Below are 69841 nucleotides of genomic sequence, written 5' to 3' on the forward strand. Positions count from 1 at the left end.
TGCTGCATTTGTTATCGCAGCAGATTCTGTTTGTCCTTTTCCCTGTATTCATGAATGTAACTTGCACAATACAATATCCCAGCAACCTTATGCTTTCCATTCTGCTGAGTGAGGTTTATAGCTTTTCATTTTCAGCCTTGGGCTGACTTGAAAGACTGAATCCATGTCCCAGCCTGCAGACTGGAAGCACTTAATTAGTATGCAGGGCAGGTACTGAGGGAGGCTGTCTCTATGCGACAGCTCTCAATCCACTCTGATTATTATGGCTCAGGCAAGACAGAGTGCAGGGGAAACTGAAAAGAGTGAAAGGGAAAAAAAAAGACTTTGCAGCCTTTTTGGATTAAAAATAAAAATGTATCGGTATAGAGTATCTGGAAATATTAGCCAGCATAATGTATCTGCATCTGTATTACCAGCCAGTCATTCCTGTAGTAAATGTAAAAGCAGGTATCTCTAAAAGATGGTCACAAGGAAAGTAGCCAAGCTTCAAATAATAATTACCTGTTGAATTTATTATTTCTGGACTCTTTTAAGGAAGAGTTTATGGCTTTAATACAAAAAGCATCACAGCATCAAGTAAAAATCTGCTCTGCTACTAATTTTCTTGTTTTCTGCTTGGGCAGATGGCTCCCTATCAAGATTGTAAAGCTAAGCCCGTTGTAAATGTGTGTGCTTGCTTGCAGGGGAAAGAACAAGGAAGATAGGGGAATGGAAGATATCATGATTTATCTGTTTTGTTTTAGCAAGGTGTAAAACTATGAGGGAAAAAATACTATCTTCGTCTGTTGTCATTCATCCTGAAGGATAGAAAAATGTGTTTCATAGATAATCAGATCCTCTCCCTTTTTCTTTTTCCAATTACGTGTATCCCAGGTGGCTGCTCATTCATGGCTAAAATACTGCCACTTCTGCGTTGAATCTAGTGGCTGTTTAACAATGGATTGTTACACTACACAGTACTTTGAGGAGAAAAAGTTACATAAGGAATTGTAACTATTTTTTCCTAAAATGAGGTTATGAGGATCACTTTTTATAAGGTGGTTACTTTACCTTATGCTACAGCTCTTGCCTCACCCTCCAAGCCAGTGCTGAGAGTGCTTACCAAGGAAGTCCTTGTGGTCCTGAGCTCGGTTTGATGGAGGAGGTTCAATTTGCCATCTTCTTCCTCCCTAGCAGGCTGCCCTAACAGTTTGCAGACTGGTTGAGGTAGGGGCAGCATTTATCTTCCTGTTGGCTCTGTGCTGAAAGGAGCAAAGGCTTCATGGTTCCAGAAGAATGGCAGACGAGAAGGGGCATGACTTGCTAGCCTGGTGCTCACCCTGAAAATGGGATTCCTGGGTTCAACAGCATTTCATATTTCCCTTCCTTTATGCATCTTTGCACAGCTCACCACTCATCCTTTTCACTTGTGTGATTGGGGCATCTCATTTTATTCTGACATGGTATAGAAAGTCAAGGTGCCTAATATTCTTGGGGTCAGGCAAATAAAATGAGCTGTTAAAGCCCCTGATTTTTTTTATCAGCAGCCTATAGGTTATTCCAAAGAGTCCCCATTTTATCAGAAGCAGAACCCAGGATTTTGATCTTGGAAAACTTACTGGGATATTCAATTGTTCCATAGCCTACCTTCTGTCTGGGGAGGGGACCAAATACTTGCATAACACAAAAATTATCAGTTATTACTAACTTTGATGCTGCAAAACACACCTAGAAACATGAACTCATCTTCTTTCTATTTGAGATAGAAAGAGGTCTGAATTCACCCATCACGAATGGTACGTGAATGGCTGATAAAACATCACTCATAAAACATTAACGTCACTGTCCTCATTTTAGGCTGTTTAGGGTTTTCTTCAGCACAACAACTAGGTATGTAGGTGCTCTCTGCCATGTACAGGGTGGTGCAACCGAGTTCCTGGGGCCTGCTTGTTAACCACAGTGCTCAGCCGGTGTGCTCTGTGTGCAACAAGAATGAATGAATGAAGATTTCAGGGCAATGTAAATTTTGGTATTTCAAATTTCGGAGTGTTTGACTTAGTATTATAATATTCCTCAGCCATAATATTCTTCTAGCGTAATCTCTTTATGTGTAATTTCCTGTGTTAATTCCATCACGCGGAACCACGTTAGCTCTCCCATGGATCATTAGGAGAGCTGGATCCTGGAGGTGCTTGTACAGACCTGTACGGCTTGAGCTAACTGACCTTACCAACAGGCTGCTGTCCTTTATGTGAACCAGCCTCTAAAGGCAAAATAAAACAACCACTTTGCGAAGGGATTTCATGGCTGTTTGCTGTCAATAGAGGAGTGACAGCCTCAGGAAGCCCCGTCCTGGTACCGTATGTGCAGTAATGACGAAAGATCCTCTGATCTTACTCTGCAGCCTGTCTCCTTCTGTATTGTAGAAAGAAAGTCCCTGTCAGCTCAGCTCAGCCTGTAGTAGGATGTGCTCAATACGGATGAAATAATAAACAAATGGACCTACTCGCCTCTTGTATGGCCTGAGTGTACCAGACAGCCACTGCAGACTTATAACCGGCATGAATTACCTAGGGAACAACAACAAAATGTTTCCCTCTGCACCCAGGGCTGCCCTAGCATATTGTCTGTGGTTCTGAAGCATCAAGGTATGGAGCCATCCAAAAACAAGTGTAAGAAGTGTTTATCATTGACAAAACAACATAACTTTCCATAAGTTATTCATCAGCAAAGACAGAGACATTTATACTGACATTATACAAAGTATCAGCCGGAGGCAGGCAGCACAGAAAATTTCAATTGAAATGATGAAAGTTTGGCAGTTACAAGTAACTAAAACAAGGCCACATAATGGCAAGTGCTTTGTAACTGTTCCTGTCCTGTACCTGCTCTTGATGAATGCCAAACTTCCTTAGGAAGATCTGAAACCTTAATGGAGGAGGTACATGTAGGGACACGGGACTCGCCAAGTGAACAACCCCAAAAGAGACCAGATTTGTTTCCCTGCCAGTGTTTAGGGAAATCAATAAACAAACAAACCAGCCTAATAGTTGAAAAATAACATTTTGAAGGGCTTTTGGATTCAATCTCACAGATTTTTGTTAGCAGGGGAGGTTCAAAAAATTATATTGATTATCTCTATTCAGCATTTTTAGTCAGTATAAACTGAGTTATGAAGACCGTGGTGTGAAATACAGGCCCCTGACAAAACAATTTGCTTATTTTGGTTGTTGGCTGGAAACAAAACCACGCAGGCCAAATATAAAATCAAATCATTTTATCTTGCAATTTCCATCAGTTTGTGTCTTCTGTAATTTACTAGCATTTGTGCAGTGCTGCTGATCATGAAGTGATTTATCATCGATGTATTCCAGGACGTTTTAATAACTGAATTTTAAAAATAGATATGTCCTCAGCTCTTTTTTGTCAAACAGCTAATTGGAATCGCTGCTGCAGTGCGTGGTGTTACTACCCATATTAGGTGGGATTTTCAAAAGTCCCAGCTTTTGAGCAGAAGAGCTGCCTTGGTTCATCCTGCTCCACCTGAGAACAAAACTCAAACTGACCGTGGTTGGCCCCGTTCCCACTAATATTGTTAGGAGTATGCTGATCGATTTTCTGGCTTCATCGACACTGGACTGTTTCAATCTGAAATCAATGATCTGCCAGTTCATGTGACAGCAGTTGGAAGAGGAAAATCTGGCCGTTTCTCAATGTTTTGTGGATGTACTGGCCTTAAACTTAGACCTTTCCTTGTGGGTTTATCCTTCCTGGTTTACCTGATGAAGGTAACAGCAAAGTTTATCCAACCCATTCTAAAACTGGAGCTGCTGTGCTGTGCTTGGCGTGTATCTGTACCATGCACCCATCTCACACTGGTGCCCCCATCCTAGGTTTTACTAAAGGGCAAACAAAACAGGCCTTGGGGTGTAAAATCTTGCTTCAATTTATAGGCAAACAGTACAAATCCAGCCTGTGCTTGACCTTTCCAATCACCCTGCGTGTCCCCAGAGATGTCTGGCCTTGCTAGGCCAGACGCTTCCCAGTGACCCTGGCATCCTGCTGGTGGACAGTGAGAAGCAGGACTTGACGGGAGAAGAGATGGCAAAGTGTGAAGGTATTAATGTCCCTTTTCATCACGTTAAGGTCTTTCTACACAACTCCCAAACCTTCTGCTGTATTCTTATTAGTGCCCCAATTGCTTTGTTTGCTGAGAATAGTTTTGTTGCTCTGTTCTGGGCTTTTTCCAAAAATAAGGAGCTAGTTGTGAAGTGAATAGGACAATAAGATAGTGGGGCTGGGACTTGGAGAGGAAGAATGCCCCCCAAGAGGCACTGCAGTTCAGAGAGGAGCTTTCCTGGAAGAACAGGGGAGGGCCCATATCAAGTGCATGTGACCCAGTGACTGGAAAGTGCTAACTAGCTTGGGCTTCTGAAGCCCATGGAGATTCCTGGGGAATAAGACATCTGGCATGAGGAACTGGAGGCTTGGGTCATGAGGGAAGAAAGAGTGGTGAAGGGAAATGGAGAATGGAGCACTGACAGTGGCCATTTACCCATGTTTGCATTTCTTCTTAGGCATCTCCCCAGCAAGGAGCCAGACCCACTGCCTATGCTGGTTCTAGCTTTTGAGAAGTTGTTATGAAGGCCTCTGCTTGCAGCATCTTTTCTGGGTGGAAGGGCTCTCAGGGACCCCAGTAAAAGCTTTGGAGGACGTGGTAGCCTTGTTCAGTTGATCAAAAGCTCGTTCATCCCCTGATGCTCGCAGGGCAGCTCTTGCTCTGCTGTTCTTACCTGCTCATCCACTATGTGCTCAGGGAGGATGGGCACAGCCCGACTCCTCCAAAGGTCCTCAGACTTGAATAGTGTGTGTAGCCCACATCACGGTGTAGTCACTGGAAATGGAAGCAGAGAAAATGAAATCCTAACTTAAAATAGCCTCTGCATGATGTATATTTTACTGCGTTTTTCAAGGTGGAAAACCAGGATAAAGAGAAATAATTACAAGTGGGGAGAATGCATTGCTGCATATGTGCATCTCCATGTGTGTTTGCTTGTGAGACAAACTGAGTCGTATTCAACATCTAATTACTCAGATTCGTTAATGTCATAATAAGATACAGCGATAGCAATTCCTGGGAATTGAGCAAAAAGAGGAACACAATCTCCGTGTCAGTTAGGATTACATCCTACAGCCTTAGTACTATTCCTTTCTCTCCCCTGGCCTGTGCTAGAGGCTTTGTGCTGCTAAAGGGAGGTCTTGTAAAGGGGGTCCTCCTTTATCCCAGCTGGGCTCTCCTAATGCATAAAGTTGAAAACCACATGGCAAAAAATACACAAGTAAAATTATAGCGAAGCAAAATCCCAATGATAAAAGCACGTCTTACACGTCTTTAATACATTTAAATAGGAAAAGGAAGGCATTCATATTAATGATGCTATTAGAAAACATCTTTAGTTCTAGATTTTATAAGGTACGCACAAAAATTCGGAATCCATCATTTTAGGAAACTCTTGTTATCTCCAAACACATCTTTACTTTGGCCCAGGTTCAGCAAAGCATTCGAATACGGACTTGAAATTATTTATATGCTAACTGACCTGATTTGATTGGGTCATAAAGGAGCAAAATGCTCACTGTTTATGGAAAGGACTTGGGAAACCATAACTTCCTGCATTGCATAAACTTCCAAATTCCAAAAAAATAGAAACTGAGACAGGTTTGGCTCATGTTCCTCCAGTATACGAGGTCTGTTAACGCAGAGCAATTGGCACAGGAGGACTGACTCCACTAGAGGCACAGTATGGGGCCGCTGGAAGTGCTTCTCCTGCAAGTGCAGGAGGTGCAGGGATGGTGGAGTCACCTGGAAGTAGGACCTGCAATGCTGGGGCTCCTGGCTGGCTGCATGGAGGTGGCCTGAGGCTGACTGGCCATCATGATCTGAGCAGCAAGTGTTGGTTTGGCTGAAAAAAACAGACTTCCATATTCTGGAAAGTTCCCTTCCTACTGTTCTGTGAGCTCTGTGTAGCTTTGCCAGCAGGAGCTGTGCAGACTCAGAAATTCCTCCTCTTTTTCTTTTGTTTCAGTACAGGAAGAATTAAAGTAGATTCAACGGGGACCAGCCTGCAAAACTGTCAAATCCAAATGAAACCTGCAACCTGGCAGACAACTGGCCCTAGCTGTAGTTAGTGTTGGTCCCAGGGTATGCTGCTGGAAGTGTGGTTATTAATTCTTACTGTCCTGGCCAAAATCCAATGTCATTATTTTCCACCTCCTTGCAGCTTTTCTCTGCACTTACAGCAATGTGTAGAAATTTTATTCATCCCCTAGCATAAGCTGGTGCGGTGTTGCTTGTGTGATGCCCGAGGAGATAACAAACTGATGGTAAGCAATCTGATTCCAATGTACACACCTGGGGGTGAGACTTACACCCCTGAGCCCCTGCACAGGGCGTACTTACAACTGCTATACTCAGAGCAGAAGGAGCTGAACAAGGTTAAAGCTGAAATGGTGTAGAGTGGACAAAAAAGGATACTGTGCAAGCAGATTTTTCTTCTGACTCAGCCTATGGGGCGGATCTAGCACACAAACGAGCACGTGTTACAGCATTTTAAGGAGTACAGCAAGGCCCATCTCTGCATTCCTGGGTGCCTCTGCTCGGTCCAAAGGGCAGACCTGCTTCAGCAGAGCCCATTGTTTGCTTTGGAATCTCAGGGATTAAAGGTGTCTGTAAGTGTCAGTAATTCTCTTGGTTATTGTTAAATATTTCCTTTTATTATCTCTATAATAGGAGGCAGAGCTTAGAAAAAACAAGGTGAGTTCTCAAGCGCACCCTGGCCGTTTCCTGGCTGCGAGCACAGGAATGTTCTGTGCGTGAGGAGCCTCCGACTCACACGTCCCAGGAGAGCGGCCTGACCACCAGGCTGCAGGCTGTTTTGAAGGCAGGCACTCTCCACCCTTCCTATTGAAACCGTGCCATGGTGCAGAAAATAATTTAAGTTCATTGGGCCAGAGAGAGAGAATGGGAGACACGGAGAGCGAAGACAACGTAAGAGAAAGCATGACTGTACTAGTTAAGGCACCCATCTGGCAGAGAGATTCTTAGATTCCCTTCCCAGCTTTCACAACTGTTTCTTAAATATTTCATATAAATAGTCACTGGATAAAATACAGAAACAGATGTTTTGGATACCATATTCAAAGGTGCCTAATTTTTCCCATGCTCTATATAGGAAATCTAGACAGAACACGAGGTTCTGAATTCCCCTCTAGGAGCCCCGTACCTTTCACTTTGGCTCTGCTAGGTGTAAGTCCTGGATAACTGAGCGCCTTATCGGACCCGATCCTCATGCTGACACCTCAAAAATCTATTTTAGAGATGTTCATTCTCCATCACATTTCCATTTCCACTGTATTTAGCACTGGCTTTTTCATATTCCTTCTTACAAGTGCCCCATTATTGCTTTGGCTCTCCCAGATAACTAAAATTAAAAGCTGCAAAAATCAGGTCAGATTTTATCTTCGACTAGGGTAAACTTTTTTTACTTTATATTTCACTTGCTAGAGAATGCAGCCATTTTCCCACTACAGAAGCTTGACTAAGCTTATTTCCAGATAACTTTAACAAGCTAGATTGAAGTTGTTTTTCTAATCAGAAATGCTTGTGATACAGTGCCGTGTTTACGTATTTCTCCAGAAGACAGCCTGGACTGAAATAAACATGCACCTTCCAGCTGAAGTTTTCGTTTATATTTGGAGAGAAACTGACTTTGGAAAACATTTGGGGAAAGTCACAGGACTTTTTTTCCTTTTTTTTTTTTTTTTTCTTTTTTGGAAAACCAGAGCATTTTCAATACGTTTGGCTTCTTGGGGAGTTCAGTTTCTGCTGTTGATCTGGAGCTTTGCAGTCATTCCCTTAAGCTCAACCAGTTCATCAGGGGGTGCTAGGAGGGGTTTGGTGACCGCAGGTAGCTTACGGGTATGAGGGATGTTTGAAGTGGGCTATCACAGCGATACATCAGTCACAGGGCAGCAGTGAGAGCCAGAAAGGAACTGATTTTCAAATGTAGTGTCTTATTTAAGAAGTGAGACTTTATTTCTGAGAAATTGAGGAATGGATGTAATAAAAAACAGTATTTATGGGTTGGATTGTCTGTTACCAGAGGCCAGGCTCTCTAACATCTCGAAATACCTTGACAGTCCTGCTTTTAAAACCAAGGAGAAATGGTGTGAGCTTGTGCTGTTATCAAGGTGATGATGAGTTTGTCCATTTCACCAGCTTTCAGGTCAAGAACTGTCTGCGTCTGGCGGGTTTGGAGACGAGAAGGCTTCTGGGTGAGATTAGCACATGGGAACAGGCGGTGAGACCAAACGTGCCATCTTACAGAGGTGTTCAGTGGGGAATTTCCATACAAAATCCACACGTCGTTCGATGTTCCTGATTTTCTCAGCGAGCTTTTTGGAGCCTTTTGGAATTCCCGTGCCCCGAGGTGGCTGCCTGGCCGCGTGCTGCCAGCCTCGAGCGGGGCTGTTCTCTGCTCACACGATGCTGTGAGGTGCCGGAGCCCAGCGGGTGCTGCCCTGGCTCTGCTGGTGGTGACCACAGCCGGGGCTGCTCTCCCAGGGAGCACTTATGGGGATGGTGAGGAGAAGAGCTGCTGTCACGGGAAGAACCAGCTGCAGAGGAGATCGCTGTAGGGCACAAAGAAGTATCTCTTTTGGCTGGGCCACAGCATCTCATCTGGTCTCCAGCCTTGCCAGGACAGAGAGGAAAGAATTTGACTGCAGCGGTTCAGAAATTGCGCAGGTGCCAGTATGTCCTTTCCAGTCCCTGTTCTGGAAGCAGCTCCTCCATCTCCAGTTACACACGAGCACTGTAACACGCTTTATTACTTTCTCAAGCTGCAGCTTATTTCCCAGGTTCATTTGTATCATTTTCCTGGATGAAAGCTGGTTCCAAACGTAACAGTGTGCTGGCTTTAACCCCATTCAGCATTCAGCTTGAGAAGAAATTATAGGCACAGGCAGTGGAAGGGGACAGGATGGGGCCTTGTTTTAATCTAGGCAAACAACCGAGCAGTTTTCTGCACATTTGTTCAATAAAAAAGTATGACTAGGGGAAAGGCAGCTCGCAATGGATGTGATTTCAGAGCTCTGAAATCCTGTCAGAGGGAAGGAAAGAAGGAGAGAGATGTTTCCAGGTGCATTTGAAAGCCTCAATTATCACACATGGATGGTGAAACTTTAATTGGAGATTTGAACATGCCTGGGGTCAGGAATAACTGGCATTCGGTGTATATATATATTTTTGTTTTGTTTTGTTTTTTTCATAGGAATGCAGGGGAACCAATATTTACAGCTTTACCAGGTAGACAAACGTTTATGTTGCTCCATCCCGAAACGTCAGAAGAAATCCTAATCTGAAGAAACGCAGCCAGTCTGTAGGAGGAGGCAGTAGCTGGGCAATTGCACTACAGATTAACGCCATAAAACAGCACAGAGACAAAAAACCTCCCCACATTCTGCGTGAGCACAAACAGTTTGAGAATAAAATCTAGTTAACTAGCTCTGAATTTTAGAAGGATGCTAAATTCGATACTTCTATATTTGTGGGGAATGCTGTGGGAACTCTAAAAAGGTCAGATATCCCTTCGGTTCGGTTCATTTCTCCTTCAGAGGGGTCCGCATCCAGCAGCAGGAGCACAACTCGGAGATTTCCATTGGAAGTGATGAATTTTAACAAGCCTGTCTGGACCCCAAGTTTCCCTTGGTCTTTGATAAAAGGGCTGACCAGGGTTTACGCTACTTAGCCTGTGAACCATAATAATAATAAATGGGGAAGATAGTCAGGATTTATATAGCCTTATATTTAATATGGGGAGTTTCTGGAAGGAGTCTGGAAGTAGGGACTGCTGCCCAGACCCCTCACTTTGGCCAAGCTGTTCTTGGCAGGTCTCAAAGAGGGTGGTGAAAGCGCAGCTTTAAGCCATCCTTGCATCATCCTGGGGTTGTCTCCCTGCCAGCGTGGTCCCTCGTGTGAACTGTAACACCACCAGCGCTACTGTATTTTGCACCGGCTACCAGTGGACCCAAGAAACCAGAATGGTAACTGGGGATCTGTGAGCGAGAGAGGGTCACTTCAGCCATTTCTAAACCCTGTTATGTCTTTCGCTAGGTCTTGGGCAATGAAGAGCCACTGCAGTCCTTACAGTGGCTGTAAAATAGCTGAGGCTTTTTTCCTTCTGCGCTGGTTGATCCGCAAGCAGCTGGCTGAACGGCCTTGCAGATAATGTGGCAAAAGGAGAGAAAAAAAAAAAAAAAGCAAAAGAAACAGCTCTCAGTGTCTGGAGGAGCTGGCCCAGATGCCTGTGTGCATATGCAGATGTTTGTGATCGCAGCGAACGTCCCCAGTTGCTGCAAAGGTCACTTTGTCTGAGATTTTTCACTTGCTTCAGAATAAAGGAACCTGGAGAATGTAATGAGGGAAATGAGGGCTGAAAATTGTTTCCTAACGTCCACGAATTGCAGCACCAAGCTAGAGGGAAAGCGTTCAAATCCCTCTCTGCCCTCTTGGATAGGATTCTGTTTGTAGCTCTGCAGTAATCAGCAGACATCAGTGTCTGCTACAACTGAGTATTTTTGGTATCTAATTGGCACTTAGATCCCAACGTGATATGAGCTTTAGAAATAGCTAAGGCAGATAAATATTGCTGCTTCTTTTCCTGTGTGTGTGTGTCTGTATCAGCCGTGTGAAGCTGTGGATTAATGTGAAAAATTCCCGGCTGGTTTTAATGGGATGCGTCTCTGTGCAGAGAACGTGCTTCATTCAAAGCTGCAGTAACGTATAGAAGGAATAATTTTTTTTTTCCTTGTGCTGCGAACATCTAGATCAAATTCCCAAAGTATTATTTGTGCAAAAGCTGTGAATGCTCCCAGCTTGCAAATGAAGTCAAAGCCTTGTTAATGTTTACAGTAAAACAGCTGTTCTCAGCATTTCTCCCCGAGCCTCAGCTACTTCAGCTCTGCCATACTCAGCCTTACATCATAGCAGCTGCAATAATAAGAGGCTGAAAGAGGTCAGAAGCAGCCAGTCCTGCTAAACCACACCTTTGTTTAAAAGAGATTTTGGATTGTAAAATGTCTCAACTGCTAAATTTTTCAGCCTGACTGGACTCCATACATGGGCTAGGTCTTCAAAGACCTAGCTCACCGAAGGCGCGCAGGCACCGCCGGCACGGAGTAAATCAGAACACAGGCTCTTTATACGTTTTCCCAGGAAACTTTCTATAGATCCAGCCTGGGAAAGGTTCCAAAGCTTTGCAGAACTAAAGATAACAGTAATAAAAAAAAAATGGACTAGAGCACGCTGACTTGTAGAAGAAATTGCTGAGCCTATTATATCTGCGTGGCAATGCCTCGGTAATTTGTGTGGCAAGGCTTTGCTAATTTCTCCTGATAACAGTAAGATCGCCTCAGATTACGGAATTTTTCCAATTAGCAGGTATGTAAACAAAAATCTAAGAAAAGAGAAAAGCATCGGTTGTGTAGGCTGCTTTCGAGGCTGTAATTTCTTTGTAAACATTTATGGTCGCTCAAGTAAGAAATGCTACTGGATATATCTTGTAAAAATAATTGGGTGTTAGCAGAATGTAACTCAGAGTATTCCACTGCTCAGCCTCTTTTGAGAGGAGAGAGGCCATCATTTTTCTGCTAGCAATGAAGCGTAGGATCTACCGAGGTTCTGCAGTTGTCTGCATTGTAGGAAAACATAAAAATAGTTTAGAGTCAATTTAAGACCATTTTAACATTAGATATCATACATGTGATTTACTGAAACCCTTTCTTCTGTTGCGTAGTGGTGGGAGCTATGTTTCTTAGCACATACGAGGAACTGTTCCTTGCTGATTTATTACACCATCTAGGAACTGACTAAAAGTTGTTATTTTTATTTTATTGAAAATGAACATTTGAAAATTGAAGTCGAAAGAAAGTGGGGTCTGTGTGGCTGAAAAGTTTCCAAGCAGGTTTATAGGCCCGTTATGCCTTGTACAAAGGCTTATTTTAGCAGAAGCTTCACAGCTAAAATCAAGTCTGAACATTGCAGTCACCTCCCAGATGAGACGCAGCCGCCTTCTGGGGCCTGGCAGTTCATGGGGTGATGTCACACCCTGCCAGGTGATGTCACGGCTGTCCTGGGCTGATGTCACACCCTGCCAGGTGATGTCACACCCTGCCAGACGATGTCACAGCTGGCCTGGGGCAGGGCAGTAGGCTGGGGCAGGGCAGTAGGCTGGGGCAGGGCAGGCTGTGGCAGCTGGAGTGCTCGCCGAGCTTTGCAGGCACCACAGCATGACTGACTGCAGCAGAAGGACTTAGAAAGAAATCCCAAATGTGCTTTTCAGTGAAAGAAAGAGAAGAAGAAAGCAAGAGAGGCCAAAGAAGAGACAGGAGAATTTGTAGATTCCATTAGTACAGCTATTTCTGCAAAGACAGTAGGTATATGGTGGAAATTATTGGGTCCAAATTGTAATAAAGCTGAATACAGTTTCGGTTATGACACAAGCTTGCAATGAAAGAATTCTTTGAGATCCTGATGATGTCAGGGTGTAGCTGGGTGAGGCATCAACCAGCACAGTAAAGCATGGACCCTTTCTTGAAGCGTGTAGAGGCTAAAGGTACAAGGCCCAGGCAAAGGCAGTGATGTGAAACAGAATGGTCCTGCAAATTGTTCAAAGTAACCATACATAAGGCAGCTCTGTACTCCTACCAAAAAATATCATGTCTGGGGGAACAGTCGCCAAAAAAAGAGTTTACGTACTTTGAGATCTCTCTCTATAATGTACACATACCCAGTAATTACGTGTGCGTTTTGTGTATGTAATCTAACGCTGAGCACTTTTAAAAATGCACACGTCAATGACATGAACCTTTTGTAACTCTACACCCCAGCTAAATATGACTTCGCAGTGTGCATTTTTCTCTGGGCTTCACGAGTACATTCAAAGCATGATCAGCTTGTTTCTTCTGGCATAAATTGTCAGCTGAAGCCCTGAATAAAAATATTGCTTCTTCTCTGTCATGTTGAGAGAACATATTCCAACTCGCTCACTCTAGGTACAAATGTGTCTGTCACGTTTGAAAAGGTAACAGTTAAATGCATGTTTCTGCTGTCAGAAATGCAGCAGTTAAACCCTAAATAATATCTATAGGATTAAGATCCAGGAACCTTACTAGAAATCTATATGTAGTTATCTTTCCACATTTCCTCCCTATCCCCTGTCACAGACCATGAAAGAAAATACAAGGAGTGCTCTAGCATGTATGCTTATCTCATTATCTCCATTTTCGGGTAAGTGGAGCGAACAGTTTCACCTCAGTAGGTTTGTAGCAAAATAATACACATTCCTCTGTGCTGGAGGAATGACAAAAGCAGGATTGAGCCCAGAACGGGGGCAGGAGGGGAGAGACGGGAAGGTTTTTTAAAAGAGTTTCCTGAATAATCAGGAAATCCAGTGAGACAAACAGAATGTGTGGAGAGCAAGCCAGAATTATCAAATTACCATGACAACCGTAGGCAAGAACCCAGGGAGAATCAGGTAAAGAAATTACAGTAGAATTACAGTTAACTTCATATTTATTTATTTAAAAAGAAAAAAAAAAAAGCCCAGGCAGTCGAGAAGAAATATTTCCTTTGGCCTAGCTCGGGCTGGTGCAGGGGCTCGTGAAACGCAGCCTTGTTTGCGATTTTGGAATTGCTTTGCAAATGTGTACAAGTAGCTTTTAGCTGGATTTGCATATGCAGAGTGTTTTAACCAGCAGGGCTTGATGGCAGATACAGAACTCCGAATGACAGATGCCTTAATTTGTTTGGAAACAGAAACTGAAGGAGGATGCAAAAAAGGTGAAGAGTTTGTGTGTGTGCGCGCAAACCTGGGCGGTTGTGTTATTTCTGCAACTCCCTCATCTGACATCTCCCCCGTGCGTTTTTCGAGTGGCCACTTTCTTCAGTCCAAACTCAGCTTAACACGATCACAACCAAGCGCCTCGTGAGCAAGGAATCCACCGAAGAACAAGTGAAACTAAAGCGAAGTGAAACTAAAATAAGTGAGAGTGGCGGCGCTCATTGAAAAAGCTGCAGGTTAACCATCAACTGGCGAAGCAGATTATCTGTCGGGTTTCACTTGAAAGCTCGTGGGGTGGAGGTTGACTTCCTTCTGTTTGTTCAGCTTTCATGTGCCGTTCCACGTAATACCGCTCACATATATTGGAGAGGCGAAAGTATACGGTTTGAAGGGCAGACATCCGTGTTTAGAAAAGAAAAGGGGAATTTGTTCATTGGGGGGGGCTGTTGATTTTTCCCAGTTTTAAACAAAGCCCTCGAAACCGATAACGTTCCAACAGATAAACAAAAATCCCTCGAGGCTTTATCTTTCTTGGGTTTTGCTTATAAATGCTTATTGCTTTCATATCTGCTCCGAGGACACGGCTGTGTGCCCGCCTCCACCTCTTGCAGCGCTCGCAGGGCAGGGATGCGCCCGTTGTGTCCGCCCTGCTGGCGTGCCCAGGCTTCGCCTCGTCACAGCGGTGCTCCTCTGCAGCAAGGGGTCTTCAGGGAACCCAGAGTTATTGCTGTAGTGCCAACAGGGAGAAAGGACATGTGGAAAAGAGAAAGAGGAAAGCAAGTATGAATCCTGGCTAAAATATTTGCCACCTGTGTTTTTATCTGTGCTTGTTCAGAAGTAGATGTGCACGCTCATTTCTGTGCTCAGTCAGGCTGTGCATAGCTCACGGCTGCGTTTATTTTAATCTAGGGGATGGGAACAAGCTGAGATTCACTCTCAGGACTTGCATTGTCACCGAGATCTCTTTTAGACATGCAGTTTTATGTCACACAGCTCGTTCCCTTTACTCCCATTAGCCACACACGGAGCCCACATAATGCGTCTAATCCCGCTAGCTGTCCAGCGCCCTTAATGAGAGCTAAAGGCACCGGGCATGGCGCAAGAGCCCGTGGCAAATTAATTCCTTGCCACCATCTGAAAACTGTGCGTGGGGCTACTGCGGGGAGGAAAGGGGGAGGGCCCTGTGATTATGCTGGGAGATCCTGAACTGGGAGGGAATTCTGCAGAGACCTGGCAGGGAGAAGGTCTCTCCTCCTCCTCCTCCTTCTCCTCCTCCTCTTCCTCTTCATCCTCCCTCCTGGCCTGGCTCCCCCGCTGCACAGGTACGTGCTCATCTCCTTCCCAGCTCTCTGGGGGAGCCACGCACAGAGGCTCGCCCTGTCCTTTCAAACCAGCGCTTCCTGCCCGGCCTTCAAGAGTTAACCTTTTCTAGAACATTTATTTCACCATCTCAGGGAAAGGAAAAAAAAAAAAAAGGAAAAAAAAACCCTGCAGAGCTGAGAGGCTGCAGATCACAAGGCCATTCTGATAGCCTCCTGTCCCCATGGCAACAGCAACGGCATTTATCAGTTCCTTATGAGAGCAGGCACAGCAAATCTGCATTGCACATGGCAGCCTTCCAGCCTTTCAAATGAAAGAGCACTTTGAACTGCTGCCAAGTGTGGAAGGAGCAGAGCTGTCAGGACTGCTTAATGCTGGCAGTTTGTACTTGGGAGCCGTTCAGTTCCCAGAATCCCTGGGCCGTGGCAGCCCGCCAGGTACTTAGCGGAAGCTCCAAACTCACCCCCCGACCATTCACTGCGGCGCACTCAAAATTTTCCACATGTACCATGTCACAAGTGCAGACTGTACAATGAAAGCAAACGCCTTCTGCTCGGGATCCTAATTTTATTAATAATCTAGGAAAAAGCAATCGGAGCGGAGTTGGCTGACAGCAGTACAGTGTAGCCACTGTTTATAACTCCGGGTGCGTGTGTCAAATGCGGATTTCATCCTTCAGAAATAAAATTAGCTCTGACAACAGGGGCTGCGCAGCCCCGGATTTGCATGCAGAGCCCGAGAGCAGGGCGATCGGTGGCAGCAGAAGGGAGAGCGTGGTAATTTACAGTGGAATATTTTTTAGCAGGCATCATCAAATGCATAGCAGCGAGGCGTGGAATAGAAAAAGAAGACGGTATTGCTGGCTGGTAAATATTTTCTGCCCTTACCCTCTGCGTTTTGCTGACATTGTGAGAATCTCGGAAGCTGGCTGATGAATGTAGCAGAGATACATGGCTCTTGGTGGGTTTCCTTTCAATGGAGAGTTTTCATGTGAACTTTTTATTGTTCTGCATTACCCAAAGCACAAGGGCTTCTATTGGCAGAGGAAACAAATTGGCACAGTTCTGCCTTTTTTTTTTTTTTTTTAATCTGCACTGAGATCAAGGGCAAGGGCTTCATTTTCCAGCACTAGTCATAAGCCTTTAGCACAAATAGAATGAAAATTGTCTGTCGCTCAGGCAGTTGGACAGGGTTCAGGAAAACTATGTCTGGCACTAATTCCAAAGGGAAGGTTTGGTTCAATCCAGCATCATTAATTTCAGTAAACTGTTTTCACTAGTCTATATCCCACTGTTCAAGAGCTGTTTATTATCTTTTACTAAATAATGCCTTTTGGAGGACGGAGTCATGAAAAATACCTTACACGACGTGTGTGTACGGATACCCTAGGATGTACGTATCCGTATAAATAGATACAGTACACATGGATGCACCTCTATTTTTTAACTTTTCCTGTTTTTCTTAACAATTGCTTGTTTCTTACCTTGCCTTCCCGTTGCAAAACACATCTATAATGCCAAACAGAAAATAGTAAAAATAGCCCAGGAGGGGAGAGAGAGAGAGATGAAAAACCCTGGAGCAAAGACAATCTCCACAAATTTGTGAGATTCACCACAAAACAAGGAAATGTAGTGCCTCTTTTTCAGCTCGCAGCTATCTTTGTCTGCTGCTTAAAGACTTGACTTAATTCACCCAGGCAGTAGTGTCTAAAAGTAATACGCCAAGACAGTTAATTTTGGCACTTAGTCTCCCTTAGGAATTTTACCAACAGTCTTTGCAAAGAAAGTAAATGATCTTTTTTTTCCTCCCCGTTTCCCCCCATAGCTCATCTTGATATGTCCTAATAAAAGGACATATTAGGACATGCCTTCCCCTCCCTTCTGTTCTCACCCTCGTCCTGCGGCCGTAACGTACTGCGGTCAGTAGCAATGGCAAGCAGCATTTATAACGTGCTCCTGGAGAAAAAGTGGCTCAGGTCTTTTCAGATGGCCTAGTTACAGAGGAAAAGCAGGTTGTGCCCTGTGAAATAACTTTGCAGGCTTTGGCTTCTCCTCCTCCCTTCCTCCCTCTCTTCCTTCCTTCCTTCTTTCCTTCCTTTCCTTTTTCTTTCTTTTCCTTTTCTCTCTCTCTCTCTCTCTCTTTCTCTCTCTCCTTCTCTCTTTCATTCTCTTTTTCTTTTTTCTTCTGTTCTTTCTTCCCTTCTTTCTTCCCTTCTTTCTTTCTTTCTTTCTTGCTTTTCTTCCTCTTTCTTTATCTTTCTCTCTCTCTCTCTCTCTCCCCCCCACCTTCTTCTCTCTTTTAATTTGCTTCCCCTCCTTCCCACCTCCCCCATTTTTGGAAAACACAGTAAAGTTTTGTTCAGTTCTCAAGTGTTATTAATCACTGGTGGAGGCCAAAAGCAGGGATATTTTTCTTGGCAGCACGTTTTGATAAACAATCTGTGTATGGGGTGAAGGGAGGGGGGAGCCTGTCTTGCTGGTAACTAAGCTAATGTTTGGCAGATTCTTAACTGTCACGAAAGTGCAAGTGGCTCTCAGTGGGAATAGCTTTAAAAAAATGTACTGATTCGCTTGATTCATTATTGTTGATTGTTTACTACGTCCACAGGATGTAAGATGAAAACAGTCCAGGGATAAAGTAAAAATAACAACAGCGGAGGACCCAGCCTCTACGTATCCAGGCACAAAACATGCTACCCAGTCCTTAGTCCCTCGTGGAGCCAGCAGAATTCATTATAGGTGTCTTACTTTGCACTGTAAGATTTGGCAAAGGTTAACATGCAGAAATCTGGGCTCGCAGACAGGTTTTAAAACCATAGAGACAGCTGTACGAACATCCACTTGGGCTGGGTATCAAGGAGAAGCCATAACTGCTTTCTGGGGCAAAAATGGGGCATTTGGGTGGCTGTGGGGTTGCGAAGTTACCTCGGTGTGCAGCCGCAGGGCAGGCACGCCGGGAAGAGTGGAAAGCAAAATTGTGGCAACAGCCACAGCAAAACTGGATGGTACGGCAGGCAGCGTCCTTTGAGAAGTGTGTTGGTGCTGCAGAGCGAAGAGAGAGTAAGGAAGGATGGAAGGAATGAAGGGAGAAAAAGAAGGAGGAATGGAGAAAGGAAGGAAGGAAGGGATTGAGGTTAGGAGGAAGGGAGGGAGGGAGGAAGGAAGGAAGGAGGAATTCCTAGGTAGGCAAGCGATCGGCTCTGTGTATGTCAACAAGGCTCACTACCTGAAGAATGGTAGGAAAAAACAGAATTATAATGAGACGAGAACTGAAACGATAAACAGAAACACGTAATTACACTCCTATTCTTTGTAACTAGGTGTTTTGACACTTGCTGGCAGCTCCTGGTAGAAGACAATGTTGTTTAACTTTTAATTTGACAAAATTCTGCAACTCCTTCCTGAAGTGTTTGTGTTTTCATTTGCTGAACACACTCCCTTTACCACCAAGTGCTCTGCTCATTGCTAATCTCTGCGTTGTTTTGAAGCCAGTAATTTGATTGTGACGGATTTTATTTTATTTGCTGTACTGAGGTAAATCCATGTAAATCACACTCTTGGGAGTGCTCTTCCCTTCTGGTTCTTGCATTTTTTTCCAGCCGTAGCTGCTGCTTTGACCAAAGCTGCTGGGGAAGGAGCCGTTTCTGTAGGTGAGCGCCTCCAGACGGAGCAGCTGCTGTGCCCGCTGCCCCCATCAGCGCCGCAGGCACGCAGGAAGGAGTTAAGCCGGGAGCATTCAGGGCAAGGCCCAAACTGCCCAGATCATGGACTCCTAATTATTTCTGCTTGAGCACTTCAGGCCTGTCCTATATTCCGCGTAATTAACACTGGGCTGCAGATCGATAGCCAGCAATACTCTCGCATCGAGGTCAATGGTGATCCCAGCGTTTCGGGACGCTCGTGCGCGGTGGCACGGAGCAGAGCCTGGCAGACCTGGGGTTTGGCCAGGCCCGTGGATTTTGGCCCTTTTTCCTTCACGGTGCATTGCACCCTCTGCTAGTTGGACTACAAAAGGTGCTGGCCAGCTTACATGCTCCATGTTTCTATGATCATTCCGACTCCTTCGCTCAAATCCAAGCTTCACCTGCTGCCCTAACGTTACGCAGACGCTCGTGCCCGTTTGTAATACAGTGGGTGAGAGGAATCAAGGGAAAGGGGTTATTGGGTGGCAGTCTATATCCTAGCACCAAAAGGAAGGAGTTAGTAGGTGTTACTTCTGATAGCGAAAATTAGATTCTGGGTCCAGTGGGACTCCTGGCAGGTCGTAAACTTCGGGCACTCCGCGCGGGATCGCCATGCAAAGTGCTGACTCGCCTTTCTGTGCAAAGAGCAATACGTACGCATCAATTGTTCGCTGCTCCAGCTCCAGCTCTCCTTGTGCTTCCTCCCTCTTATTAAACAAGCAACTGTCTTTTTTTTTTTTCTTTTTCCCCTTTCTCCCCCCTCCCATGCTATTTTTTGTTTGCCCGCTTCTTTCTTTCATTTAGCCAGATCAGGCACCTGAATGGCTTCATTGTTCGGGCTTCCTCTTTCCCTCCTCCAAACGTAATTTTAATTCCTGGATTATTTCAGAGCTAAATCAACACCAGCCACGTTCGGTATAAATCCAGCGAGACTGATCTGGATTGCCCCTGCCCCGCCGCCGGCGTGGTGAAGGACGGGGAAGAGGGAAGGTGAGCAGCAGAGCGTGCCGCTACCCCGCAGGAGCCGCGCTGCCGTGGGTTTTAGCTCCGTCACGTTGCCACCGTTCAATCTATTTTCCCCTAACAGATGAGATTGATCCTGACAACTCGTTCCCTGTGAAGGTGCCACGGCGTGGCATTTATTTGCATTTACATTGCACTTCTCTTCATCAATCAGCTCGCAGAGATCGCCGCCGCTGCTAGCCGTATTGTTGCCGTGCTGACACTTCAGCCTTAAGTGCTGCTTGCGTAATGGCACGGTACGTGCCCGGGACCAAAGTTTAAATCGAGGTTTAATCATTACGGAAAAACAAACATATTTCCACGACTGTGTATCCTGCAAGTAAAAGTAAAGGCAGCTTGGTCGGGTCACAGATGCTAATCTCTGCTCTTTCTCTATTCACAAACTATAAAGGGAGTTGACAGCACCTGTAAATGGTTTGCTGAGGCTAGATTATATCTAAGGTGATTATTATTTACACCCACTATAAAGACTGCTCTTGTGAGCCAAGAAGTCTGTTCCTGGGAGGTGAGTGTTACCAAAAAAGGCCTTTCTTGCAGGAGGACTCAGTGGAGCGAGGAGCCAGGGCGAGGGGCGGCCGGAGCACACCGAGCTCCTTGTTGTTTGCTGGGTTTGAGGAACCCAACGGAGCGAAAGGCAGGCGGGATGTTCTGCGAGCCCGCAATCCTGGCGTTCAGGACGCAGCCCCGGCTCTCGCAACCTGAGTTTTTAGCGCAGGGCCGACCTTTTCCACAGCCCACTTCTGCTTCTCCCATGCAGCTCGAGGCGGGGCAGTGCGAGGAGCTGACCGCAGCGAGCATGTGCCCGCTCGCTCAGCTCAGCAACCCCACGGCCGCGGCTGGGGCGCAGCGGCTGGCAGCGAAGGCGTTTCCTTGCCCGGAGGCGCCTCCGCGATGCCCGCAGCCGTGGCGGCGCTGCGAAATCCCCCCCTCCGCTCCTCTTCCTCCCCCAGGGCTCGCTCCCAGCCCGCTCTCCCCCTGCTCGCCGCTTCCCCTGCAACCTTCGGGGGTTTCGCCATCCCCCGGGGGTGCTGCGGGGCCGCCACCGCCGGAGCCCCCCGGGGGGCGCCGCAGCCGGCAGCGGGGGCGCGGCGCAGGCGCTGCGCTGGGGAGGAGGCGGCGGCGGCGGCGGCGCGCACACGGCGTGCACGGAGCGCGCGGCCCCGCGGCAGCTCGGGGGCGCGCCCGTGACGCAAAGGCAGCCCCGTGCCAAGCCGGGCCGCCCCGCAGGGCGGCGGCTGCGGCTGTTGAGGGGGGGGGGGGGGAGGAAGAGGAGGAGGGGGAGGAAGGCTGCGCCTTTTGTTTTTGGAGCGGGGCTGCCGGGGGGGGGGGGGGTTAAAGGAGCCATTTAAAGGAGGAGGAGTGGGGGAAGGAAGGGAGGAAGGCGTGTGCGCGCACAGCGCCGGGGAAACCCAGTGTCCCCCCGCCGCTCAGACACACCCCGCCCGGCCGGGGGGGGGACACCAACACCCCCCCCCCCGCATACACACACACACACACAGCACGCCGCCGGGCCGTGCACGTGCTGCCCGGGCACGGAGAGGCGGGGGCGCGCCCGGCGGGCACGCGCCCCGCGCAACAAGTGGGGCCGGGGGGGAAGGGAGCGGGGGGGAAGGGAGCGGGGGGCGGGCGCTCGGCGCTGACGCGGGGGGCCCCGCCCGGGTTCAGCCGAGCCGAGCCGAGCCGGGAGAGCGGCGGGGAGGAGGAGGAGGAGGAGGAGGAGGAGGAGGAGGAGAAGGAAGGGGGGAGGAGGAGGAGGAGGAGGAGGGCGGCGCGGGGGGAGCGCGGCGCGGAGGAGGGGGCGCGCAGGGCAGGCACACGCGGCGGCGCGCAGCAGCAGCACCCCGCGCTCGGACCGCGAGCAGCGGCGAGGATGTGAGTGCGGAGCAGGCGGCGCCGCCCGGCACGCTGCTGCCGCCGCTGCCCCCCGGCCGCCCCCGCTCCGGGTCGCCGCTCAGGACCAGGAGGAGCCGCCCCAGCCCCGCCGAGCCGCAGCAGAAGCAGCAGCAGCAGCAGCGGCGGCGGCGCTCGGCAGCCGGCGGACCGCGAGCGAGCCGGGCAGCCGCGGCGGGTGGAAGGTGACCCCCCCCCGCCTCCCTCCGCCTCCTCCCGGAGGAGGAGCAGCGGCGGCGGAGAGCTAGAGAGCGCAGGGAAGCGGCTGCTCGGAGGAAGAAGGCGCCCCCCAGCCCAGCCCGGCCCCCCGGAGGAGCCGGCCGAGCCCTTCCCCAGCCCGGCGGCGGGACCCGGCGGGAGAAGCCGAGCGCGGCGGCGGCGGGAGCCGCTTCAGGAGCGGGCGAGCCCCCCGCCGCCCCTCGCAGCGCCGCCGGGGGCACCGGGAGCAGGTACGGAGCCCCCCCCCTCCCGCCGCAGCAGCCCGGGGGGGACGAGCCAGCCAGCCCCTTCGCCGGCGGCAGCGGCAGCAGCGCCCCGGCCAGCGGCACCATGTCCGCCGCGCAGGTGTCGTCGTCCCGGCGGCAGTCGTGCTACCTGTGCGACCTGCCCCGCATGCCCTGGGCCATGATCTGGGACTTCACCGAGCCCGTGTGCCGGGGCTGCGTCAACTACGAGGGCGCCGATCGCATCGAGTTCGTCATCGAGACGGCCCGGCAGCTCAAGCGGGCGCACGGCTGCTTCCAGGACGGGCGCTCCCCGGGGCCCCCGCCGCCGGTGGGCGTCAAGGCAGTGCCCCTCTCCGCCAAGGAAGCGGCGGCGGCGGCGGCCCAGCAGCAGCTCAACCATGTGGACGCCTCCTCCAAGGCGGCCTCTGCGGGGCTCGCCCAGTCCAGCCTGGATCGCTACGGGCTCAGCGCCGCGGCGGCCGAGCAGCGCAGCCGCTTCGAGTACCCGCCGCCACCCGGCAGCCTGGGCGGCAGCCACGGAGCCCGGCTGCCCAACGGGCTGGGGGGCCCCAATGGCTTCCCCAAACCTCCCGAGGACGGGCCCCCGGAGCTCAACAGGCAAAGCCCCAACTCCTCGTCGTCATCCTCCTCCTCCCGCCGCGGCACGCACGGCGGGCTGGTGTCCGGCCTGCCCCCGGGGGCTGCGGGTGCCCAGCTGAACGTGCCCCCCAACCTGCTGCCGCAGACCCTGCTCAACGGGCCCGCCGCCTCCGGCGTGGCACTGCCCCCGCCGCACGGGGGTCTGGGTGGCCGTGGTGGCGGCGGGCCCCCAGCCCCCTCCGCTTCCTCCCAAGGGGGCACCTGCGGCGGGGGCGGCGGCGGTGCCGGGGGTGGCGGTGGCTCCTCGTCGGAGGCCTGTGGCAAGCGGCCGGGCTCGGTGTCCAGCAGCGACCAAGAGCGGGAGCTGAAGGAGAAGCAGCGCAACGCCGAGGCACTGGCTGAGCTGAGCGAGAGCCTGAGGAACCGGGCTGAGGAGTGGGCCAGCAAGCCCAAGATCGTGCGGGACACGCTGCTGACGCTGGCCGGCTGCACCCCCTACGAGGTGCGCTTCAAGAAGGATCACGCCCTGCTCGGCCGCGTCTTCGCCTTCGACGCCGTCTCCAAGCCAGGCATGGACTATGAGCTGAAGCTCTTCATCGAGTACCCCAGCGGCTCCGGCACCGTCTTCTCCAGTGCTTCTGGCGTGGCCAAGCAGATGTACCAGGACTGCATGAAGGACTTCGGCCGCGGCCTCTCCTCGGGCTTCAAGTACCTGGAGTACGAGAAGAAGCACGGCTCTGGAGACTGGCGGCTGCTGGGGGACCTGCTGCCCGAGTCGGTGCGCTTCTTCAAGGAGCTGGTGGGCGCAGACATGCTGCCGCAGCCCTACCTGGACGCCAGCTGCCCCATGCTGCCCACGGCCCTGGTGAGCCTCCCGCGACCGGGGACTGGGGCCGGTGGGGCTCAGGGCACAGCTGCCGCCTCCAGGGGCCCTGGTGGCGGCGGCGGCGGTGGCGGCGGGGCCATGCGCAAGAGGAAGGCGTCTCCTGAGCCCTCGGACTCGGCCGAGGGGGCCCTGAAGCTGAGCGACGAGCAGCAGCGGCAGCAGTGGATGGCCAGCCAGAGCGAAGCGCTCAAGCTCACCATGTCGGCCGGGGGCTTCGGGGCGGTGCACGGCGGGGGCCCCCCGCCGCCCCCGCCGCCGCCCCTCGGGCCCCACTCCAACCGGACCACGCCGCCCGAGTCCGCCCCCCAGAACGGACAGTCCCCCATGGCCGCGCTCATGTCGGTGGCCGACACGCTGGGCAATGCCCACTCGCCCAAGGACGGCAGCTCGGTGCACTCCACCACGTCCACCCGCAGGAACAGCAGCAGCCCCGTGTCGCCGGCCTCGGTGCCGGGCCAGCGCCGCCTGGCCTCCCGCAACGGGGACATGAACCTGCAAGTGGCCCCTCCTCCCCCCAGCGCCCACCCCGCCATGGACCAAGTGCACCCCCAAAACATTCCGGACTCCCCCATGGCCAACAGCGGGCCCCTGTGCTGCACCATTTGCCACGAACGCTTGGAGGACACCCACTTTGTTCAGTGCCCCTCTGTGCCCAGCCACAAGTTCTGCTTCCCTTGTTCCAGAGAGAGCATCAAGGCCCAAGGGGCGACGGGCGAGGTCTACTGCCCCAGCGGAGAGAAATGCCCCCTGGTAGGTTCCAATGTGCCTTGGGCCTTCATGCAGGGCGAGATCGCTACCATTTTAGCTGGGGACGTTAAAGTGAAAAAGGAGAGAGACCCTTGAATAGGAAATCCAATCCCTTCAGACTCCTGAAGATGTAGAATTGTGAATATAACAAACTGCAAAAGTTAGTCTTATGTATAGACATTATTTTCGTCGTATGTTTCTATATTTTGAAACAAAGGTATGTACTCTTCTTCATTTGAAGGATAGAGCTGGTTTTTGTTAAACAGAATATAATATTGTTTGGTTACTACATAATACCTGTTCTCATTTCTTTGGCAGTGTGTTGGCTAGGTACAAAGTTAATAGCCCTTAGCGATTACCTGCTGCTGGTGTGTATTTTTGTAAATGTATGCACTTCTCTGAAAGAAGAAGAAAAACACAAAAAAAAAATACAAAAAAAAATTTTTTTTTTTTTGCCAAGGCCAGTGTTGATGCCTAAAAAAATTGCTACAAAAAATGGTGACAGCTTATGTTTTACAAGCCCTGAGTGTTAGTCTCTCACTTTATTTTTTTTGTTTTCGTTTTTTGTTTGCAAAACGGTGGGGTGGCTCTGGGGGGAGGGTGTTTTTTGTTGCAAGTTTGTAAGGAAAATGTTTCAGTTTGTTTCTATTGATCTGAACGTTTTTAATCTTCATGTGTTTTTTGTTTTTGCTTTTATTGATGCACGGATGCTTTTGAACAGTAGAGCAAAATGCTGTACATGAGAAACATGCTCTGTTTGTCCTTTATACATTTCTGTAGTTAACAGAACACTGTAATGTGCCTTGGAGCTTAGTAAATTGTAATAAATTCAATTGATATTAATACTTCTCGAGTAGCAAGCTTTATTTTTCCCGGAGCTCCGGCAGCGTGAGCGTGCCCTGCTGCCTTTTTAAAAGTCTCCATTATCTTGAGAGCCTTTGGTTCCTTGTGATAATTGTGGCACTGGTACGCACACTTTCACATACGTGTAGTGAGCCGATGATGTTGATGGTGTTATCAAACTTATCTAAATCTTGGCACGGTGCCTATTTGCATTTCACCTTTAATGTTGCAGTAACAGTTGCTGACTAAGCATTTTCTATTTACTGTTTCTGCATCTCATTTCCTCCTCCCTTCTCTCCCCCCCCACTCCCAGCTCTCCAGCTGCAAGCAGCCTTTGCAATGCAGCCTGCGTCTATTGCCTGTGCCCTTCGGTAAGGCTCGAGATTTGAAACGAAGCCCTCTTCCCCCCCCAAAAAAAAAGGCAAAAGAAAAAAGCCCAGCATCACGTGGTTAATACTTTGAGCTGATTTTTACAAGTGGCTGTCGAAGCTCGACGCTGGCCGGAGGCTTGGCGAGGCAGGGCTGTAGCCGAGCAGGGCGCAAAAAGGGGCAGTGGGGAGCTGCCCTGCCTGGGAACTGGCTTTTGCTTTGGGGGACTGGGTTGGTGATCTGAGCTGTTGTGTGCTGTGTTTTCAGGTGAGAAAGCTTCCTGTAAAGCGCTGAATTGAAATGCTTTCCCTCTGGCGAGGCTCGTTTGTGATTCCTGGTGTAATTAACTGTTTGATGTGACACTGGCGTTTTGTGGGGACTGGGGAGCAGCGCCATACCTGTGAGGTGATCAACAGGCAAAGTAAATACGCGGGCCTCACACTAGCTAGAAAAGGCAAACAAACCTAATGTGAACTTTGTCCTTTCCAATGACTCAAATGGAGGAGAGATTTTTTAAAAACAAAAAACAACAACAACCTCGGAACAATCCCAGCAGCTCTGCTTTGCAGTTTGACCAGCAGAACGCAGGGATTTCCAGCTGTAAGAGTGTCAGAGGGATCAGCTCTGAGTTTTACTGAACAGTAAGGATTCCTCCACCCTCCAAAAATTAGATATAGATGCACAAAGAGGTACTTTTCAAAAGTCTGGATGGCGTTTGGTATCCAGTTGCTCTTTCTTCATTTGTATTCCTGCTGGAAAGGCTAACTGCAATGGCAGAAGCCTTGAGAACTGTATGCTTAGTGTGCATCTGGCTCTTGGCTTTCTTCTGTAGCTGCATACTCCTGTGTTTGGGGGTTATGTTCTCAGATTAATTCTTATACATCACAAAATTTGTTATTTCAGCCCATACCTTTGTATATACATGCCATTTTCCCCCCCTAGTGATATGCTGCTGTTTAAAAATCTCAGAACATCCTGTTCTTATGTAGTGAGTGTAGGTGAATAATGCAGAGCAAGACTGTTTTGAGCTAATTATTGCATCCAACCTATACCTTAGATAGAGTATGGATTTGTACTGATCCTGCTTTACATTATTTTTAGGCATGCAGTTACCAGCCAGCAGTTTATGACCAAACCAAGCGATAGGGGGATTTACGTTGTGGGTTAAGGACTGGCAGAGGAAAAAAAAAAATCGTAGACATGCAAGAGATTTGACTTTAAACCTAACAAGGAGAGAAGCAATATTCATGTGTGAATTGCAACTGCTATCAAGAGGGAAAAACTACTGGCTGTTCAACATTAAATCCTGTCACAGGAGCCTGAATACCCTGATCTGTACAAACAGAGCCACTCTGGTAGTGTGGAAATCGGTCATCAGGAGTGAGAGGTAGGCAGAGCCCAGCCTGGTGGATTTCTTTAATTGAAGAGCAGTCTGGAGAAGCTTTTCTCAGACGGGATTTCTGAAGCGTCAGGCCACTTAGGAGCCCCATCGGTTTGTTTTTTAGCAGGCAAAGGAAAGGTAAGGGGCAGTGGACAAAGGTGGCAAATAAGCTTGAAGAGAATTGTAATTCTGCAGTTAATTAAAGTTAACCATAGCTACGGGGCATTTGTTGTAGGGAGGTTTTTGGAGCCATGTGACCTTTTCTTTTACTCTGGCTCATTAGGCAGCCAGTCTGGGCATATTAGCCAGCGTCTCTTTGAACCCACTCCATAGGTTTTTCACTTTCCGCAGACGTCCCCAGCTGACAAACAGGCTGGAACCGTGTTTCGAGGCGGGGGAAAGGGGAGAGCCGCCAGGCCAGGCTCACGTGCAGCCATTCGGCCGGTGCCTGCATTTCACGGCAGCGCTCCCCTCCCCCAGCTTTGCCAGTTATTTAAGGTAAAGCCCAGTGTTTGCCTGAATAAACGTGAATTTATTTGTCCAGGTGGCCATTTGTTGAGCTCTCACCGCTTCTTGTAAAGGGGAAGTCTTTAAATGGTTTATTTTCCCAAAGTTTTTTTTTTTTCCTTTTTTTTTTTTTTTCCAGTGAGATTATTCTTGACGTTTCTTTTAATAGCCTCGCAGCCTTATTTTCTAAGAAATGGGCTAGAACATGTGTGTCACTGGATGTTTGTTTTTTAAGCGTTGGCAGCTCTGCGCCAGTTGGAGATGGAAGTGTTTGTGCAGCGAGGAGATGTTATGTCCATTTGGGGGAAATACTACACAGCTCCATCAGGAGCCTCCTTCCCTACAAATCCTGTTATCTTTCCTATTTGCTTAGCAATGTTGTGCACATAAGCACGCTCTTCCTCTTCCCTCCCCCCCTCCTCCTTCAGCATTTGAGCTCCAAACTAGTCAGGGCTAACATTGTTTTGAAACTGCAATCTCTTCGCATCGGCTGCCTGCCAGCAGAGCTTTGCGAAGCTGCAGTAGTCACTGGAAAAAGGGCTGGCTTTGCTGCCTTACGTGTCTTGCGAGCTGAGTTTTTCTTCCCCTCAAGGGAAAGGGCTTTGTCTCCTCCGAGCTCTCAGGTTCCCAGCTTACTATGCAGTAGTTGCTTTGCAGCCTCCCTGTCCTCCCGTTCTTGCCATTTTCTTTTCTTTCTCTCTTTCTTTCTTTCTTTTTTTTTTTTTTTGTTTTGTGGTATGCGGCCATTCTCCATTCATAGTCGGGTGGTTTGTGTTGTGCGTTAGCAGCCTCTTTCTCTGCCAAAGTGACACATCCTGTAGATTTGCAGCAGAGTACTGAACTGTCACTGTAATGCTGACTCTTGTAAGGCTATTCTTGAAGCAGAACAGCTTCCCCCTTGGCGTTCAGCCACCAGAATCCATTACAGCATGCATTTTCTACCAAAAACACAGCTCTGTACCCACATCGCTGCCCTTCCAATCCTCCCCTGGAAGACGCAGAGGGCACGGCTACACCCTGCCCGTGCAGAAACAGGCACCGCGTGAAACGGCTGGGTTTATTTTCCTAGCGTCTCGAAAGCGTGTCCTGAGCTTTTGTTCTTTCGCTCCCTGCCTTAAAACCCGTAACACAGCCTGGGAACGGCACTGCCTCGCTGATGGGCTGATAGGGAAGGCGCTGTGTGCCGGCGGAGCGGGGCCCGTTTCAGCTTTGCCACCATCCCCAGCTCCTTCCAGCCACGCGGGGAACCGGCGAGGGAGAAGCAGCAGCAGCCAGACGAGCAAACGGGGCCGGGGAGGATGCTTGCACCGGTCTGGCCGGCCAGTACGGCCCCCCAACTGGTTAAACTGGCCGGGCTGCTGGGGCTGGGTGGGTTCGGCGTGGCACAGCCCCGCTGCCCGGGCGCTGCGGGCCCTGCGCTGGTGGCGGTGCCGCTGCGTGCGCACGCCCCGCGCACATGGCCCTGCCTGCTGATGGCCGCATTCCCCTGCTGACAGGCGGCCGGCCTGGCCGATCCGCCCTTGTAGGGCTGTTTGGAGGAGGTGGGAGCAGGGCTGGAGGTGAGGAAGGTCAAGCTTCTTAGGTTTCAGCTGATTTGGCATCCGCTCGCAGCCCTTCCCCCTGGAGCCCGCCCGGCCATATGCGCTGTGCTGCTGCTTTTATGACCCTTTGCAAAGCAATCCCAGAGCTGTGAGCTGCTGCTGGCCACGGAGAACAGCTTACTTTCAGGAAAACAACCCCTTCCCACACCGGGCGGCCCTACGGCAAGAAGGCTGTGGTTTCCCCCTTCCCCAAACCACAAAACCGATCCTAGGGAGCTGCCGCTGCTCTCGGGGCACACATTGGGCATAGCGGGGCAAGCACTGCCTCTAAGCTGGCTTTACTGGGGGGAACCCATTTTTTTATTATTATTTTTGCCAACGTGACGGCCCGCTGCTTTGTTGGGTGCCCTGGGAGTGAGGGCTGAGGCTGGCAGTGCCGGGCCTGAGCCGTGCCGTGCCGTGCGCTCCCCGCCCGCCTGCCTGGGCGCTGGGGCTGGGAACGGGGACACGAAACATGTCTGTGCAGCTTCAAGGAGCCGAGCAGAATTCCCCACTGTCATCATCCTCCTCCCCTCCCTCGCTGCGGGCTGCCAGAGGGGAGGGCTGCTCACAGCGCTGCCATTGTTCAAGTAACCTACAAATGGATTTGCATGGAGGCAGGTTGGGAGGGGCGGAGGGGTGGGATTTATTAGCAGCGGCTGAATTCGTCGGGATTACTACTAGGCTGAGAGCTTCTCAATGGGCATGATCCCTGGGTGAGCGGTGGGGCGGAGGGAGGGCCTGGAAAGCTCCTGAGCTGCCCATGGGTGACGGGGCGGCCGAGCAGGGGAGGCAGGCAGGGCGCAGCCGGCTGCTTCACCTCGGCTTCAACCGCAGCCCTGTATGCCGAGCACGCAGCTCCTGGCAGCGCCGCTCATACCAGAGCCTTGACTCAGGGTTATCTGCATGCTGGGTAACGAGCGGCGTCACCAGAGGAATGTGCAGAGAAAGCAGCCATGCTGCTGCTGCAAGCCTCCGCTCGCTCCTCGGGCCGGCCGCGGCCGCCTGCCTCTGCCTCCCGGCCACTGCTGAGTGGCACGAGGTGGGGGCTTCGCCCCGGGGCCAGCCCCGAGCCCACGTCGAAGCCACAATGATGTTTTGCCCTTCTGTGAGTAAGTGCTCGGTGCTGAGAGCCGGACAGGGCTCTGCTAGCCGTAACAGGGCTGCAGCAAGGAGAGGCAACGCCACTCTCCCCGGCGCTCTGTTTGTCCCTCTCCCAGCCGGGCAAGCTGCAGCGTTTCAGCCAAATCACCTGTCAGAGCGAGGGCGACGGCGGCCTCTGGTTCCTGCCCCAGCTGCCGCTCTCCTTTCCCCTGGGATAACAGGGCCTGGCACTAACAACTGCGCACAGCTGAACCCCAAGGCGCCTGTGCGACACGGGTGTCCGGGAGCAGCTCCCAGCGCCACGCCACGTGCCCGCAGCCTCCGTCCTTCCCCCAGACAGCTCCGAGGCTGCAGCCGGTCCTGCTGATGCAACCCCGCGAGGGCCGGGGTGAAGGAGAGTGCAGAGCTGTGTGTCAGAGGTAGGAGCTCCCCTTTGGCGATGATGGAAAGCACGGCGCGCTCAAATCAAAGGCAGGACGGGGGCTGCTTTGAATCGCTGTGTTCCAGAGCTATCTGAGGCAATCTCCCTCTTCCCTGCACGCAGCGAGGGAAAAGATCAGAGCGCAGCCCAGGTTTTCATGTGAACATGTCCAGGCTGGCACGCAGCTGGGGTAAGGACAAGGTGCTTCTGTAGGGCTGATTCGTGTCAGAGCTGGGGGCAGAACTAGGGAGGGAGTGGGAAGCCTGAATATCTGGTCTGCTGCTGGAAAATACAGGCCACTGGGTAAGATGGGGCAGGCTCGTTTGATCTAGCTTGATATGCTTGTGCCTAGAACTCTCTTTCCCAGTGTCTGCTGCTTATTCCTGTAAAAGGCAAAAAAAGAAGGTACAAAACATACAGGATTAAAACAAGTGAAAGCTCTCACCTTCCTGCAGGAGTAAATTTCTGAGCATTTCTTATTACTCGCTCAGCGTTGCTGATATGCCTGACTCTGTGCTACATGTAAAGATAATCCCTCCATGAAGAACTCAGACTGCAGTGATAAGAGAGGCCAGTTGGTGCATCTCTTTTCTCCCACCTCCTTCGGTGCAAGATTATTCCCTGTATCTTATCAAAAGGAAGCAGCCTTTCAAGAGCTGTACCTTGGTAAGTGTCCATACTCAATTTTGGCAAGCATTTATTGTGGCTGCGAGTGGTTGCTCTCCCCTCCTCCCCCCTTTGCAGTCAGCTCTTCTCCCGCCCGTGGCTGTGCTCGCTCAGCTGTGCTCATTGCATCACTTGTGCTGGAGGGGAGGCAGCAAGAGAGAACCGCCAGGGACAGCAGCGCTCCCTGATCCACGGCCATCTCCTCACAGTGCCCTGACCAGGACCTGCAGCCTAAGGTAGATCCATTACTCAGCATCCTCCATGGGGTGCCTGGTGCCTCGTGTGACAGTTAAGTGCCAGGAAATGGCACGGAAATGCTCGTGCTCTCGTGTACCTGCCTGTTCCTCACGCTAGAAGAGACGCCAGCGTTCCCTGAGAACTGCAGTGCCCGTGCAGAGGACAAAGAGCAGCTCCTTCTGGCTTTTTGCATGATTAGCTGCAGCTCTCCGCCTCGGTCTTCCTTGTGCCGATGGTTTGATTTGTACAGCAGTGCGCTGTGCATATTTTGCAAGTTACAGCTTGAAACTTCCTCCTCGCAGCAGGCTCTGTCATTTGAAGGAACCCCACCCTGCTCTCCCTTGAAGATGTGCAATCCCAGCCCGTGTCGGAGCATGCCTGGGGAGGCAGGTGCAGCCTGGCTGGATCCTCCACACTGCCTACAAATAAACACTACTTAAACAAATTGGACTAATAACATTCAGGACTCAAGTAACAAGCAGGGCAGTTTCTGCTCTGTAGTCTTTATTCCGTGTTTCTCCCATCCCCTCTCCCTCTGCTTTATAATCTAGAATTTGTGCCACTATCACAGCGCCGGGGCAATTAATTACAGCACAACTTCATGGCACTGGGTAACAATCACAGTAGATAGCATGTAGCACCTTTGTTGAAAGCAACAACACCAGATTAAAGTAGCTTTTTTAAAAAAAAACACATTTCCTTCCTGCCATTGCAAATAAGGAGTTACATGAAATTAAGTATTTATTTTCTAATATTTTAAGGGGGGAAAAATCTTTTGGCACACAGCCTGTAAATACACTTGTGTAGCTGTCAGGTCCTTCCTCCAGCCCCGAACAGATGACAAATGCTTAAAAGCAGTAAGAGTTCTTCAGCCTAGACCCAAACGACAGGAGCAGAGCCAGGCTGTTCCTCCAGCAAAGCAAGCCCTTTGTGCTCAGCTCGGTCTGGTGCTGTGGGAACTACGGTGTCATCTGCTCCACGGTTTCCTCCTCAGGTGAGCTCTTTGCAGGATCACCCAATTTTGGTGCTTTCCAGCACCATATTATTTGCTGCAAGCATTTAAGGATCAGTTGCCAGCAGCACACACGCAGTTACCCTCAGGGTCTCGTCCAGATGAGTTCTGCAGTTGGGTGGGACCCATCTCATGACCACACGGGCTTCTCCGTGATGTTCTTTTCGAGACTGTCAGGTCTGCAGGCTGAGCCACCAGCTTTCCTTCATGCTTAAGGATGGCTGGGCCTGGGTAGCTATTTCTGCTAAGCTTCTTAAGCCTTTCTGGCTGTTGTTCCCTAAGGAAGCCCGGCGATGTAGCCACCAGACTTCTCCTGATTTTTTGTTTGAGCAACGGTGGAGATCCTGTACAATTTGAGACAATTTGGTCTCAATTCAAGCTTTTACCCCTCATTCTCCACTCGAGACTTTCTCTGGCTGCCTGGTCCAGAAAGCCTCTTCGTGTTGCATGGAAACCTCCACCTGTGGCTCAAGTGGCACGTGGCAGAGATTCGCTCCGGCGAGCAATCCCTTCATGTGCACATGGTTGCGTGCCAGCCACGTATTACTAGAATTTCCCTGCTCTCAGGAGGACCTTCTGTAAGCTGATGCAGGACTAAAATATTCTTCTAAAGCTTGTTGGCAAGCTGCAAGTCTTCCTTGCTTTTTTGTAGCAGAATGCTCCAGTCTGTCACATGAATTCATTCCCTCCACCTCTGTTTCCTCCATCACTTCACTTGCAGAGGAGTGCCCGGAATGGCAATCAGTTCCAGCGCCGTAGCAGACCCTGCAGACGTCACTCCGAGGCTACGCTTCTCGCCTCTGAACACATGGCTGGTGATGTTCCCGGGCTGTGTGCTTGCTGTAAACGAGCACGCTCCCCGCCGTGCAGCTCGGCCCAGATGCAGTGACTGCGCCTCTGGAGCCAGGCTCAGCGTGGGCAGGAGAAGAGCCAAGGAGCTCGGCGCTCCGTGCCGCGTCGCCCCTCTCGCTGGGGAGCTGCTCTGCAGCTCCTCAGTGTTAACCCAGCAGCACTCGGCACCCAGAGATGCAGATGGATGTTGGAGGGTGATTTTCAGCTCCGTCGGCGTGGGGCTGAGCCTGCCCCAAGTACCCTGTACAGCCCAGCAGCACTCCCCAGCCCGCGGGTCAGCAAGCGCTGCAGGAATCTCTCCTGCTGAGGTGCGAGCTGCAGTTCCTGTTGCTTTTATTGACTCTGCAGGAGGAGTGCCTGCTCTGCTGCTGTGTTTTTTCAGCATCAGACAGACAGCATGTTTGTCTATCCTCCTCACAGCAGAAGAATCCATGGAGATGTATCTAACCATTGGCTTTGCCGCTATCTCTGTAGCTGCTCCAGTTTTCTCTCAGTCCGTTTGCCTGTCAACGTGCTTCATGCTTCACAGGCTTCTGGTTTACTTTCCCCAAGGATTATTCTGTCTCAGCATCCCAAATCCATTCCGACAGCAGTTTGTCCTCCTTTGAGCACCAGGCTAGAGGGGCAGAAGCCAGAGGGGCCTGTTTGCTCCAGCAGGACAAACCGTACAAGCTCACCTATTTCATTTGCTGCCACTGCTAAGTCCTTCCTGTAATTCCCCTGCCTCCTTCCCTGCTGGGACCGATAATCTCACCTGGCTGCCTTGCTCCACATCTCCTTAAAGAGGTCCTTAAAGAGGCAGGTCACGAGTACCACTTTGTTTACAAATACCTCAAGGCAGACTGGTATATGGTGTAAGCACAGGATCTCCTACCAAAGCACCTTTTTCCTGTTTGGGAATTCGTGAGGGTAAACGAGGTATGTGCGAAGAGCGAACTGCAAGGCCCCGAGTCCTCTCTAAATCTCACTGTTTATTTGGAAGCGCGATAGATGTTGGGATCAGAGTGGAGTACACGTTACCTGTGTACGTGTTACAGAGGAGCCACTGTCATTTTTCACCTTCATAGTTTGAAATATACATCACCGACAGACGTCCTTATATCCTTGGCCTGCGTGGTGCTCCAGTGCCTCTTAGGAATTCTTGAGCGTACCAAGGCGGTGTGACTGGCCCTGGTATTTATTTCCTTAATAAAAGTGAAATTGCTGACTGTGGGAAGGGGGTGGCTTCTGGCAGGAAAGAGCAAGAAATAGAAAGGTGCCTCGGTGGGGACACGCGTCAAGGTGTTCCAGAGTCAGCCTGAAACAGAGGCTGGGGGAAGAACAAGTGCCAGAGGCAAAGACAAGAAAGGAAAACTCAGCGAGCTCTGTCCTTCAGCAGGCAGGTTTCTGTTTTTAAATGCCAGGGAGATACTCAGAAACTGTTGTGACGGGGGGCATTTATAAACCTGGACAGATAAATAAGAGTCAGATGGTCGCAGCAGGACTTTACAGAGCAGCAAAGCTCCGCGAGTGCCGTCCGTGAGATAGCTGGCAGCAGGTCGTGTGCTGAAGAGTCCCTCATAACCAGTCCATCCGTGAGTAAGAAATAATGAGAGCTCCTGAAGTGAGAGGCAGCAGATAATCAAAGGCAACGCTGTCACTAGGTGACGGCCCTTAAATGTTGAGCTTGCAAATATCTCAATGGTGGTAATTGTTATTTCCTCATCAGCTGAAGATGTGCAACAGAGCTTTTAGAAGACAAAGACGCGGTCTTCTCCCAGATGCTTGCAATTTAAATATTAAGGGAGAAAGAACAAAAAGGGATGTTGAAAAGTTGGAAAGCACTGTTTGAGCAGGAAAAAAAAATCAAAATAGCAGGACTTGGCACGCTGGGTGGTGATAGGTGAAGGAGCCAGGTGAAATTTAGGGCACAAGCACTTGCTCACATTTTGCGTAGCTGAAATTAAATATACCAAAATATTTGGGGGAAGACCTGGCTGTCACTGGGTAACTTACTGGAAGCTCACCTCTGTAAAAAATTTGGATCAGAAAACAACCTCAGGATGTGTAATGAGTGGAAGCTCCTTGTAGAGCCATGGTACGGAGCTGTGTAACGCCGTGAGAGCAACCAAAGGTCTGCCCTCCTCTGGAAGAGCATGGCTGACCCCATCTTAAAAATGGTGATGAACCATTTCTGGGTGACCCCATCTTAAAAACGGTAACAAAGCGTTTCAAGAGGTTTGGAGACAAGCCCGTGAGAACAGTTGGAGACATGCAAAACGTCTCTGCGCCCCAGCAGCAGTGCAGTGACTGTTTATTTATTCCACAGCTAAAGCGCCTCAGTGTGCACAAGGCTTCGCAGACAAATCGGACAGGTCTGTGCCTGAGGAGCCTGCCTTCCCAGCAAGACAGGGCACAGCCAAGGGAGGCCGAGCGAAGGCAGTGCGCCAGTGCCCGTGCAGAGCAGCAGAGGCAGCGATGGGTAGGTCAGGGTCAGGGGTGGCACCGGAGCCCTCCCAGGGTGTGCACTCACCTTCCAGGAAGCCAGGCCCCCTCCGGTGCTGGCGTGCCGAGGGAGAGCTTCTGGTTTCATTCTCTCTGAGGTGTGACGTGTCTACTTACGGCTAGGCTCCTGCGGGAAATATCCTGCAGACTCCACAGGCTGGGTTTCCACCGGCTTCTTTTCCGACGCGTGCAGCTGGCTTTACGAGCAAACTGCGTGTTTGGATGCACGGCAAAGCAGCTGGGGTGCACACACAGCAGCAACAAAAACCTCAGCGAGGGTCTGAATGCAAAAGCAAATTCGGGGGGCATCCGTGCTGTGCTGCTTCAACACGCATACGCTCAACGTGTAGTTGTGCAAATGGATTTTAGGATGAACTCTAACCATAAAAAAGGTGGAATCGCACATTTTGTTGTAAAATTCAGGACTGGTTACCAAACGTGGCACAAACCCGGTGTCATTTGGTATAATTAGCTCGTCATCAGCAGACCTAGGGATGTTCATCAACTGGGCTCGTCATTTGGGGCCGTGGAAAACTTGGTAAATCCTATTCCAGTTGCTGATAATTTCAGAACAGAAGAAAATAATATTAATAGAATATGTTTTTGTTGCATATTACTTGCTCGGTTCTCGCATTATGTATGCAAATCGGGTAATTTTGTACCTAATTGCCTGATTTGCATGCATAAATGTAGGTTGCACATGTGCAAATGATTTTATTCAAATTTAGTATATGCCTAATGTGTAGAGCGGCTGAAAACTCGACTCTGTGTATGGTTTGAATCACTCCTCATTTTCACTCAAGGAAAAAGCAAAATTTATCGCTGGTTTTGGAGGTCAGATGAAATGCAGATGAGCTTCTGTGGGTGGTTTCGCAGGGGCAGGAACCCTGGGGCTGTGCACTTGTCCCGAGAAATTAGCAGTGGTGTGAATGCCCAGGGAGATCCGTCCCTGAGAGGGATCCTGGTGCTTTAAAAGCCAGCAGAAAATCGCAGGAAAATGTGACACTCGCCAAGTGGAAAAAGGCAGAATCACTCGGAGAGAAATGGAGGTTTCGAAGTCGAAGGTGGCTCAGCAGACAATGAAACCTAAGACGAGGAGTGTAAAAATACCTCCCTAAAATCCGAGCGCATTAAAAATTCCTTCAGATGATTTCCTGGCTAGGGAAGGAAGGGGACTGACAGGTCTTGTGAATGAAGCTATCTAACCTCAGCAGAAGGAGACGGTGGGCAAGGGATGTGAAAGCCCCGTTTGTTCTGCCGTCTCATGTGCTTCACCTCCAGGGGAGGAAGACCTGGGGGATGACTGGAGAAGGAGCAGCTCGGGCTGCTTGCTGCTGGGTCCCTGGGAGTTCCTGGCGCGGGGATGAGCGGCGATGCGCTGTCACCGGCGGTTTTGTAACCGTGTGGAAGGGCAGGAAGCGTCCGGGGGGAAGTGAGCTGAAATCTCCCAACAGCATTTTTCTCTGCGGTGTCAGCTGCAGCCTAATAAACAACGCGAGGCTGTTTTCTCCCTATTACTCAGAACTCCTCTGCAAGCTTTATTTGCATACGCACGGGTGACAAATCCCACTAAAATAAGCAGGGAGCAAAATTAGCAGCGATTTGGAGGCAGATCTGGACACCCAGTACCAAATTCTCCTTTAGGCATGAAGCACAAGGGGGTCACATAGGTGCGATGGACGCCCCTGCTGCCCTCCCTCTGTGCTGGCAAGACCTGTGCAGTAAGTGCACTGGGTGGAAGGCAGGATTTGGCACAAAATCCCTTTGTGTCCACCCCAGGCCGGGTCTGTCACAGCTCTGCGGACACGGCTACGGTGTCAGATCACCTCTGAGCAGCGTAGCCTCGCTAGTAAGGAGCCCTAGCACGGATGTGTTTGGAATGGCAAACCTGTGCTTGTCTTGGAACAGGTTCTTTCCCTTCAGCCAGGGAGGCAAGCTGCAGGGAATGGTACTTTCCATAGGAGGACAGAGCTGCAGCTGGAGGAGAGGAGGGGAGGGGAGGGGGCTGTGTGGCACCGCTGCCGCGCGTGGATGGAGCCCCTGCTCCGCGTGGGGAGCGTGGCACAGCCTCAGCTCCTTCTCTCCACACCCCGGAGCCCGCCCTGCTACTGCAAAAGCTTCACTGTGCGAGCCCTGCCTGCATCTGCAGCGCTTCACCAGGTTACCTGCCCTAGAGCACTGCTCCCTGATGCAGATTTGACTTTGAGCTGCCTTTTTTTTTTTTTTTTTCTCTCCCAGGAGAACAAAACAGTTTTGATGTAAATGAGACTCAAGCTCACCTTCTTTTTCCTACTGTTCTATCACCGAGAGAGATAATACGACTTGACTAACACCGCGTCTTGCCTCTTTGTTTGTGTGCTACCCTCATCAGAGCAGCACACGCAGAGCTCTGTACAAAATAAATAAACCAAAACCCTGGGCTCTATTCCCAACTCGCTATCTGAGTGTTTAGCTAAAGCACAACTTCTGCTCTATTGGAGGGATGCTCTGTTATTTGACTCAATACTGTTATTTCTTCTTATTTTTATTTCATCATCGAGTAAAAAGACACTTCCCATTTTCCAATTTTTCAGTAGGAGTGAAAAACACTGCCTGATGGTTGTGGAGATTGAAGGTTTCTTGTTTTTCTCAGAATGTGTATAGCTTGGGTAGTATTAACTTCCTACTCTCTGCAGCTTCCCGTTCCTCCCCAGTTCAGTGCTCGGGATTGATTCCACTCCTGATCTCTTCGCCCAGCCTTTTACCCAGGGTGTTTTCTGCAATTTGGGCAATTACTGCCTGCTGCAATGGAGGCTGGTGTGGTGGGCGGCACTTCTGGGAAAATGAACTGAAACTACAAGCCCATCTCGCAGCGCAGAGCATGCAGAACAGGCAGCGTGCTTCAGCGGCCGTCGGCCCAGAGAATTCAGATCTGGGGCCGGGGAGAGAGCCTGCCTAACACATACGTGGTGAGCAGCACAATCACTCATCCCAAAGCAAAAACCCCATGAAGGGGAGGACGCCGTAACCACACCATGGCCAAGCTGGCACCAGCATCCCAGCCTCTTGGCATTGTCGCTGCGGAGGTCACTGCAGTTCCTTGCCTCAGACCTTACATTGTTCCACCCTGCATTTGTGCAGAGGGCACAGCTTGCTCCTGGTCGCCTTTTTTTCCTCTTTTTGTAATCCCTGGTTGACGACTGGAGGGTCTGACATTTCTGCGCGACCGATAAGAGAAAGGATTGCCAAAGAGCGAATTCTTTCTGGAGCACATCCCTCCCCTTGGGTTAAATATAGGTTGCAGCATCCCCGTGTAATGAAAAGATCAGAAAGCATTTACGCGCTGGTGTAGTTTATGCCTTGTAATAATTGAGTAAAAATTCACCATTGTGAAAATCATACCTGCAAAGACACGCTTAGTCACTCTCTGGCTAATGAGTCTGTATTTTCAGTCAGCCTCTCCCTTACTGTATTCGGTCCGTGCACTGAAATACTTCCCATATAAACCAAATCCTTCAGCCTTTGTGTTTTATTGCCTTGTGATTTGCTGTTGGCCGCAGCACCCTGGTTTATTATCTTACCATGTGCACTGCGGTACTCGCAGTGGTGTCGTGCTGCAGGATTGCACAGCGTGCCGGACCGGGGATGTCCAATCCTTTTGATTATAAAAAATGAAAGCTAATCTGGAGAGGTTTTACCACTGTGTAAAACTAGATCAGTATTGTATTGCTGTCACCACAGACGCACAATTTAGAACACATTTACAGTTGCCATAAACTCTTTGCTTTGTAACCTGAAATCATCCGTAATGCCGGGCTGAAAATCGGTAGGTTCAGCAAGGGGCTGAAAGCCGAGCCGCCCGACAAACCCTGCGAAACATTCAGCCCTTCTAATTGCAAGGCAATCTCCATATCTTTTCTCCATACGCACATGTATGCACATGCATGCCAATCCTGCATATACATTGGCGAGCTCACACGTTCGCAAGCTCGCACACACATTCGCAGGCTCTCGCACCCGGGGAACGTGCTCTGCAATAGAGATGGGACGCGGGGTATTTTTGAAGGCAGAACAAGATGACTGTAAATCGACACTTCCACCCACTAATGAAAAAAAGCCAAGAAAACCTCAGCAGAGAATGAGTTTTATAATTAATGCTGAACAATTTTCATTGACAAAGCAAAAAGAAGCAAGTGGATGGCTGATTTAAATGTTGAATGATTAATGCACGGCGAGGCGGCTGAGGAAAAAGACAAATTCAGGAGCAGCTATGGAAATTTATGTATGAGGGAGTCAGCACCATATTCTGATCTCAGTTACACAGTTGTAAATCTGTTATCTTAATGGAAGTATTCAGCTTTGCCATTTGCATACCATAAGTGAAAATAGAATTTAACCCAGAATGTGTTTGCAGCCGTGTGTTTGCGGCACTGAAAGGGAAGAGCTGTGTATGTTTGCGTGCGATAAACTGCAAATGCAGGAGACTTTTTGTATCTCGCAGGGAGAAACGGAGAGCCAGAATGCATGTGTGAGTGTGTACGTGCGTGCCAGCTGTGGGGCTGTCTGACAGGGAGTGGGAGGGTGAGAACGTGTTTGTTCCTAGACTCCCTGGTCGAGTGAAAATGGCTCCTGGAAATGCCGCTTCAGATTAGAGAGTGACGGCTGGAGAGGTGGAGATTTCATTACCTTCCTCTTTGTGCGATGCTTTGGACTTGGTAATGTAAAAGCAGAGCTATAAATAATCCAGTCACAGCTGTGGTGTCCTCGAGATTTATAGTGCCCGCTAATGCCAGAATCTTTGGGGTGTTTCACTACGTGTGGCAAAATGAGGAATAATCGCCCCCCGAACAGCACGGACCCCACCTGGCATTTCTCACGTGCCAGGCGAGGAGAAATTCTCCATCCCCCCAGGCAGCCGTGCGTGTTCCTATGTTTGTGTGCGGTGCCCATCGCCACGCACCCATCGTGCTGCCTCTCCCCTTTGCCTCGAGGGCTGAGGCTGAGCCCCACCGCCCTCCGTGCCCGTGAGGAGGGTGCGGAGGTCACAAGCAGCAGGCTGCCGTGCGCAGGCTTTTGAGAAGCAGGCACGGTATTTTTAGCTGCTCCAGATTCTCTCATGGCTGGGAGATGATGCTGAGGAGTTTATTGCCGTAAGGATGTGCCTGGAATACCAGGCAGCCTCAGAAATGCACTGTGCCGCAGAGCCCTGACTCAGTGCCGCGCCGTGACTTTCCTGTGTTGCTTCCACGTTCGAAAGGGAGAAAAAATGGTTCCTTGTGCTCCCGGCGCTGGAGGGATGCTGCTGTGATTGACTGAGGAGCCCCGTTGTGGGGAAGGACAGCGGCTGGAGCTCTGGCCAAACAGAGGCCTGACCAGTGAAGCTGCCCTCGGATTTCTTCTCAAATATTGCTCTACATTTCTGGCCAAACAGCAGGGCTAAACACGTGCTGCTTCCTTAGTGTGTTTCCCAAGCACGCCCGCAGTGCCCCTCCAAGGAGCATTCCCGCAGCGATGCACACCCAGCAAAACCTGCAGGGCCGTGCCACGGGGTGGTTCTCCGAGTGGCCTTTCGGGGCAGGTGAGGGGCGAGTGCCCACTGAGCGTGGCCAGGAGGAGGTGGGCAGCCAGCACCCGAAGCAAGAGGGATGGGAGCTGCCTCGGGGCACTGCCTGCAGCGAATCCTGCAGGAAATGAAGTGGAATTTGGGGTTCTCCTGCCCATGGTGCAGGTGCACCCGCAGGCTGGTTTCTACCCAAAACCCCACTTGAGTTGTGCGAACCAGTATAACTGCAAAGTCAGTTCCTCTGTGTAGAAGTTGTGGATGCTTTCCTGACCATTTAAATCCCACAGAAGGCAGCTTGCCCCTTCCGAGGCAAGTGAAACAACAGCAGTGCTGGCTGAGGAGAGGAGATCCGTATCCTAAGATTATTTGGGGACGAGCGCGAGGCAGACCGCAGGGACCCGGTAGGACACAGACAGGCTGCTGGAGAGGCACTGAAGTCTCCGTGTGTCCTCCCGGCCTTTGGCTGTATCAGACTCCTCAAGGAATGGATTTTCCTCCATCACTGCCTAGGGGAGGCTGTAATAAAGAGGCTGAACCCCGGCAGCTCCTGCCCGAGTCCGAGGGCGCAGCGAGGCTCCCTGCTGCCCCCTTGTTGCTGCAAGTGACAGTGGAAGCACCGCGGGCTCCTGCTTCCTCCCTGGGCTGTGAGCTTGACTGATGTCCTCGCATTTGGGGGAAAGTCGTAGACCTCGCACAGGAATGTCTGCCTCATTGCTGTGGTATCCGGAATAATAAATAGAGCAATTACAGCTGCAATGCCGAGCATTTGCCTGGGCTGCTGCGTCCTGGGAAGCGCGCATGTGAACCGGGGGCAAGTTCTGGGGAGGGAGGTTTGCAGGCAGAGGCAGGAGCTGCTTTCGACTTTTAATTCTTGCACAATACAGATGAGCTTTCAGACGTATGTACACGCTCGCCCTGCACAAGCTCACTTTCCTTGCATGCTTAGGTCACCGCAGCTCCAAAAACACCCTGCTCTTAGCAATGCTCGAGAAGAAGGCTGCAACAGCAGCAGTATTTCCTTTCCAAAGTGGCCCTGCGTAACACACACAGCACGGAGCAGCCCCGTGTGGGTACAGGATATGCCACATTTCAGTTTTGTGTTACTCATTCTAAGCTTTCCTTGGGTCAGCAGCGCTCAGAAAGCCGCTGCCATCCATGTCGCGGGGAGGAAACCCATTTGGAGTTATGCGAGTGGATCGCAGCTCAGTTCCTGCTTGGTCTGTTGGTTGGTTTCTCTTCTGAAAAAAATAATCAAATCAGATTTTAAATTCCTCCTCGTTTGCAAAGGCCGGCAGCTATGAATGGGATACGGAGAATGAACTCTCCTCTGTCCAGCCATGAATGGTAGCCAGGTCAGGACTGAGCCGCATTGGCAGGAGGCAGCGATGTGGGAAGCGTGCCCTGCCATTATCTATTCTGGAGACGAGCAGCAGATTTAATTCTCTGAGGATCTCAAGCCTATAATAACATCTCAATGGGAATACAAAGTCCTGACCCAGAAGGCAGTGGCGTGTTCTCCTCGCCCTCCCTAGTCGTGACTGCGAGCGCGGCTGCGCACCGAGGGAGCCGGGCGGCGCCCCGCTGGCGGAGGACACCCACCCGTGTCCTGCTCAGCCCCCGGGCAGCACGGCACACACTGGAAACCAGAAGGAAAAGGCTGAGCGCCTCGTGTAATCTGCAGGAAGAAATACACATTTGCATGTCTGCGTTAAGCAAGAAGCCCTTGCTGCTGGAACAGCGCTGTGCGTGCTTTCTCCCTCTTCCTGCTGCTCCCTGGGCCCACGGCCACAGGCGAGCACAGAAAACCCGCAATTCTCCCTGAGCTGGCATCGCCGGGTGACCTCATGCACCTTCTTGTCACCTCAGCAGCTCCAGCTTCGGTGTTCCTCCTTAGATTCATTACGAAAATATGTAACATGGGAAGAAAGGAAGGCGCCCCGTGGCCCGCGAGGCCTCTCCTGCTGCTCCCCACAGCCACGTTGGTGTCCTCCCGACGTGGTGAGGACACCGAGGGTGTGAGGGTGAGCTCAGGGCACTCCTGCCTCTTGGAAACACGAGGAAAGGCTCACAAGGTGACAAAACCCACCCGTGGTGGCCTTCCGCATCTGAGGATGTTTAGAAGGATCTTGGCGAGGTGATTCACTTACAGTAATAATCTTGATTTCTCACAAGCCAGGGCTTTTAGAGGACTGTGGGATGCTTTCTGTCTCATTTTTGGTTTTGTTCTGCTTTGTTTTTTTAATTCTACAAATCTCCTTTTAACCACACATGCACAAGGTCGTCACTGGAAAAGCTGCGGGGGTCCCCTGCACCTTTTAGCACCGATGCTGCATGTGGCTATTTTTTGTGTATTTATAAAAGAAACCAAAATCGAAGCTTTCATCCAAAGGGTGCTTTCCTCACAGCATCGAGGCAGGGCACTGCTCAAGCCCCCCAACACAAAACACCAGCCACACGCTGCCTCCTCCACGCCAGCTCCCGACCTTGCCGCTGAGCGCCTGAGCCGAGCCGAGTGCCCCGGCCTCCATCTCGCTGCCTGCGGGATGCAGCCTCACCCCCGGCCCTCCGTCCAGCCCTGCAGCAGCCAGCCCCCTGCCTGCAGCCCCCCCAGGGACGCTGACATCTCATCTTTTACACCCTCTTCTCCCGGAAAAGCCAGGAGGGGGATTTCAACAGCACCGGGGGGCCTGGAGCCGGGGAGCTGCGGCGGCTGCCTGAGGAATGCTCCGGTGGGGAAGTGGGGTTTCTCTTGGCCCTATTGCCAGGCCAAGGTGGGCAGCACCATCTCGCTGTGCCTGTGCAAAGCCGAGCGCCCTGGTACCGTGCATCCTCTGGCTTTTCTTCCCTGACTCTCCCGCAAAGGGAAAAAGGCAGCGAGAGCCGCAGCGGGGGCTGCTTGGGGCCGCTGGGGCTCAGCCCCTGCACAAAATGGGGCTGGGAGGGATGGTGGAGGAGGGGCTGCGGAGCGTGCTGCTGACCTGCTGAATTATGACTTTAATGCAGTCGCTTTAATAACTTGCTGGAGCTCCAACCACCAGATGCAATTTATGGCGAAGCAGGCGCCCAAGCATTTTTCTTTCTATGAAGACTAAGCAGATCTCTGATTACCGCCCCCTCCCCCCAGCCCATTACCTTCCCCCGCTTGCTCTGCTAATGGAAAAATGTTATGTGTCTGTGTGCTTTTTCCCCAAGCCCTGTTTTCAGGAAATGGTGGAGAATGAGAAACTAACACACGCGCGCGCACGCGTTTGAAGGAAAGATGGCTTTTATTCTCCCTCCTTCAACCACACAAAATTCCTCCCGCTAGCACAATAGCTGCTTCTCTTCCTAAAACCGTACAACCTCAGCCAGAAGCAAGGCAAAATCCATGATTTATTTGCAGGGAAAAAGAAAGGCATTCCCTCCCCCCCCTTCCATCTGACCAAAATCATCTGAAGTCTGACTGTTTTCCCTGCACAATGCAGAGCCCGCTGCCGCTCGGAAGTCTCCCTCCTGCAACAAAGGCTCGAACACAACCTCGGAGCAAACCGACAAAAAAGCCGAACCTGGGACTGATGGATGGACGAGCTGAATTGAAGTTTTAATTTTTTATTTGATGCTTGTATACAACAGCGATGGCTGCATTAAAAAAGCAATCCATAGATAGGCAGACTGATACCCCGCCAGTGCTCCTATTTTAAAGACCCATTCATTTTGCGTCTGAAGGATGAATTCTGCCTCCCACTCTCCTCCTCTCGCTCCTTTTCTGCGATTTGTGTGATCGTTTGCTACATATATTATGAATTACTGTTTATCTTAGTCCGGGGCTTCAAAGCGATTTCCCAAATAAATTTCACCGGATCAATAAACGCAGATTCTGTTTTCTTTTCTAAATCGAGGGAAGGGGAAATAATAAGAAAAAGTAAATGTTTTCTTTTTAGCCAGATGGAACAAAAATCTGAGTTAAACAGCTGTGCCATTTCTGAGTTCTGGTGGTTCGCACAGAAGCCCTGTGATTCAACTGTTTTGTATCTTATTTTTGCTTTCCCTTTCCAAAAAAGTGCACATTTGGAGCCCTGAAAAATGGCGTGCGCTGCTCTGAAGCCATTGAAAGGGTGCCCATACAAGGCGTCACAGATTCCTCCTTTGTGACTGTTAAATATTTATCAGCAAGGCAAATTCCTCCTGGGTTACAGCAAGTACAGTTTGCAGTGACCTGCCTTTGTACTTTCAAAACTAAGCAGCAGACTCCTGCAAAATGTTCAGCGTCGCGTTCAGCTGGTGCTCCCCTCCCGAGCTGTGAGATAGCTAGATTAATAGGGAGCAACACTGCGGATTTCTCAGTGAAGTAGCAGCATATGGGAGCATTCAGGATGCAGAAAGACGGATGTAGTTGGACATTTCCATGTGAATTCGGCCCTACGTGTTTGTCTTGCTCTGTTTACAGCCAACTGTCCTCAGCCCGTAGCAGGATCACGTTTCTGGCCTCAGGACAGCGAGATGCACCTGCATGCAGGCACTCAGCCGGGCAGGTAGTTCTTTTAGGTGTGATAAATTGTCTTTGAGCAACTGGATTTATCTCTGCTGACTACAGAGGGAGCCGGGGCCAGATTCCTGACTTTCAGAGGGTTAGAGTTAGGTGAAATGAATCCTCGCTCAAGCATTCAACCACAGCTCCTTGGCTTGTGCCGTTAGCTTCCTGAATTCCCAGATGATCTCCCCACACCGTTTAGCCGGGCCTGGAACTGCTTATTTGCCTTATTTTCCTTATTTTCTCAGCAGCGACGGGGTGAGCCGCCGCGAGTGCAGCGCAGCCCTGGGCAGCTCAGCATTGCGCGGGGCCACGCGGATGCGCTGCCTGGGTTTGCACCCGACGCCGTGAACTAAAGCACCCTGCTCTAGTCACGACCACTAAAAAAATATGGTTTGAGTGTTTCAGGACAAAAAACCATACGGACAGGCCACGGGGAGAGAGGCTGCAGGCCCCGGGTGGCTGCAGGCCCTGGGCAACGTGGCCACAGGCTGGGGACCTGGTGTGGAATGGGGACAGCGGGGGGACACAGGTATGCTTCGCCCTAGGATGGCTCAATCCGAAGGCTCCTCTGATCCCGCAGTGTTTTTCTGTTTTGAGCCGGTCCTTTGATTAAAAACGCCTTGCTTCCAGCTCGCCTTGCCTTTTAAATGGCTCTGCAAAGCCCTCTCGCGGTTCCCAGCTCACATCAGAAGCGGGAGCTGGAAGTGTTTCACTGCAGAATAAACATATGGGCTGTAAATCCTGTGATTCAGAAGATTCGCCTGCAATATTCCTCTCTGCTGTTGCCATAGGTAACCGGGCTCTGCAAAACACCATTTACCCTGGAATGCAGGGAGACATGGAGCTCAGCAAGGGCACTCTGCTTAACCCTTTCCTACCAAAAAAACCCATCTGCTGATTCCAAACCGCGCTGTTCCTCGCTCTCAGGCTCCTAGATTTGCACACAAATAAACCCCCGGCCATATAAATGAAGGCAGGCTGCCCAAAGCTTCTCATGAGCCCCAGGCACACGCACACGCACCCTGTGAGAGCGGTGGGTTTCCCCTCGTACCCCCAGAGCTGGGACATGGCACACACGGCAGGGTGCTGCTGTAGCGGCTGCTGACTCAGTGGGGCTGTGGGCTCCCTGCCCTCTGCCCTGAGCTCCAGGGAATGGGTTAAAATCCTCCGCTGGAAGCGGATAAAGGAAGGAACAGAGTCCGGCTGGCCTGCTCGGGACTCCAAAACCAAGGTTCGTGGAGCAGTATTTGGCAAATTACTTGTTGTTAGTAAGACAGGAGCTTACAGAGGAAGGCTTTTGATTTCCCAGCCACCACAGAGCCTTTTTTAATTCCGTAGCTGACAGGGGATGCTTAAGGTTTACAGGGATTTGCCACATAATGGAGACCCATCAAGCCATACACTGAATGTAAGCTTGATGCTGCTGCTTCCTGTGCCCCTGTTTTGCAGCCAAGGATCTCTTAACACCTCCTAATGGCACCAGCACCTGAGGCAACCCACCATCAGTATTACCTCCATGGGCTGCCCTCCATGCAGGAGCTGTGCTTCAGCCAGAGGCCGTGCAGGCTGGTGCTTTGTGCTCCAAGCAGCCTTTCTCTGCTCCCAGCTTGAGTTCTTCCTATGTTATGGACCCAGGCACCCTCAGAGAAGATGCCTGGACGTACCTGTGTTATTTAATGGAACCACAGCCGTGCTCAGTGCACATGTATCACCCGTGTGGAAATACCCCTGCAAGCACCTGACCCGTACAGCTGTGTCACCAGAGCGGGTGGTGCACAGCGCCCCGGATTCAGCCATTAGCTACAGCCGTATAAATGCCACTCTCCGACAAATTAAACAGACGGGACCAGAGTTCAGGATGAGCTCAATTTGCATTTGCTGCAGCTTAGGAAAACAGCAGGAATTGGCTCCCAATTTGCTTTTGTGTTCCTCCGATTCTCACCTGAGGGCTGAGGCAGACCCCGGCGGAACTGAAGGAGCCCAGGGGCTGTACCGCACCTGAGCAGCGTCTGGTGCTGCTGTCCTCTTTTCAGGATTTCTTATAAAGGGAAATCTTTCTTATAAATCTTATATTTCTTCCTTCTTCTTTAGGATTTCTTGTAAAAATCCCAAAGATGCTGTATTTCAAATCACCGTTGTCTTCCTCTTCACACTCCCCTCTGTAATTCAATGCACACACACATACACACCACCAAATTATCAATTCCTTTATAACATATAGGATTGCCTTGGGGTCCCCTACAGAGAGAGGAAATGCCGAGTTCCTGCCCCAAAGGGTTAACCGCCGAGCTAGTTACTGTTACAGCAAAGGTCAGATGGGAATGCAGGAAAGTCAGGAAATGTGGATAAGGCTGAAATTACATTCATAAAAGGTCTTGCAGTGGTTGGGAATCGCAGCCCATGCATGGACAAGCCTGCATTGAGGCTGCTGTAATCCCCGAGTGAAACAGGGGGGAGTGAAGGAGAGGTCAGTGCTCTTTGTGGGATTCTCTGGCATTACTGGGGCAAGGCGAGTTAGTCCCTCTCTGTTATTTGAACAGTGAACAAGTATTTTTTTAGGACCTTTTATAAGATGCCAGAGTAAAAAGGAATAGGCAAGAGAAAATGACCCCAGACCATTAGGGGATTGCTGACTGTGGAAAAGTGCAAATACAGCTTCAAATTGTTTTCCTGCAGAACCCTTTTTTTTTTTTTTTTGTGGCTTGTTTCCATGCCACCACGGAGAAGAATGGCGAAGGAGAGGGCTGATGTACACGCCAGAGAGGCTTTTAAAGATTCCCAAGAGCTGCTGAATGGGTGCTGCCCGCTCCAGCCCTCCCGGTCGCTGTTCCCCCTCTCTGCCTTGTGCAGAGAAACCATCACCGAGCCCCAAAGCCACGGAGCGATGCGTGGAAGCACAGCGACATTTACACCTGCCCTGACCTTTCCAGGTTTGTAGGGGATGGCAGGTGAAGGCTGCCTGGTGCTCTGCCCCCCGCTCCCCTGGCAGCAGCCGGAGGCGGGCGCGCTGGGCAGGCAGGGCTTGGAGCCCTCCTTCCCTCAAGGCTCCCCAGCTGCCTTGAGACAAGGCTGTTTAAATGTCAGGCTTTAGGCAGTGCCTACATTTACTCCGGTTTGAGCGTCTGTAGCAGGAGGTCCGTGTCCTTGCACACTCCCAGCTGTGGATTTGCATGAGAAATGCCAAGGCTTTCTTCGGGGCTTGTGTTTTTCCACGGCGGAGGTGGCACGCTCCCCCCATGGTTAACCTTGTCCCGCCAGAGCCGCTGCGATTTATTCCTTTTGGAAAGGAAATATGGGAGCCCGGGCAGGCCCCAAGCGATTTGCTTTGGAGGCTGCGTTGGCCGGGGCTGCGGGAGGGGTGACAAAGGGGACATTGTGGGGACGGGCTCACCCGCAGCCGAGGCAGGGAGGGGTTACCGCTCGCAGCTTTCCGCCCCAGCTCCGGGGCCAGACCCGGCGAAACGGAGCCGTGCTCTCAGCCTCACGCTGCCTCCATCCCCAGCGCTCCCATCGGCCACGGCAAGGCCAGCCCTGCTCCCATTTCCTGACCCTTTCGGCTTAAAACACGTGGAGTTAAATCAAATAGACGCTCGGCACCACAAATAGACCGACGGGAACCCGGCTGCAGCTTTTGCCACCCGGCACACGGGCCCTGTGTCAGCGCTGTGACCGAGGGACGCGTGGGCAGAGCCAAAAGCCTTTGTGCACCGCCGGCCGGCCGGCAGCGGGGCCCGAGCAGCGAGGCTGGGGGAAGGGGAGCTGGAACACAGCGTGCACATGAGGCCGAGGGGGTGATTTCAGCCTTTTAGCTGCACACAAAACTTGCTGAGGTTTCAGCGCCGTGGGAGAAGTTCCCACAGCGGGGCTGGGGACGGTGCCGGGAGGATGGGCTGGTAGCAGGCACCCTCGGAGGAGGATTTGGCTGCTGCCCTTATTCATGGTGCTGGCAGGGGGCCCGCAGCACGCACATGTGTGTGTCCTGGAGGGTTTTTTTCACCCCTGTGTGCACTGCCTGAGACTGTCCACCCACACGGATCTGTCTCCATATTTATCTGTCAGCCCGGGCCCGCATTGCTCAGTCTTTTTCCCTTTTAAGTGCACGGGTTGCATTTCTTTCTGTGCCCAGATGGATTTTCCTTTACTATACACCGAGGGGAAAGGCAAAGTGAGGGTAGCAGACATTGCATTTATGTCTTGCTCGAAAAGGGGCTCCACAATTTAGAACTATAAATGAAGAAGAAAATGAGAATACTTCTCCTTCTTCCTCCCTTTTGTCTGCAGTCTTCCCCTGTCTTCTCTCCCAGCCTTTTCCCTGCCTCTTCCCCCATCAGACTGTAAATTCTTGCTCAAATAAAAATGTTTCAAACATGATCTCTTCTGCCCGTACGTGGATTCAGGCTCCTTTTCACAGACTGCTTCCTGGGCCCTCTTCTCATCCCTTTCTTATTTCTCTTAGCTCACAGCGGACCTCGACACTGCAGATGTTGAGCTGTGGGCTGTTTGGTTCCGTGTCTCCCCCCTTCATTGGGCCCCTGCCTGTAGTGCTCAAAATCTTGGAGAGCACAACACAGGGAAGCAGAACAAAAAGAAGCCCCCCGAAATCTGTAGTTCCCCAGCAGCTCCCAAGGGTCTCGGAGGAGGGTTCAGCCAGGAAAATCCTAATCGGGCGCCTGGAGAGGTGAGGCCAAATGGTTAATGTAGGATAAAAACTGCAAACCTCTTAATTCTCTTAGTGTTTGGCTTAACCTTGCCTTGACTCTGAAGAGATGGCGGTAAGTAAGGATGAGCTTGTATTAGAAACAGGATTCGCTCTGCCCAGCCCTCGCTGTGCCAGTTCCAGCATCGGCGGTACGGACCTCTGCTGCCAAGCTGCTGCTTTGGAGCCCCCTCACTTCCCAATTCATATAATCAAGGCCCAGACCCCGGCATCCTTCCCCAAATTTTCTTTTCCTTTTCCATTTTATTCTCATCTGTGTGCTGAGATGACTCTGCCTGCTCCGCGACGCAGCCGCTCAGCCCCTGTGAGGCAGGGGACACCGAAAAGCAGCGGGGAGAAGCGGAGCCAGCCCGCGGCGAGGCCCCCGTGTGTGTCACCCTGGCACAAAAAGGAAGCTGCCTCCCGTGGCGGCCACTTCGCGGGAGGCAAGCAGGCAAGCTGAAGTGGTAACGTGCATAATGTCTGCCACCCAGGTATCTCAGAGCGTATCACAGGCTGTAATTAAGTCATTAACCAGAAGAGCTTCAAAGGGGTCTGTCTGTGCAGACGGAGGATCTACACGCAGGAAACCTGCGGTCCTTTTCCACCTTGGTACCTGATCTGCCCCTGGTATCTCTGCCTTAAACCAGTCGCTCCACGCTGTTCTTTAATTTCCCCAGCAGCAGCACCAGGGGTTAATAACACTGAAGTGCCTCTCACCGGGTTGTTTTGGAGGAAATGGGGACTTTATTGAAGGAGCTCTGTGCGAAGGCTCTTTTGGTAGGAACTTGCCTGCCTGCCTCAGGATCTTCAGGAGCAGAAGGGAGGAAGTGTGTGCGGGGAGATCAGCACCGTGCTCCTCAGAGCCATAAAGCCTGAGGGTCTGTAAGCACCTGGGGAAACACAATGGTAAGGACAAGAGCCCTGCAAAGCTTCCGTGGACACTAAGCCAGGCTGCTGGACCTAGGAAGCGTGTTAGGTGTGTGGTCTGGGGCATGCAGCATGCTGATGATCTGTTCTTGGTGCTTAATGAATCCATTCTTGTCCTGACTTCATGCAAAAAGGTGATGAAATAGATGAGAGCAGAGGCTGCCCCATCTCTTGCAGTGAACACCTGACAAGGCACCAGAAAGGTGGAGAAGGTGTCCCAGGTTCCGCTGCTCTGGCTAGGAGCGTTATTTGGGTGAGGAGCTTTCCTTTTTCCAAAAGAAACCAAGCGGGTTCCCGGTGCTTATGGCCACACATGGACCTAACGTGGCTCCCTCGTGAAAAAGTGCCCAGCAGTCATGCTGGGAGAGGGGCAGAGGCAGAGGGGAAGCTGCAAGTCACATCCTCCTGACCGCCTTCCCCTTGCGGTGCAGGGGTCACGCTGCCTGCAGGAGCCCTTTGGGGAGCATCGTGACCATCTCAAGCAAGTGTGAGCTGTCATTTACGGCGAAGATAAGACAAGGGTGGCAGCAGGAGCAGGGCTGCTGAGGTGTCCGGTGTGCTTCAGCGCCGGGCAGGAGTGCTGCTGCTTAGCAGACGGATTTATTAAGATTATTGGTAAGTGTTATTTGGAGGTGACTGAAATCGCTGGGTGAACTCCAGCAGATTAGCTTTCCAAAGATAGCAAATGCAAAAAAAAAAAAGCAACCCCAAACAAACAAGCCAGCAGCACCAGTGGTGTTTCTTGAATAAAGTCTCTGCACAGGATTAGCTCGCAAGCGTTTGCTCGGGTTTTGTGGCTGGAGATAGGGGGGAGGGGGAGGAGGAACCATCTTAGCGTGTAATTCCCCGAGCACAAGCAAAGCTGCGGCACGGCGCCTGGCCCAGCTCGTGGAGGAGGTGCCGGGTGGGCAGAGGAGGAATCACCTCGTCCTGGATCACAGCCGGTTTCGGGAGCCCAGCATGCAGCAACCGTGCTGCAAAAATAACCCGTGCGAGGAAGCTCTGCCCCTGTCCCTGCAGAAAGGGCACTGACCCCAGATGGAGCGGTGGCCTGGGGGGAAAAGAGCAGCGCTGGAAACGGGCAGCTCCTGTCCTCCAGCAAGAAGGTCCACCAGATGGGAAGACAAGAAGAGGGGAAGGCAAAATCTGCAGGAAGAAGTCGCCCAAAATCTGGAGGAAAGAGCTGTAGGGACCAACGCAGCCCATGTTTGAGTGTTGTTTTCCTGCCCAGGTACTGTTCCTGGAGGAGTTCCTCCCAAACGCTGCTGGGCTGTGGCACAGAGCAGAGGGGGCCCCATGGGAGCTCCACGCTGGCCCTCGGCCTTCCCCAGGGCTGCACAGCCACAGGAAGGGTCACCCAGAGGAGAAGTGGCTTGTGCTGCTCTCCGGTGATTCACCAGGGCCCCTTTGGGAAGTGGCAGGAGAGGCTGAGGGACTGTCTGGGCAAGCCAAGGTAACGAGAGTGGGTAAGATGAGGAGAAGGGGACCACGAAAGCCTGCGCCCTTGCAGTTTCCAGTGAAATCGCTTGTTTTCTTTGATGGGAAGCTGCTTTCTTACCTCCTAAATCCACGTTCCTTTTCTGAAGGACAGAAAGTTTCCTTATGCAGAGCTGGGATCTCATTCCTCAGCCAGGGGAAGGGCACAAGGCACTAAACTCTTTGGGGATAAGCTGTCACACGTAGCAGAAGGATCAGGGGAATCCTGCAGCTCACACAAGTGCAAGAGAATGGGTGGGAAGCCAGTGGTGCAGGTTGATGCCGAGCGGACAGGTCTGGCTGGTAACCCGTGGGCTTAATCCCGTGCAGAGACTGAAGGATATGTCAGCAGGAACTGAAATAGAAGCTAAGTGGGAGGTACAGAGCCCTGGATCCGGAGGAGCTTTTACAGGAGATGTCTTTGGTGCTAAATTTTGTATCACTAAAATTGTTGATTCCCACAAAAGAGAAAGTACAGGAATATTGGACTAAGGAGAGCAAAAGAGAAAAAAAAAAAGAAGAAAAAAGAAAGGGAGAATGAGAGAGAGATTGCAGAAATTCAGGGTCATGTCCTCATCTCTTTCTGTTGGGCTCCGGCTTCTTGATAGCAGTCATAATTTCCACATGAGAAGCTGACAGCTGAAGAGGCTGTTTTGTTTCATAGGTAAAATGAAAGTATCCACACTAAAATAAAAGAAGCAGGGCTTTCCTTTTCTGTGACTTCTCCCTGCACTAAGAGAAACATCCTCAGGTCTTGGGACACAAAAGCTAACGCTTCTGTACGGAACTGGAAGGCGCTTTGCAGTGGGAATAAAACCACATCCTGAGGAGGGGAAGCAGAGAGGGGAGGCTCCGATTTCTTCTCCCTGGTCGCCAACGGCAGGATGCGTGGGCACAGCACCCAGCTGAGCCAGGGGGTGCAGACTGGGCATCAGGAAACGTTTCCTTACCAGGAGAGTGGCCAAACACTGCGACAGGCTGCCTAGAGGTGGTGGATGCCCTCAGGAATCTGCTTGAACTTCTGGCCAGCCCTGAAGCGGTCAGGCAGCTGGAGGAGGTGATTTTGGAGGTCCCTTCCAACTGAGCTGTGCTCTTCTGCTCTGTTCTGTCCCATGGTCTGGGTCTGGCCTGCTCAAACCCTCCATTTCCTCTCAGGAGCTTACTGCTTTCGTTCTCCGAAGCTGGTCGAGCAGGTGCAGGTCGCAATCCTGTGGCAATGAATGTACGGGGCCCGAGTCTAAGCCCTAGACTGACTGCTGGAGGATCTCACAGGACAGAGAGAAATGCTGTGTATGTCTGCTGCCAGGCTGTGTATGCCCATTAATCTGCCAGGAAGAGGAAAGCAGGTAAAGGGCCTTGATTCCATATCCCTGTGTGGGACTGATTCATGACATCTCCAGAAATAATCTAGCCCCATTAGCGAGGATCACTGGGGAGCTCTAATTTACATCCCAGAACCCAGTTCCACTGGTGACACCAAAGGTGCTTTGAGGCCACCTCTGTCCTTGGGCTTACCACGTACACAGAACACAGCCAAGATTAAGGGTCTGCCTCTCTCCGTGATAAATATCCACTTTTATGGGACTGCGGCCACGAGTCCAATTTAACACTATAAAGTAATTTTCTGTGACAATTCATATTCCAGCATCGTCACTCTCATCTTCCTCTCTATCTGATGTTTTTTAGTGTTTGGTATCATGCCTAATACAGAGAGATTGCAACGAGCTGGATGAGACATTTAATAAAGGAGATGTCTGGAAAATGAGAAGGGTTTTTATCTCTGAAAAAGTCTTCCCGTGATTTGTTGGAACATCCTATTTCCGAATGGGATTGGCTTCGAAGGGCCGCAGTTGTATGATTTGTCCTCGATAGAAATTAGAGCCTCTCCGTATTTTTATGAGGCTGAATGATTAGGTTTTGAGTTATTCATTATGGACTGCCGAACCTCTCAGGACTCCGCGAGCTCTTTATGAGCCATACGAAAGGATGCAGACTCTCTAGCAGAGACGAGCAGTTCCCAGGAGAAGAGAGATTTGGAACAAGAGTGAGATGGACAGAAAGAGATGGAGAAGGCAAATGTCTAAGGCCTGGAACCAAAGCAGGTTCTTTAACAGCCAGACAACTACTGGGACTCCAGCAAGCGAGGAGCAGAGCAGGCTGTGCCGAGAGTGTTTAGAAGAAAGCACAAGATTATCCTGCAGAGTTTTATTTAGTATCTGATTTGAAAGGCTTTATGTCAGCAGGAGAAGCCTGGATGGTTTGTCTTCTAGGGCTTTCTCCAGCCAGTGACCCTGAAAGAAATACGCCTGCTACCTTCAGTGGACCCGCGCATGTTAGTGACTCGCAGGACACTCTCCAAAAGGAGCCGTTTGTTCCAAATAGCCTGTTTACAGCCAGCAGGACATACAGATCGAACTGAAAAAAGCACAAAATCTCTCTTTCTGCAAAGCTGCAAAACAATGAATTCAAAGAAACACACAAACAGAAACTGCACATCCTGGAACTGCCTCGGTACGTGCCTGGGTCTCTCCATAAACACCTTTAGGATTTCCAGAACGGTTGGAAAGGCATTGCATAGCAAAGCTCTTTTTACAGAGAGACAATTTCATAAGTGCCACCTGCTGATTGGGAACTTGGCTGAAACTTCCCGGGCTCCACGTGTCTCACAGGAGGCAGCTTATTTCCCTACCTGGGAGCAATGTCTGGTGGAGCTGCACGTCAAACGGGATGGAACAGGGCCAAGGCTGGCTAAATGATGGGAATGTATTTGTGAATATTTATTCAGGGAAAACATTGCCAAACTTCACAATATTATTGATAATGAATTATTTAACCGGCTCCAGCAGGATCCCTGGCTGTGCCGATGTGCCAGTGAGCATCACGCACACCAAGCGCTTGCTAAGTGAGGAAATTGTGCGTATTTCGGGCAGCTTTAGGGCCGGTTGCTCCAGACAGAGCCTGCTTTTTGAGCTCACTTGCCTTTCTTCCACATAATGCACACAGCTCGGGTCAGCCCTCTCCTCTCGGCCCTGGCCTGCTTGTGCAGAGGCCGCTTCCAGCCCAGCTCATGCGCTCCCCCCTCTCCCTCCCAGCACCGCCAAGCCCGTTCCTTCCACGCGGGTTTCGGGTTTAATGAGAGGCCCACCACGGCCAGCAGAGCCCTGCAGTCCCCGCCGAAGCCAAGGTCAAGCCCGGGGCAGGAATTATCCACAAATACAGACACCAGAGCGAGGGGAAGGGAAGAACAATGAGAGGCATTTACTTGCAATGCACTCGAGTGCTTGGGAGAAGCTGTCCCCCCAGATTGCTGAGTCAGCAGCGGCTGACAAATTAGTCAACAGGATGACTGGGCCTCAGCTCCTGGCAATTAGCATCGACAAAGCTTTGTGTGCGCCTCTGTGTTTTCCCATTAGCTGTGGCTTGCACGCCCGCCGAGGGAGGAGGGCCTGGGGAAGGAAATGGCTTGCTTTGACTTCGCAAACACATGGAATTTGCATTCCCAAGGTCGCGCAGCAGTCATTTGGCTTCCTGTTTCGGCATCTTTGCAGGCTGGAGCCGTTGTGAATCACGCCTGCGAGGAGGGAGGTGCATCCACACAGCTGGAGGAAGGGTGGGCCCTGCATGGCAGCGGCAGCGGCGCTGGCGATTGGGGAGGGTGTAGTTGAACTGACCTGCTTGGCTGGCAAAACCAGGGAATGTCGGCAACGCTCGGCTCGAGGAGTTTGCTGGGGAGAACGGGGTGGCCAATGCCCACGTTCGGTGTTCGATAAGAAGGGTGTCACGGGTCCAGAGCGAGCGGATTTGGCGGAGCTCAGTGATGAAACGATAGATGGAGACAGAGGGGGATCAGGGCTGGAATAAAAAGGGATTCCGCAGGTCAGGAGTTCAGCGCCTTGTCAAAGGGATTCGGGAAGCTGGGGGCTAAAAGGTGGAGCTGCAGGTCAGGATTAAGCCGAACCTAAGAGCTGAATTCTGTCACTGCTTGGCAGAGGTCACTGCCTCCAAAGCAGGCTGCAGGGGTCACGGCCCACGCTGCGAACAATGACATTTCCTGGATCCAGCTCCCCTGGAACTACAAACACACTTTGTTGTTAAAATCCTGTGAATCTCCTCTTGCCTCTCCTATCTCCCATGCCAGGTCACCACTGCTCTCAGACAGGGTGTGAGTTAAAAGTACTCAGAAGGCCCCGGAGGAGAGGTCAAGTCCATCTGCTTTTTTAACCTCCCCTTCATCCGCTGCTTTTCCCTCTCCCTGGAAGGCCCAGCTCTGCCGTGCCACCGTCCCCATTCCCAGTGGGTTGGTCACTGCGGCTTAGGCAAAGTCCAGCTGTGCTCCCAGCTCCGAAAGGCCCAGCTTTGAGCTAGCAGGGGTTGGTGAGCATCTTTCTGGGTGCTGGGAGGCCTGCCGGGCTGCACTGAGGCTCTCTCAAAAGCTGGAATGGCGGGGCTGCGAGCCCTGCTGCTGAGAGCCCGGCAGCACCTGGAGGGACCCGCTTCAGCTTTTAGGGATGGGGCACCGGGGGTGAAATTTGCTTGGCGTGTTTTATTTTCTGAGTTCGTTGGGTTTCTCTCTAGGAACCGTAATGCACCGTTTGTAGGCCTTTGTATGCAGAGCCGGGCAGAGCCGCGTCCCTTTACACTCCCATGTACCGAGTTTGAGCTTTAAAACCATCCCTGTGCCTTTCGCCACCCCGCCAGCCCACAGGAAGCAAATCCACTTCGTGCAGGGCTCGAAGCACTGCAGGCACACGGGAAGGACGGGGAATTGCGTGGGCTCGGAGTTCTGCAGGACCAAGAAACATCACACAGGCCTTGTTGCTGTGGCCTTGCACCTTGTAAAAAAATAAATCAGGGCTATCTAACCCTGTTCACGCATGTGATTTGTCAGACAGGGATGGCACGAGGAACCATGGGCAAAGATGGGCTGAGTTCTCTCTCGTTTAACCTTCCCGGTGAATGTCAAGAAGTGGCTTATCACCTCATGACAGTTCAAGGCAGATCCACTGCCAATTCAGGCCCTCAGTTTTCATTATACCATTGTGCAACTCTTACGTCTGCTCTTTCAACAACAGATCTCAGGGATGGCCTTGTCTGGTGGCAGGACGGCACAGGAGGAGAGGGGCTGGGTGTTTCTAGGACATGCCGCTATTTGCATTCTGGGGCGCTGCTTCGTGGGAAACCTGCTTACCTCTTCTCAGCATCGGGCTTTGGATCTAGCTGCCAGAGCCAGTGCCATTTCTGGGGGAGAAGCATCCAGGTCTCGGGGTGAGCGGTCCCACAGTGCTGCTTCTCCTTGCTCTAAGCAGTGCCCACGTTCCCACCAGAAACAGAAGAAGAAATGACATACCCGATGATAATAAATCTGAGATGCTCTGCTTCCCATGGGCCTTGTGGCTGTGCTGCCAGAGCCCCCAGCCAACCCAGCCACCGAGCTCTGGGGGAACACAGTTTCGACCGCTCTGCTTTTTCTCCCCAACTTCGGAGTACCAGAACCACGCGGATCTTCTCAGCGCTGCCAAAATTTGTTGTTTAAAACATCCAGACATCTTCACGGGAGGTACATGTGTAACTGCGGCAAGATCCAGAGTTACTGCAGCGTTTGAAAGAACAGCTGAAGGGCTGCCTCATCAGGACATCATAAGGAAAAATACATCAAAGACCAGGCAGTGCTCAGGTGTCATAAGGAGGACAAGGGTATCTAAGATCCTATAACTTTGGGAGCTGTGCTGCCTCTGTCTGGCTGTGTTTTATTCCAAATGAGCTATGCTTCATGCAGGGAACAAGCTAGGGATGGGTACAGTGCCAGGGTACAGAACAATTTTAGTAATGCTGAGTTATGGCAGATTTTTACTAGCAGTAATTCACGGTGCTGTCCCGAGGCATGCTCCTGCTTTCAGGAAATGGCCTCCAAATAACACTCGCCCTGTCTGCCTGGTGCCCACTCTCTCTCCTCTGCTCTTCAAAGTGAATAGTTTTCTGGTGGAAAGCGCTGAGTTAATTTTGGAGTCTAAAAGGTACATGCAGGACAGGGCAAGCTGCTTTAACATAGCCCTGACATTATTCCTCCTGCCCTCCTGGAAGCACTGTGTCTGAGGAATGCAATGGCCTCTTTTCGGAGCTGGCAAGCGGTGCCATTCCTGGTGTTGATACTTGTCCCAGTGGGACTCAGGCTGAGAATTTTCCATCCTTCCCTTGCCCGGTTCATTTTGTCCAGAGTGCCAAAAAGCTGTCAAATGGCATTTTTCTAACGATCAATCCAGACTGGGCTGGACCTGGTGACGCGGAGGTGAAAGGATCTGGAGTCTGTTTTCCTGTCCTGCCGAGCTAGCCAATATCTCCTTGTGCTGCGTCGGGGGGTTAGCTCTGATAATGTCCGTCCGAATATTTTGCTGCCATTTAGCTAATAGCTACATTTCCTGTTGCAAAATCATGTAAAGGGAAATAAGGGGAAAAAGAGCTGCCTTGCCAGGAGCCAGAGGCACAGCTCTGCCTGCGTTAAGGTGAGCTCCTGCCATAGCCCGGCTCCTCTTTAATGTCAGGTCTGACACGAGGCTGTCTGACTGCGTCAAACAGATGTGTCCCTGAGAAATATGTTTCCACAAACCAAATCCTTGAGATTTCCATTTCACCATTTTTGTCCAGCTGTTTTCTGCTCTGGGATGCCATTCGCAGAGCAGATCCAACTCAAAAGGAACAGGAGGACTGTAGCATCTCAGCGAGAAGCAGTTAACCCCCCTAATATCACTGGTAAAAATAATTAAGTCTTTCTACTTCTCTAGTGTGTTCCATCTGAGGGTCTCAAAGCATTTTAACAAGCATTAATTAATTACACTTTTCATCTCCTCCCTGAGGCTTTTTCTGTGCTGGAGGTGGTTCAGTCCAGTCTGGTAGATGTGGCTGTTGAAATCACGACTGATTCTCTAACCAGCAGTTAAAAACTGCCTCCAGAAATCTTCCTTTCTTACAACTGCTGCCCTTTCATCCCACGAGCATGCAGCCCAGGCTTAGTTTGCCGGATGATTTCTCTTTCCCCGGCCTGTGCAGGCTCACATCTGCAGGTCCCATCTCCTCGCCGTGCCCTGTGCTGGCTGGGCTGTGACCCTGGCATGATGCCCAGTGACCAAAGTGACCCGAGCCCCGAGCCACTGAATGGTAAAGAAGCTTAAAGCCACTTCTGGCTTCCACAGCCTCCCCCCAGCCCCAGTTTGACTGGCAGATCTGGGCTAGGAAGAAATGGAAAGAGAAGGGATAAGGATCACTCCGTGCAACTATTTGAAAAGTAAATATTTGGGCGAGCATTTTAATTTGGAATATGCCAAGTGTTTATGAAGAAAACACAGAAATCGCTTCTCCCGTTGCTGAAATCCGGTCGTTCTTAGAGCTGAGTAGGACAAATGTTGAACAGCACAGGGCAGCACTTGCACCATCCTCTAAGGAAGGGAGGAATCGGGTTATATCCAGCTGAAACTGGACGGGAAATAAAAGAAAGTCGAAATTTGCTGTCCAAACGGGAAGGCGGTCATTGGGATTCATTTCCTATTTTAATGGAAATGCATCAAATAATCTTTAATCATAATCAATATGCCGTATTATTTGACTTTTTAGAAGCAGGGACAATAAAAATAGTAAAAGTAATAAATAAACAACTATGCTCAGTGTGCAGCAAGCCTTGGGGCTTTTGTTGGCAAGGGAAACTGTTGAAATACTTCTGAATTGATATTTATGTAACATCTTTTGTCTTGGGGATCCCAAACTATATCACCAACTGCAGCATTGAAAAGCTCGCGAACAAGGCGAGCCATATGTTGTTTTGTTAACAATATCGTTTTGGAAATCATCTGTAGCATTTCTAATTAGAAGTGTGTAGTGGAAAGTATTTGATTTCATTAAATAGGGTTCAATACTGTGCATTCCTCACGTAGAAACCAAAGCAACTGGCACGTTACAAATATGCTGGCATATAGAATAATAGGGTGAATTAATAATTGAGTAACGTGTGCTGCTAACTGTGCATCATATGCTTCTTCCAGAGCAAAGTACTTCACAAAGGCTGGTGGTGATAAAGAACGATCCTTTCAGTTAATTAGAAATGTATGCTTTGTTCCTCAGATACACAATTAGCCGTCGTCGAATCCTACAGTTTCTCTGTGTTTAATGCATTTACTGTCTGCATCTTCCAGGTAACGTACCAAATAAATTCAGCTGTACGCACTCAGAGGCAACTCAGGGACAAATTCAAGTCTCTCGATCCTGTCCCTCAGTACTGGAAACAGTGCTCCTCTCCGGACAAGGAACACAGGGCTGGAAGGAAGGCTCATATAGGATGACCTTCGGGGTCATCCTCTCCTGTCCCCTGCCATCAGGGGAAACGTGTCCTATCGTGGCTTTTGTGGCCGTGACAAAGGAAGCATGAGTCACACTTCCCTGCTGGACACCGGGCTGCTCATTGATACGGCTCGGGTCGCCTTGGAGAAAAAAGGAAAGGGTGGGCTCTTGATGTGGTTTGCAGTGGGAAAAGGCTGGCGTGGTTTGTGCTCTGGGATTAGGGGAGAATGGCAGCCTTCCAGGCTCAGGTGCTGGGAGTTTAAAGTCCCGTTGCTGCTGAGTAGGGTTTTGCTCACAGACTTGGCTCCAGCTCTGCGCTTCCCGGCCATGTCAAACAGTACTTTGTGAGGGCTAGAAGATGCCCCGTGTACACAGGAGAAGGTAAATTCAGCAAACATCTCGTAAGAGCATTGTGCAGATCATATTAGTGGGTATGCAAGGCCGCCTTTGAGGGCTGGGCAGTCTCCTCGGTTTGTACCAACTCCCCGTGCAGATGTTTTCCTGCATGATGGCGCAGAGCTCAGCAGGCAGCCAGCACACAGAAAGGAATCGATTCTCGAGGCACTTTTATTCCTTCTCGTTTTACCGTCGAGGGGATGGGAATACATAAAAATGGTGAGGATCTCACCCCCTTCTCACTGCCCACTGCAGAGCTGCTATCTACTAATCTATTTTCTCTTCGTCTTATAAATAGCTACAGAGCTAAAGCTCCCCAAAGCTTGAAATGAATCACAGCGTGTAGCAGCATCGCCGATCGTGCCTCTCATCGCTTTCGCTTCGATCCTCCCCACCTGGGTTCCTGGCTGCAGCCTTGCAGAGCACGGGAGGAGCCGGAGCTGGATGGCAGGGACAGGACAGAAGAGGGGGCAGCAGGGATGGGGAAGCGGCTGAGTGACAGCAGAAGGATTATAGGGACGCTGATGAAGCTGGGAAAAGCACACGCAGTCACAGAAGCACTCTCCTATGGAATCTGGATGAGAATAATTATTTCTGCATACCGACATTTCTCAGCTGTCAGCTTACAGCTGTGAGATCCATCGGCGAGGTGTGCGTCACTGCTCGTCTCCAGCAGGACGAGCATCTGAAAAAACATCCAGCCTCCTAATGGTGCTAAAGCCCTTGTCCATGAGCTTAGGCTAAGGAATGCGAGTGAAGCGTTGTGTTGCTGCACACACATTCCTCACATCTTCATTTTGGAGTGCTGGCCCCTGCAATATTTATATTTTAATGCAGGTTTTTAAAATGCTGTTTGTAAGAGGTGCTGGAGTGAGTGATGTTACGCCGTTTCCCAGGCACGCTGGGAGCAGCTGCCCCTGCTTTGTGCTGCCCCACGCGAGCTGCTGAAACTCTCACTCACCCAAGTGAGCGGTTCGGGCGGTCAAAGCACATCGAGCCTTTCTCTTCCCTTCTGAAGTCAGATCTTATCAAACATCAGGAGTGATGTCATGGTGCTGTGATCTTCCTCGCTTCAGCCCTGCGTGGACTCAGACGCAGATGGAGCCCCGAGGGGCTGCCCGAGCCCTGAGCTGGGTCTGTCCTGGGGCCCCAGGAGGGTTCCCCGGCTGAAGATACTTGACCGAAAGAGGCTGGAGGGGATATTCGGGCACTAACCTCTCCTCCTCCCATCCCTCTGCTTGGCCAGCCATGGGAACTAATAGGCCTTTTCCTGCCTAACCTCTCTGATTCACAAAACTTTCTGCGGCGGGCGGATGCGGTGCCAGGAGGCGGAGGGGTTATTCTGGGGCAGATTCCTTTTCATTTGTTTTGTTTTCCTCTTTCTATAGCAGTGTGGCAATCCCGGTCCTGGCAGCAGCGATGCCCCGAGGGCAGGGAGAGGAGCGGCTGCAGAGGCCAGAGAGGATTCATCTGGCTGAGCGTCCTCTCCGGCTGCGCACCAGCTGGGGCCGGGGCAGGAGAAGTGCCTCCGGCTGGTTCAGAGTTGACCCACGGTTATTTTTAGCTCCTTAATGCTCTTTCCAAGCCCCCCGGAGCTTATTTCTCTCCGCCTAGCAAATGGCACTTGGTGAGCGGCTCAGCCACAGGTTAGAAAGCGCTTTAAAAAAGAGTCAGAGGGCAGGCGGCGGAGGTACTCCGAGGAGAGAGATGCTTGAGAGGTCAGGAAATGCCTGGGACGGGGCAGGAGCAGCTCTCAGCTGTAGAAAGAGAATCAAGGCAGCCAGCGTGGGGAGGCTTTCCTGGGGAGCTGCACACAACCTGGGCTGGCTCCAGCCTGGGAGAGCATCAGCTGAGGTCTTAAACTGGGACCAAATCCTAGGGATATGGCCAAAACAGGAGCTTAGGATCTAAGATGGCCCGTGCCATCTCTGCCTGCACGTGTGCACTTGTGGGTTTGGCACTTTCACCTGCTGGGTTTGAGCTTTTGGAGCCATACAGAGCATATCCTCAGCGTGCCCCAGGAGCAGGGGTTGTGCCTCGCCGTCCTCCTCCTTCCCCAGCTGGGGAACCGACCTGCTGCTGTGTGAGGCACGGGGAGCCCTTCCCCATCGCCTTTCCGTGGGGTGAGGAACCTGCCGGCACCTCCCCTCTCTCGGGGGGACCCGGAGAGGTGCATTTGGGTGGCTCTGTTGGTTTCTGTGGCAGCCTGGATGCCGTGCTGGTGCCAGGGCAGAAATAACCTGCCCGAAATAACACGGCTCCCTCTCAGCACCGTCCCCACCTCCTCCCCGGAGCTGCTCTTTACAGTAGCTCCTTCTCAGCTTTCCGAAGCCCCAGCTGCGGGTGCCCGTCTCAGGCAGGGGAAGCGGGTTGCCTGGATACAGGCCCTTTGATGAGCAGTGCAGTCCCCCTGGAAATCAGGCTGCAGCCCGCCCTCCCCCTCCCTTCCCTTCCCCAGCGCTGCTGCTGAGTGTGGAAGATGGATTTGGGTCCCTCGAGGGCTTTCGGGTGCAAAAAAAAGGGAGAGGGGGAAAGAAGGCGAAGCGGGGAGAATGTCAGCAATCCCCCTCCGCAAAAAGGAACAGAAGGAGGGCCGGGAAGCTGCCCTGCCCTGTGCTGGAGCTTGGAAGCATGAAGCTGGTGCGATCCCGTGGAAGTGGATCCCACACCTGAACCGAGCCAAGAAGCCACTCGGAAACGTGCGTCACGGGCAGTGACGTTGCTCTAATTGCCACAGTCCAGCAAGGGCAAGCCCAGTGAGGTTACCCAGCTGTCAGGGTAATCACCGCTCTGAAAATGAAGTTGCACAGAGAGGGGCAGAGTCGGGACGGGATAAAATGATTCCCATTCCTCCTGGCCCGTCTTGCTGCACAGTTTCACAATTACACAGCTTCCTCCGCAGCAGACAGCTTCCTTTGGCTGGTGCTGCTAGAAAAATTGGCTAATGGGGAAAGGCACCGCGATGTGCCTACAGGTGTCTGAGCCACGAGCACCACAGGGAAGTGCTCAGATTGCTTCAGAGGGTCCAACCAGGACAAATGTGAGAAAGATGAAAGAACATTTGCTGTCAAAATCAGAAGAAATATCGATGTCAGGCTTTTTTGCTTGTTTTATTCCCTGGTTTTCTCAATGCAAAAGGCCACGCTTGTTCCATTTCTGGATAACAGTGAAAATCCTTGCAAAGGGTAATTCTTTAGCAACGTTACAACATTACAAAGGACAATTCTGCAATTGAAAGCTGGATTACAAAAAGCGTTCTCATACTCAACCCGTCTGCCCACCTTCCCCGTAAGCATCCGACAGGAGCCAATTCCAGAGGAAGGTAACAGATGAAAAGTAAAATACAAACGTTAATTCAGAACCAGAGGGAGAAAACTGAATCCCTGCAGTAGGGCTCGTTTTCTGGGGATGCCCTGCGAGGAGCTCCCTGTCCCCTCCCTCGGGCAGGAGGCGCGGTGGCGGTGCCGCTGCGGGGTCTCGGTGTGCGGTGGGTGTCTCTCGGTCACACAAACCTCACCCAGGGCTCTGTGGAACCAAAGGAGCATTTTGCATTCCCCAAGAGAAGCAGTGGCCACCCAGCAGCTTGGCTGGCACTGGCAGCTCCCAGTGAGAAAGTCTCTTTCACTGGCAGTCATCTGCATTCTGCGCTGCTTGCGGCTTCCTGCCGCACTCAGAGCACGGCCCCTGGTGCAGAGCTTTGGGGCGAGCAGGGCACGGCACAAGGCACGGATGACAGCAGGGCTTGCTGCTCCGAGAGGGGTGGCTGCAACCTTTCAGCCACGTTAAGAGAGAAAAATGCATTCCTGGACACCATCACACCGTGGTAATCTAAAGCCATCCTGGGCTGTGCTGTGACAGCTTCCCTGTGGTGCGAGCTGCTGTGGCAGTGAGAACAGGTCCCAGGCATCGGGGAGCCTTCTGTCAGGCCTGCCATCTCCCAGGTCGCTCCCTTCAGCCCCTCACCAGCACCTCGGTTTTCTCTCGATGCAGTGCTGGAGAGTCACAGGAGGGCAACTGTGGGTTAAGGCGTTCAGCTGCATCATGCAAGGCAAAAAAAGATGAACCACAAAGCCGGGATTCATCCCTGTATAACAAATGCCGCAAGCCATGCCTTCTTGCTCGTCCTTCTATTAATCCCATATGAATACCAAGGAATGAAAGTGGCAAGGCAGAACTTCACAGCACCCAGCAAGTGAAAAGCCCCGGAGCAATTGCCACTGAGATCTCTAGGATGCTCCTAGGATATGTGGGGAGGCTTCTCGGGGCAAAAGTCCTGAGGGAAGGGAAGAGAAGGCAAGGCAAGGCAAAAAGGAGATAGCACAGATCTCTGTCAGGGGCAAAGAGGATACGTAGATGGGCGTTCCTTTCTTTAATTTCAGAAATTAGGATTAATCAGCGCATAGCTGGATGGTACCGATGGGACTTTTTACCGCTGACATCTCCTCTGCTTCATTTTCCTCTGCATCAGACACTGAAGTCGAGAGAGCAGATAGAGATCTTGTAGAGAACGGGGGGCTGACTGAGGAGGGGAAAGGCAAAGGAGAGAGAGGAGTCTAATCACACGTTCCTTTTTTGCATTTTTCTCTCGTTCCTATTTCAAAGACAGAGAAAAAGAGAAAGACACAGAGAGAGAAAGAGAGCGTGAATCATTTAACATGAATTTTGCCTGAATGAGGACTGACATAAGTGTGTGAAACGGGAAGGAAATGTATGAATAATGCAGAGCAAGGCTCCGTGCAGACGGAAGCCTGTTATTGTGTCCCTGTTTACAGCTTCTGAAAGCACAATCAAACAGATACGGCGAGAGTGCAAAAAGCCTGCGTGGTCACCCCACGTTGAAAAGGTGTGAAAATCCATCGCAGATCACGAAATAGCACCTTTCAATCACCGCACCGCATTCGCTTCCCTGCTCACAAAGGGGAGACAAAGGAGAAGAGCTGGCGTGCCTGGAAGCCGGCAGCGATGGGCACTTGGCTTTGTTCCCTGCGCAGGTTGGGCTCCTCTCCCCCTGCCCGGGCTGCTGGCGGGGGCTGACGCAGGATCCCGGACCGCAGGGGGAGATCGTACCCCGAGCAGCTCTGCCTGGGAGAAGGGTTGCCAAAAGTAGGGCAAGCAGATAAATCTCTCTATATATATTTAATGAGGGGGACCCCTGCAATGGTTCATAGCTGCCCTCCCGCTCCTTTACGCGGTGCAGTCGGTGCGAGGAGCAGGGCTGGGTTTTTTCTGCCTTTTATGGGAGGAAGCGTGGCCAGAAACTAGCGCGCTCTCCCGGGACGCTGGGGACAGCTGCTTTCCATTTGTGGTCCTGCCACTGGCTGGTTTTGGCCAAGCGTCGTCATTTCTGTGCCACTGGTGAAGCGTTTTGAAACCTAACAAAAAGCAGCATGTAAGAGCTGGGTATTAGTGCTGATTATTCTAAGAAGCCCATCATCGTACCGTGTGGTCCCTTGCATTCTGTAATTAAGGCACACTTCTGCCCTAAGGAGGGCATTCTTATTCCTTCCCATGCTGTAGACCACTTCTGGGTGGAATTTGCAATAATTTCCGAGGTAGCCTGCTGGATCTCCTCCCTGTGCTTGGTGCTTGTCCAAATCCCAGCCCGTGAGTTCATCTACGCGGCGATGGGAGATGCTGCCTGTGCCCTGGGCCTCCAGAATTCGGTAGCAGCACAACTCACGCAGTCGCCCATAGCTGCTGGAGGTTTCCCAAAAAGCTTTAAGGAAAAAGGCTGACCTACTGAATGACTCTGCCTCTAATTTATTGCTCTATTAGACGAGCCAGAGATATAATACGGCATTACGTGGGTTGTGGAGGTGACTGAGCTTGGAGGATGTTCAGATGCTTGGACAAAAGACAGAAGCTTACCTGGAGGTCTAAGGAAGGGCATTGTAAAGAAGGCATCTGGGGAGAGATAGAAAGGACACTGGGCACTGGGGAATAAAGAAAGGGAGATTCAGAAAGCCTAATGTTAAAATTAGAATTAAAAAAAAAAAAAGAGGGAAGAGGCAGGGTATTTGAGGACAAGAATGTAAGAGACACGAGAGGGCTTGGAACAGAACGAAACTCTTTGTGGAATTAACCTATTTGTCATAGAAATACTCGGCGTGCAAATAGGCATTCTCGTATTCAGCCTATCTAGCTGGCTGACCCAGTAGGATGGAAAAGGCAGCCTGTGAAAAGCCCCACTTGACACAGAGACACGCACAGCGCTCAGCGCCGCGCTGCAGGCAGCCAGCGTGGAGAAGTAGCGATGCAGACACGCTGCAGCCATGAAAATAAATGTGCCTGCAGCTTCGGGGATGGAAAATGCACACTCCACCTCCCGCCTCCCTGAAATCTGCTGCAGGCTTTCATCAGTGGGGCTGAGTCGGAACCTGGCTGCTTTGGGTTCCTCACCTCACCCTCACCCATTTCCCCTGGGTGTGCAGGGAGAAGGAGGGGGCAGCAGGGACGGCCGTATTTTCAACGCGGTGTGTTCCAGTGGTGTTATTAAAGCCTCCTCCGTTTGCTTTTTGTCTTTTCACCTTGAAACGGGAGCTGCAGGTGCTGTGTGCCGTGCAGCTGCTGCACATGATGGGAAGTGACAGGGCAGCTCCGTCGCTGGGGTCCTTTCAGTCCACGGGCTCCCCGCTGAGAAACCCAGCCAGGTGGGCACTAGGGCTGAGGTTTTTCCCTAAGTTGTTCTGACATTTCTCCCCCAGGAAACCTGCCGGTGCCCCCTAACGCGTATCATGCATCCCCCCTGGCTGCATCGAGTAGCATTTACTTCTGGTCACTGATAATCTGAGCTGCAAACAAATCAGGAGCCAAAATAAAGGCTCCCTGCCGCGGTCTGCGCAGCTCTCCCGGCAGGCCTGAGGAGGTGGGTGGTTAGCAGGTGACGAGAAAACAGGCCGTGCACTTTTCAGCTGGGCTTTGAGCTCTTTGCAGGGAGAATGGTAGGAAAAAATGGCACTTAGTGTCTGCTGGAGAGAAAGACAGCAAGATTTAGGCCTGAATTAGCAGCTGTAAAATGCAGTGAGATCAGCTGCTTGCACAGAGACCGTGCGCTGCTGCACAGACAAATCACGCCAGCAGCAGCCTTTGTGTAAAAATCACTTAGGAGCCTCTTGCCATCTTCCCCTTGCTTCATACCTATCTACTCAATTCCTCTGCTTCACTGCGCTCCGAGGAGCTGTAGAGCAGCACTTCCCTCCCTGACATTGAGTTAGACTGCCCTAAGGTGGGCCTGGAATACATCACGGCCATTTCTCTACTCGGAAAATTAATTTACAGTTCACATTAGCTACCTATAAAAGAAGATGAGGAACAGGGAATCCGGCTTTTGCAAATGAAGAACATCACCGAATGTACCTCTGCATAAATGAAGAACTATCTTGAGACCGTCTCCTGGAAAGGAAGATATATTACACTGAGTCCAGGCTCCCACGTGCTTTAATGGAGCCGAATTGTATCGAAGCTGCCCCTGACTTTCCAGGCCTGACACCAAGCAGCTGGTGAGCCACACGGTGCCCAAGCCTCGTACACATGAAGGCTGTCACTGAATCACCACGTACGGGGCGAGCCAGGTCCAGTCAGTCTGCTCTCCATGAAGGTGAGCCTTATTCAGTCCAACACAGCACCCGTTTTAATGAAGGCTGAGGTATTGATCTCCCCAGTAAATCAAGGTGAGATCTGTAGATTCCTCCCAATAAATGATGGTGGCTGTATCGATTCCCTCCTTCCCACCCCCCATAAGTGAAAGCAAGACATATTAGTTCCTCCCCTTTAAATGAAAGCGAACTGTATTGAGGCCGCCCCCATAAATAAAAGGTGGGCCATGCTGACTTAGACCTTAACCACATAAATGGAGGTGAAATGTATTGATTCCATCTTCTGTAATTGAAGCAGAGCTGTATTATGGTCCTCCTTCCAACATAACGGATGGCAAAGCATATTGATTCCATCATTCTGAAGCGAAAGGTTAGTTTTGTTGAATATCCCCAAAATATCTGAGGGAAAGCCACACAGAACTTGGCACCTTATCCAGA

The 69841-nt window shown here is 51.1% G+C and overlaps 1 protein-coding gene and 3 long non-coding RNA genes across 6 annotated transcripts; 3 read left to right on the forward strand and 1 right to left on the reverse strand.

Moving 5' to 3' along the window:
- Positions 1 to 13624: 13624 nt before the first annotated feature.
- On the reverse strand, positions 13625 to 21373 carry LOC137857064 (uncharacterized). The gene is made up of 2 exons (XR_011096967.1): positions 16088 to 21373; positions 13625 to 14607 (listed from the first exon to the last, which is right to left on the reverse strand). It is a non-coding gene; the product is annotated as an uncharacterized lncRNA (long non-coding RNA).
- An 801-nt stretch (positions 21374 to 22174) lies between these two features.
- Positions 22175 to 25319, forward strand: IRF2BPL (interferon regulatory factor 2 binding protein like). Its single transcript, XM_068683120.1, has one exon. It carries the CDS (start codon positions 22345 to 22347, stop codon positions 24568 to 24570), a length of 2226 nt encoding a protein of 741 aa, XP_068539221.1. The 5' UTR covers positions 22175 to 22344; the 3' UTR covers positions 24571 to 25319.
- A 4561-nt stretch (positions 25320 to 29880) lies between these two features.
- LOC137857063 (uncharacterized) lies at positions 29881 to 33309 on the forward strand. 3 transcript variants are annotated; one of them, XR_011096966.1, is made up of 3 exons: positions 29881 to 30869; positions 31171 to 31581; positions 31700 to 33309. It is a non-coding gene; the product is annotated as an uncharacterized lncRNA (long non-coding RNA). The 3 variants fall into 3 exon arrangements; XR_011096964.1 differs by having other exon boundaries at positions 29881 to 30266; positions 30375 to 30869; positions 31171 to 33309; XR_011096965.1 differs by having other exon boundaries at positions 29881 to 30262; positions 30375 to 30869; positions 31171 to 33309.
- Positions 33310 to 39120: 5811 nt separating this feature from the next.
- Positions 39121 to 45324, forward strand: LOC137857065 (uncharacterized). The gene is made up of 2 exons (XR_011096968.1): positions 39121 to 44243; positions 44937 to 45324. It is a non-coding gene; the product is annotated as an uncharacterized lncRNA (long non-coding RNA).
- Positions 45325 to 69841: the final 24517 nt, after the last annotated feature.

Source organism: Anas acuta, chromosome 5, assembly GCF_963932015.1.
Source record: "Anas acuta chromosome 5, bAnaAcu1.1, whole genome shotgun sequence".
Taxonomy (NCBI): Eukaryota; Metazoa; Chordata; class Aves; order Anseriformes; family Anatidae; genus Anas; species Anas acuta.

Bases quoted from the DNA above. Each gene is read 5' to 3' on its own strand.
- IRF2BPL (XM_068683120.1), top strand. From the start codon at position 22,345: ATGTCCGCCGCGCAGGTGTCGTCGTCCCGGCGGCAGTCGTGCTACCTG.